The 72,089-nt window shown below is 40.9% G+C and overlaps 1 protein-coding gene across 3 annotated transcripts; it reads left to right on the top strand.

Annotated features, from left to right (window-relative positions):
- The first annotated feature begins 39,847 nt into the window (after window positions 1-39,847).
- LOC101829371 (NACHT, LRR and PYD domains-containing protein 9B) lies at window positions 39,848-69,471 on the top strand. 3 transcript variants are annotated; one of them, XM_040733333.1, is made up of 10 exons: window positions 39,848-39,966; window positions 48,653-48,989; window positions 53,509-55,087; window positions 56,669-56,830; window positions 59,012-59,179; window positions 59,785-59,952; window positions 62,051-62,221; window positions 63,755-63,925; window positions 65,815-65,985; window positions 69,142-69,471. In XM_040733333.1, exons 2-10 carry the CDS (start codon window positions 48,716-48,718, stop codon window positions 69,287-69,289), a joined length of 3,012 nt encoding a protein of 1,003 aa, XP_040589267.1. In that variant the 5' UTR covers window positions 39,848-39,966; window positions 48,653-48,715; the 3' UTR covers window positions 69,290-69,471. The 3 variants fall into 3 exon arrangements, with proteins under 3 accessions (XP_040589267.1, XP_040589269.1, XP_040589268.1); XM_040733334.1 differs by lacking the exon at window positions 39,848-39,966 and adding an exon at window positions 39,994-40,108; XM_040733335.1 differs by lacking the exon at window positions 59,785-59,952.
- Window positions 69,472-72,089: the final 2,618 nt, after the last annotated feature.

The raw sequence follows: 72,089 nt of genomic DNA, 5'->3' as shown, positions 1-72,089 counted from the left end.
ACAGAGAGAGAGGGAGGGAGAGAGAGAGAGAGAGAGAGAGAGAGAGAGAGAGAGAGAGAGAGAGAGAGAGAGAGAGAGAGAGAGAGAGATTTTAATTGAGGCTCCTCTTCCCAGGTTGACAAAAGACAAGTGAGGATGTGGGTGAACAGGATAGAGTACAGTATTGAAAGAAATAATAAAAAGGGAAGGCGAAAGAGAACTAAGTTTTAGTCTGCTCCGTTAGCTTTGCTTTGTCAGGCATGATTACTCACACACACACACACACACACACACACACACACACACACACACACCACCCCTAGCCCTTCAAGTGTCCTGCACATCTAGGACTTTTCAGTCATGCCTTTGAGACTGGGGAGAGGGCATTTGGTTGGTCCTGGAGGGTCACTGTTTCACTTTTTTAGGAACACTTTCCAGTGGTAAACTAGGCCAAGCACTCTGTGAAATATGATGCCCCCAAGCACAGGGTGTCCCACTTTGCTCCCCCAGAGCCTCTTTGCCCTTCTTCCCTCTGTATTCTGTCCTAGGAGGCTGGCCTGCACAGATGCCCTGCCTCTGCCCTGTGCCTGTTCCAGTTTAGTTTGGCAGGATCTGGGGACAGGGAAGAGAGAGAGATTTTATGATTTGGTCACATAGCTCCTTCAAAGAGGGCTTGCCCAAAAGCAGTGTGTCCCTCATCCAAAGGTCCTAACCCATGCCTGCCTCTCCTCAAAAGTTTCTGCCTTTATCAGTCTGTCGTTTCCCTTCCCTCCTCCCTGTCCTCAACATTGCTTACAGGAACCACCTGTCCTTGGGGTCTTAGTGAGACACTGTCAACCACCCACAGGATTATTTCTGGTTCAATGAATGAACTGCCTGGATTCATTTCTCTACACTGTATCAGTCACTGCTTAGGGAACACTGCTATTTCCACCATGTCTGACTGGGTTTTTTCCTGACAGAATCCCCATGGAGGCAGAAGCATCTGTGATATGGATGTCTCCCCTACAGTTCACATGTTAGAAATTTAAACTCAGTCTCAGATGACAGTGTGTTTTGGAGGTTTGGAGGTAAGAAGGAATCAGAAAAGTCATATAGATGGGATCCCATGATGGATTTAATGTCTTTGTGAGAAGAATAAGGGACCAAAGCTTGACCTGTCTCTCAGTATGGTGCTCTCAGAGGGGATGTGATACACCCTCACTAGGGACAGATTCCACCCTTGGGCTAAATACACTTGTACATTTTATAATGTTACAGGTAGTAGAATTATATACAGAACAGAAAACAAACAAGCTTTATTGTCTTTAAATAGATTTATTTCATTGTTTATTTTCATGTGTGCCCATCTGAGATTATGGTGTGGTGTCACCCACATTTAGGGGAGCCTTTTTCTCTTCTTCTCTTGAAATTTCATTAGAGACCCATTTAAAATTTGCATCACTATTGCTGAAACAGGTTAATTTTCTTCCTTGTTATTATTTTACTTTATATTTAATTATATGAGTGTGGGAGCTCACATGAGTGCAGGTTCCCACTGAGGCCAGAGGGAAAGGAGATCCTCTGAAACTGGGAACCCAAGTGGTTCTGAGTCTCCCCATGTGGGGATGGGGACCAAACTCAGGTCTTTAGAAGAGCAGCATGCTACATTCTTAACCACTGAGCCATCTCTCCAGACACCAGATTCTTATTGATGGTCAGGGTGTGTGTAGGCACCACCTGACCATACAGCTGTGGAGATCCGAGGGCATCTAGTGGAGTCAGTTCTCCCCTTCCACATGGACGTGGGCTCTGGGGATCGACCTCAGACTGAGACTTGTGTACTAGAAATCTTCATCTACTCATCTATCCTACCAGATCTTCTTCTCTTTTTCTCCTGTTTAAATCAGTATTTTTATTAAATCTTTCTGGATTTCACAGATTTTATTTGATCACATTCACCCCCACCTTCTCCCAGATCCACCTCCCACCTCCTGTGCACCCATGTTGTTGCTCTCTCTCTTTTAAAGTCATCAAGTCCCATTTGTGCCATCCAAACCTTGGATGTGTGTTCTTCACAGGAGTGTGGTCCACCTACCAGGTTTCACACCCTCATAGAAAACTGACTGGCCCCTCTCCCCTGAAAGTTTCCCCTGCCTGTTTCATCTTACTGACCCTCACCCTCTGTGGGAACTCTAACTGAAACACAAATATCTACATATTCAAAGGCACATCCACAACAGAGATAAAGCATGTGATGTTTGTCTTTCTGAGTCCAGGTTACCTCACTCCAGATGATTGTTACAGCTTCATCAATTTCCCTGCTGTTTTTCTTTTATTTTTTTTTCAGAAATTGTCTTGAGTATCAAACGTTGATATACAACTATGTACCCAAGAGTGACTGTTAACTTCTGAACCTCCTAAATGTGCCACTAAACAAAGTTTATGTAGTTTTGGAAATAGAACCCTGGCTTTCACACATATTGTGAAGCTCTCTACCAACTGATCTGTACCTTCAGTAGCCTAGAATACATTTTTATTATTACTTTAATGTGAGGGGTTATGTATCCATGTGAATCCATATCCATGCTTCCGTGTGTGTGTGTGTGTGTGTGTGTGTGTGTGTGCAGTTAGAGATACACATGTGCACATATGCAAAGGAAAGTCAGAAATTTATATTTGGTGCCTTCCTTTGCTTTTGAATCAGAATTTCTTGCTTCACCTGAAGCGTATTCTTTTGACTTGGATGCTGGCCTACAAACCCAAGGATACGTGTGTGTCTGTTTCTTCTCCTCAGCACCGGGGTTACAGATGCATGTCTGATGTCCAGCACTTGTGTGGGTGTTGTGGATCCAAAGTCGAATCTTTATGCTTATTCAGAAGGTACTTTCCATGCTGTGGCCTCTTCATGACCCATCCCCCAGGCATGTCAGTGCAAAATCATGTGGAATCACAATGAAGCATGAACATAACTGTTTATTGTTACTTCTGGGCAGCTATAATGGAGGTTAAGCTTAAATTTCATACTTTGTCAAATCTCAAACACATATGAAATGATCATGAATATCCTAAATTAGGATATGCCTTAACTTTACTAATAACCAGACAGTGTTGATGAAACTAGTCACAACCTGAACATACTAAAAACAATTAAAACAAAATCCATCATATTAACAAGGCTACAATATTTTCATTGAGTATTGTATAAAAAGTCTGAATGATAAGAGACAGTTATCTTAGTCTAATTGGAACTATATTTCTCTTGGCAGTGTGTACATAAGTGTGTATCTTTCAGACTATATTATTTCACATTTTAAAGGATCTCTAGCACACTAATGGACTTTGGGAGCCCTTTCCACATAAAGGGATACTCTCTTAGCCTACACACAAGGGAGTGGGCCTAGGCCATGCTCCAAAGTATATGACAGACTTTGAAGATCCCCACAGAAGGCCTCACCCTCCCTGGAGAACAGAAAGGGAATGAGATAGGGGTTTAGTAGGGGCCAGGGGAGGAGGGGAGGGAGAGGAAAGTGGGATTGACATGTGAAACAAGCTTGATTATAATTTAAATAAAAATAGAAAAAAAGAATTACAGTGTGCCACCACTACATGGTATGTTTTCTGCTAACATTCACTGTGAGAAAACTGTGTGTGTGTGTGTATGTGTGTGTGTGTGTGTGTGTGTGTGAGAGAGAGAGAGAGAGAGAGAGACAGACAGACAGACAGACAGACAGACAGACAGAGGGAGAAAGTAAGATAGAGAGACAGAGAAACAGAGACAGAAAAACAGAGACAAGACCTATATAGACTTGTAGTACTGGCTGGCTTCTAACTTGCAGTGATACTCCTGTCTTTACTTCCTGTGTGCTTTAATTATAGCAATATATGACCACACTTGGTATCAAAATATGAATTAAGTTCTCCCAAGACTTCTCGTAGTCTACTTTCATTTCTATCAGTGTTTCAAAGCATTGCTGAGAAAATCCAACATGTTCTGTGACACAGTTAAGTCTTCACGTCTAGCTAGGATTTGACCATTGATTTTGGTATAGAATTATAGTCATCTCAAAATGATACACTGCAGTATTCTACAGGCTAAAACTTGTACAAATGGGGTGATACATTAAAACTTGAATAAATATGATGATATATTGTTTATGATCTAATAAACTTGACTGGAGATCAGAGTACAAATCTAGCCACATCCATTGGAACTGAAAGGTGTTGGCACAAACCTTTAATCCCAAGACTCAGGAGGCAGAGGCAGATGGATTTCTGTGAGTTCAAGGCCACCAGGGCTACATGAAAGTGAATCAGTCTAAAGGAGAAACAGAGCTCATGCCTTTAATCCCAGTACTAGGGAAGTATATAAGATAGGAGCAGGGTCTCAGACTCTGGCAATTAGTCTCTAGCCACCTTGAGGACAGGATCCCTCCCCCAAGCCTTGTTAGGAGGTAAGAGCTCTCTGGTGACTTGGCTGCTTTGCTTTTCTGATATTCAGCTTGAACACCAATATATGTCTCTGGGTTTTTATTTTTTGTGGTACAAATAAAACATTCATACATTGTACAGCTTCTAGACACTTCTCCAGATGTATTGACTTCTGGAGAATACAGACTATTTCATTGTCTCCTTTCAGCTCACATTTGTAGAGCATCTACTCCTGCTTTAGACAGGTACTGTGGGTACAAAGATGACATACAGCAATACAGACATTTTTGTCCTTTGTGGTTTTTTAAATGTATTTTCTCTGTAGATAGATAGGCAGGAAAGACAACACAATGAAGTGTGCTGAATTCTAAAAGCAGCAATTTGCAACAATGGCTGGTTCAACTAAATCCCCAGATCCCTAGTCCTCTAGCCCACAGGCTCCACCCATCCTGTTCCCTTCTGCCTTTTGAGCAACTGATGGTTCTACTCCCTTGGAGTGAGGCTTCTATCTGTGGACCGGACTTTAGCACAGCAGCTGTTATTCCCTTATGACCCCCCAGTAACAGCCTCTTCATTGGTGCCATTCTCTTCCTACAAACTATATTGATATCCACTGGCAGAATGCCTTTGCATTGTGACTATGTGAATCTGTTCATTCCTGCTCAGTTCTTCTGTGTCCCATTCTCCTTTTAGAACAGAAAGTAGAATTTTCCTTAGATCAAAAACAAAGAGAAAAAAGTAAGGAATAGTGACATTATATGCACTTCTTAGGTAAAGTGAACCAGCACTGAGCTGAGCTGAGATAGGCACTGGTGTGTGTGTGTGTGTGTGTGTGTGTGTGTGTGTGTGTGTGTGTGTGTGTATGTGTGTGTGTGTGTGCATTTTATTACTACACAGGGTCTCATCTATCTCAGGATGGCCTGGAATTTTCTATATAGCCAGGACTGGCTTTGAAATTCTGCTCTATCAGTACCTACCTGCCCACTGCTGGAATTCTAAGTGTGTACCATCACTGGGTTTACATAGATCTGGGGATCCTTCTAAGGATTTATGGATGCTGAACAAACATTCTTTCAACTGAGTTCTACCCCAGGACATCAGTGCAGTGTCATGGTTAGGATTCCTTGAAATAGCAATGAAGCTATTTCAAAACAGCATCATTCTCTATATGAAAAGAGGTGACAGACGACACAGCCTGGAGTCAGACCATGACATGACTGATAAGACAGAGTGTCATCATTACACAGAAAAACCTGGGAACAACAATAATATACACAGAGAAGCCTAGGTATGACCAGCAGATGGTGGGGTAGGGATACATGTCCAGGAGGAAATTGATGGGCTGTTGACCAGGGCACATCTTAGAGCAAACTCCACTTGTGGAGGAGCCTGGCAAGGTAGGCAATGCTTTACTAGCACAGGCCTGCTTCACAGGGGAAGCTGGTGTGCCAAAAGGTAGAGCAGATATGGGGGTAGTGTGAGGGGCATGCATAGTTTCAGGATAGTGTCTGATGGTCACAGTTCCTTCTCTACTTATCTCCTATGTGAACACAGCAATCCTTCCCAGAAAGTTTCTCAGAGAGTACCCCGTTTACATCAACAAACTATCTGCAAGTATTTGTTGGGCATCTCTAGCTTCCCTGAGGCTCCTGTGAACATTGAGACCAGCGCCAACCTATCAAGGGGAGAAAGATGAGGTCACAGCCTACTTTCCTCAGTGCAGCCTGTATAGCAGGCTTAGAACTTCTCAGACAGGGCCCTGTAGTGTGAAGTGATTAGGGATTTTTGCCACTTTAACTCCATTCCTCAGCTTCCTGGGTAGACTCTAGGCTTTCCAATCAATGGCTCCTAAATTCCCTAATAACACCTATTTAGGATGCTCTGGAAGTATTTCCTCCTGTTGTTGAAATCCAAGGAAGGGAGACAGGAAATTAATTCCAGAGTGTGACAACCCCAGTTCAAGGCTCCTTCTTCTCTCCTACCAAGGAATGACCCAGAAAATACTGGAAGAGTAGAAATGTAGGCACAGGGAGGAAGAAATATCCATCTTTTGAACCTCAGCCAGCTGGACATTGCACAACCCGTCACAAGATGCATCTGAGACCCCATCTTGGTTCTCATTTTCATTGTGTGTGGATCCATCCTCCTCTCCATCCTTTCCCTCCCTTTTTTGCTCTCTAGACTGCCCAGACCCAGCAATCATAGACAATAGCAGGAGAGGCAACAGGCAGTAATAGGGAGAGAGACATGAAGCAGCAGGACCAGTATTGATGATTTTAGCTGCCCAGATGGCCCCAGATCACCTTTTTGGGTCTCATAGATGCTTCAAGCAGAGAACTGTCTCTCTAAGTTTTGGTAATTGACTTCTGAATTGTTCCCATAGGCTCTTTACAAGTCTCAAATCCCTACAAAGGAATGAAGTTACAAAGGTGAACCTGGGGATAATTGCAGAGGTAGAGGAATGTAAACTCTCTGTGGATTTCCACATTTCCACCCTTGACAGCATAATCCTTTGAAATGGTTCATGGAGGCGATTGTATGTCCCTGGGGAGGGCTTCACTGGTGTCCATAAGGAGGGCACTGCTCCATGGATTAGACTGGGTTGGACTGATTGACAGTTGTTGAGTCCTGGGCTGTGACTTATATGGTTCTCTGTGTGCTCTGCACAAAGAAGGTGTAGAAATGTCACATAAGAGAGATAAGAAGTGCAAAGACATCCCAGGGGTAAGGTCCAGGCATAGATTGAGATATGAGAGAAGATGAGGAATGTACTTTAACCATGGCCATAAAAGAAAAAAAAAGCACAACTGAGAGTATGTGTTAACTACTTTTCTCATTGTGGTGACAAAGAGGGCTGTATCCTTACTTAGAATCTGAAGGGGACACATGGTGATGGGGTGATCAGTAGACACTAAATAAGTAAACTCTCCTGTCAAAATACATGACAATGTGCAATTTCTGCATCCTTTCTTTTGGCTGTTTCTTTAGAATAGGATGGGGATTCTGTAGTAAGTACTATCCATAGGCATTTGCACATTTACTAAGCTCATGCCCTTCTGGAGACTTACTGAGTGCCCACTTACAGTGTGACAGGGAATTTGATGTCTGTGAGTTTCCTCTGTGGAGAACACTCTCTGGAAATCCTGATCCATCTGGATCAGCTGAGCAATGCATTCTGGACCTTGTGAACTCTGTCTGAGGATCCCATAGAGGGTGCCAAGTTAACAGTGTAAAAACAGGAAGCCACATAAAGCCACACTCCTTCCCTGAATCTTTTGTACTTGTTTAAAGGTCTACCTGCATTGAACCTATATGTGGTCTCTACTCGGAGGTGTCCCTGGAACTGTTAAGTATGCCCATTATCTCTAACTTCTTACCTTGTATGGCTTCCTTGAAGAAGGAATACTAGCCATCACTACTGTCTCCCATGAGCAAAGAGCAGAAGACAAGGACTGTGACAAGTCTCATGGTGCTGCAGGAACAGAAAGAGCGATCCAAACAGACCCACAAATCGGGCTTGTGACACACACCTTCAATCCCAAAACTCTCAAGGCAGAGATAAGTGAGTCTATGATGCTGAGGCCAACCTGGTCTACTAGGCAAGTTCTAGACCAGCTGAGGCTACATGGTGAGATTGTGTCTCAAATAAATAAAGACAGATCCACACTTTGCCTAGTAAATACAATCTAACCATGCATTCTATCTTCACCTCTGAATCATTGATGCAAGGACAAGAATAATGGGCTTTAGGACTCTCTGCCAGATCACTGCATAAACACAAGTTCTAGAAAATTGTGGCCTGCAGTCCATTTCTACCTAGTGAAGCTGACTAAAGCTAATGGACAAGCTTTTCCTAAGTCCCTCTTATACTTAGAACAGACCCCAAAGATACAGAAATGCTGGGGCTGGAACTCAGTTCATGGCCTGCATTTGCGTTGTGTCTGTGGCCCTGGCTTGCATCACCAGCAGCACTGCACAATGTGAGCCCATCCACACGGGCCTGTATTCCCAGCACTCAGGAGGTGGAGGCAGAAGGATCAGAAGCTTAAGGTCATCCATGGTACAGAGCTGTTTTCAGACCATCATGGGCTACTTGATTCCCTATCTCTAGGGGAAACCATCAGAAAATATAATTGTTCCCAATTAGAACTTACCAACCATACATGAAATGATCTCAGGAGTACAACAAGAGCAACAGTCCCTGGAAAAGAGAGACAGTTATGTCCCTTTCTAGTCTGAAGTTGCAGAGGACATATGGCTGCTAGGACCTTGCTGCCATAGAGCAGCTGCTCTCTCCTGACTTTAACATTGATGAGAAGTACGCTGTCTACTCCAACAAGCCTTGGCAGAATACCTCTTGCTCAATTCTTCCTGGTAAAGGAACAGTTACAGTTAGGGGCATAGTTCAGTGGTAGAGTGATTGTCTAGCCTGTGTGAGGCCCTGAGATCAATATCCAGCACCAGAGAGAAGGGAGGGGAGAAAGAAAAAGCTAGTATATTGAGAAACGTGTTGCCTTCTCCGTAAGATTTTTCTAAATTACCCAAATTGTCTTTTGAATAGTTTCCCTTATTCCTATCCCCTTGCCCTAACTACCCTGGATGAAACACTGCAAGAGGTAAGCTGAAATGAACCCTTTCTTTCCCAACTTGTTTTTGGTAATGATGTTTTTTTTAAACCAATAGAAATCCTAACTGAGACATGGACACCATTCTAAAGGGCAAGACAATTAAAGGCTAAGTTCTTGTTCACTGTAGTTACTCACAAGGGTTCCTGTTGTAAAAATATTATTTTAACGTGTGTTATATTTGTTTATGCTCTGGAACATTTGTTTATTGATGAAAAGATGTGTTGCTTTTGTTTGTGCTACATTTCTTTAACTCTGTGAAGCTGTGTTATTTTGCCGTCTAAAACACCTGTTAGGTCCAATAAAGAGCAGGATGACCAGTAGCTAAGCAGGAGAAGGATAGGCATGGTTGTCAGGCAGGGAGAATAAATGTGAATAGAAATCTGGGAAAAGGGTATCAAGGTGTGAGAAAAGGAAGAATTGAAGACTCCAGGGTCAGGTCACTCAGTTTCACAGTTACACAGCAAGCTATAAAGAAAGATATACAGAAATAGAGAGAGATAAAACCCATAGGCAAAAGCTGTTTTTAAAGAAAAGCTGGCTAGAAATAAGCCAAATTGATGTGAGGCATTCATAAGTAGTAAGTCTCCCTGTGTGTGATTACTTGGGAGCTGGGTCTTGTCCCCGCAAAGAGCCAATGAGTAAAAAAAATAACTACATTTCATGTCACAATGTGAGTCTTGAATTTCCATAGGGCCTTAGAAGGCTTGGACAGAGAATGAAAAAATATATGGCTCCTTTAAAAGTTCTGTTATAGAGCAGAACATGTAAACAACTTTTTTCACACTAAATAGAAACACAAAAACTAAGTAAATAATGCCTGTCACCAGCATTCCACAGCTGGGGGTTGGAATGCAGTTCCTGCTCAAAGGGATCTTTGACAAAGATGTGAGCTTTAGGCTTGCATTTCAAGACCTAGTAGCATGCTGAACCAGCCTATGGAGTCACTCAAAGGACACATTCGGTTTTTAGCAATTTAAAGTTTGCACACAGGGTAAAAAAAGGTATAGAGGTACACAGTAAAAATAGTCCAGATGGAAAAACCTCCAAACAGGTTCTAGTGTGTTTCAATGTGCATAGGCTTAAGAAAAAAAAGAATATGATATAGACAGTCAAAGAAAAAATAAATAGTTGAAAATACTAAAGTCTTTAGAGAGGGAATAAAATCAATATAAAAGCAAAAGGCCAGGTAAGATGGGAAATACAGAGGGAACCTGGAGCCTGTATGCTATTGTGTTGATTTTAAATTTTTAGATTATCGATAAGCAAATGACAGAGACATGGGAATTGGAAGGACTGATGAAATAAACCACACTAGATAATTTAAGAACACCTCAACTTTAAAATGAAATTCAGAAATTTATTTGTCAAATCAAAGTAAAAAACTCTTTGGTGAAGGTTATGCTTTTGTTTCCACAGAAAACAAGAGGCTATTCCTTCAGGGTTAATACAGATCAGATTTGATCAAGATAGCCCTCCTGAAACTTGACAAGTGACACATACCAACACAGGTTACTGCTGGTCCTCCCAAGACTTGGCAATTATCTCAATTTTCTCAGGGACTCCTAAAGATACTTTGCCCACAGTCAACAAGTAGTAGTCTGGAGAGTTCAGCACCAATATTCCAAAGAGATGGGGTGGGTGGCCTTTGGTTATTTGTTGGGTTATGCATTTTTGTTTTCATTTAGGGAAATATAGGATAAAAAGCTATTAATGTCAGATAATTTGCATTGGCATAGATTTGTTATATTGATACAAATTTAAACTTATTTTTGTTATACTGTATATATGTTTCTACTCTTGTTTGGGGTACTCTGCTTATGTAGCCAGCCCATTTAAAAATGCAATCTATAATTACAAATTAGGTTAGTAGTTAATCTATAAAAATCAAACTCGTAGACACATTAGGTATGTTTTCAAAGTTAAGTAGATATATTTAGAAAGAGTACTGTTCTTTAGACACTTCAAAACCTGCAAAATATGGCATTTAAAATGTTTTGTTAACATGAGGCTTTTCATGACAATGAGACACATCTACTCCTGGCAACACCAATTTACTTCCGAAAAGGTGGTAGCTATTAAAGAAACTTTTCATGGAGTTTGCTTTCACTATGGTAAAGATAACCGTTTGGGTAGAAAACTGCTCTTGCCTAGACTCCCGGACAGTATGCTGTACGAACTGAACATGCAGGACACACAGGAAAAAGACTGTGTGTCATCAGTATCTATGTTTTCCCGATGACCGTCACTGCCTGCCTGTTGTCTTCTGTCAATACATACCATGTTCCCTCCACCTCATTGGGCACGCTTTCTGTCTTCAGTGAGTCTGCAAGGACTCCCAAGAAGATCTAGGAGACCGCAGAATGGTGGAGAAAAAATGACAAAGAAGGGGTGAGGTCAAAGCTCAGGGGCGGGCTGCCTCCCACTGCTAATGCTGGCACACACTTACCACAAAAGGTAGCTTGCATACAACGCATCAACCCCTCTGGGATGTGTCCTGTCCATGGGCATCGTCCTGATTCCTAGAGGTGTGGCCTCGGGCACAGATGCACAGACCTCTGCTTCTGTGTGACATATAAATCATAGCCTGGAGATGTCGATCAGAGAATTAACATATAGACAAGAGAGGCTTTAGGCAGAGTTAAGTGGAATGAGATGTCTCCTGACACAGGGGTGCTTTCTGATTGAGTAGAGAATGTGAAAACTTTGATTGAGGCAGTTATGGATGACAGTGGCTCAGAGACAGAGGACTTGCCCTGAATGTGGTCTGGGTTCAATTACTAGCTGCCAATAGGGAGATGGACAAATGATAGACAGATGTCATAGATGTCTGACCCACAGGCACACATGCACACACAAGAGCACATACATGTGCACACAACAAAATATAACTCTAAGCAATTTAGGGGAAATTTCAGTAATTAAAAATTATTGTCAAAAGTTATCCGAGTCTACATGTCTCCTTAAATGAGGGCTAATAGTCACATAGTAATGAATGACTTTAATTCTAGTTTGTGCTTTTACCAAATGGTTAGTATGGTATCATATCACACTGATTCACAGGGGAACATAGAAAACAAAAATATTTTTTAAGATAATAGAGGTACATAGGTGTTTCACAACACATGACACTTCTACCTCCAGAAAAAAGAGAAAACATGTGATATATGGAAAGCAAAGTTAGATTGGTTGGAGAACTAAGGATGGTTATCAGCTGACTCCACAGGAGGAAGCTTTGTGGTATGATACTGGTAGGTTCTGATGAGGGACAGGGGGAGGCATAGGTTTTCAGGTCAGAACCTGGTATGTAATGCTGAGAAAGCTCAACATGGCTGCTCTAAGGATGGACAGGCCACAGAGAATCAGGCAGCTTCAGGAAAGTAGAAATCTCAGGCATAAGCTCTGTTTTAATACCTCAGGAAAACCCAACTTCATTATAGCTGTTCATGAACATGAGACCAGTTTTATATTATATCATTGAATTTTATTATATTGAGTTACCTAGTTTGCAGTAAATTACTGAAGCATCAGAAAAGCCAAACATCTACCTTACACATTGTTGGGTCCTGACTTTATTAGCCCCACGTTGCAGGGCCATATGTCATGGACTGATGTCTTTGGGGCTGTGATTGGAGCCAACTGAAACAGCCCGGGGTCCATTCTTGAGTGGGGGAGTGTGGATGAGGGAAGGCTAGCTCTCTGGCATGAAAGAAAAGACAGACATGAGATCATATGAGGAGGGCAGTCATCTATACTGAAAGCACCCAGTTTATTGATGCATCATCTTAAGCAACAATCCAAAGGTGGAGGCAATGGCCGGAGACTTACGTTAACATGTACAAAGGGCAGACAGCAATTACTTCCCTCAATCCTAAAGACACTCTGTAGCTGCAAGTACACTTGCCTTCAGGCATTCCATATCAGCTTTCAGCTTGTGTGTAAAACTCACCTAGGCCTAGGTCTATTTTTATTTAGATAGGAGGTGTTTGCCACAGAGGCAAGGACATCCTGCAGCCGTCATCTGACATCTTAATGACAACAGAAGTCGATGACAGGATGGATAGATTTCCAATATGAGGGCCCCACAACACATGGCCAGTCACGTGATTTTTGTTATATTTCTGGTACCAAGAATAGAGCCTGGGTCATAATATATATAGTAAATATTTGTTGACTTCACCTAATTCTTGGTGTTTTCATGTATCGACAGTAAAACTTTAGTCAAACAATAACTGCAACAATTTGTAAAATATGTTCAAACCTACTATCTGAACTTACATTATACAATGAAACACACTAGTAAACAGCATTGTGTTTAACTCATAGAGAAGTAAACTAAAGTTACAAGACATGAGAGAAATTCACCAGTTTCACAGATTGTAAAGAGAGAACCTTGTACACCTAGTACTCTGTTTGAATTTCTCAACCTTATGAGCTTTTGCTTCTTACCTAATTAGTTAACATGTTCACATTAAGAAGTACATATTCGAGAGTTTTTCATGATACCAGTGACATGAAGAAAAGCAGATGAATCATCCTACAATTCCCCAGACACTGATAGTAAACAAAGACATAGGGGTAACTATCCAAGAAAATAGTATAAACTAATTAGTGAAGGCAAACTCAAAATGTGCATAAATGCCATTCAAACATAGATTTAAATGCCTTCAGCTAAATAATACATATAAAGTAATACTTCAGAGCAATATCAGGAAGCTTGATTGATTTAGATTACTCAATGCAGGTTTTCAGATAGGAATTTGATGAAGAATGGTGGTTCCATGTATAAAGATAGGATCACAAATAGATCAAGCTACACAACTGTCACATACGTGTAGTGTGCCTGAGTCAGTCCCATGCAGGACCGGACCCTGGTTGTCAATTCAGACTCTGTGAGGTCCTATGAGTCAAGGTTAGTTGTTTTGTATATTTTTGTGTGATGTCCTTGCCTCTGGTTCTCTACATATATTGATTTCAGTTAACAGAGAAGGAGAGTGTTGGGGGCATGGAGGGGAAGTGGAGGGAAGAAATGGGAGGAGAGGAGGGAGATTAAACCTTGGTCAGGATGTAAAATAAAATAAAATATAATAAAAAGGAAAATAGTATTTTACAGCTACCAGTGTTTACAAGGATGTGTCCAGATGATACACATCTAAATAAGCTAGTGAATGGAGAAACAGGTCACCATAAAGACTGAACGGGAAAGAACAAGAGTAGTTGTGAAGTGAGGAGGGAAAAGGATATGGAATAATGCTGAAGGTGACATTCAATTTGTATTTCCTTTGTGAAGACTGATGGAGTAGAACAACATCCAACATCTCCCTTGCAATGACTTGTTAGAGAGTCTGAGAGAAAGCCAAAGAACCCACTAAGACATATTAGGATATTGTACCTCCAAGTACTAAGCTTAAGCCACTGTGCATGGGGAACTAGTAACTGAAAAAATGATGCCAGTGAGCCACTCTGAAATAGTGCATCAATCATGGGAAATCAGACAAACACAGTGAGAGTGAGGAAAAGGATGATGGCAGGGGTGACAGCATGAATTTGCCTAATCTATCTCTGTGGGATGAGGGAAGTGGAAACTTTAGTGTGCATAAGAAAACAAGACTGATCCCATTTTAGAGAATAGATCTAACCATCAGTGAGCCTCCAGGTTCCACCTATAGATTACATAATGAAATGAGAGTCATGAGCAAATACCACCATGTATTACTTTTGAAATCCTGTTCTTGTTCCCTGAGGTCTTGAGGATCAGATTCCTAAACTCTAAAGTGGAGATAGTGATGCTGACCCCAGTGTTTGTGAGGCTGAGAAATATGAGCCTGTTCAGGACATTCTATTTCTTTCACAGGGAGAGCTAGAGATTCATGTGACCCTGGGGAAGTTGTGTGCAGTCTAGTAATGATGCCCTGGACAGAAGATCTGTGCTCCTAATGAAACCACAGCACATTTGGAGAGAAGCCATGATCTACCACTGAAGTTTCCTTTAATGCACTGGCTACAAGAGAAAACACATGGAATTGCCTTTAGACTGTGAAGGATAAAACTAACTCCCAACTAAAACTTCACATGTTTTTCACCTTCAGACATTTCATCAATAAATACTGTTGCCTTGCAACCTGGAGGCTTCCACCAGTAAGAACACATAAACTTTGAGCTATTTGCCAGAGCAAGTGAGTACTCCATCATGGGCTTCATGATCCTAATCTACATTTCATAAGAGATACTTGCTTGGAAATCTAAATAAAAGAAAGCCAAGTCAGGGTGAAACTGAACCCTGCATATGGGTGCTACTCTCATAAAGCTGGTCTGATGCTCACTGAGGAATGCAGACCATGAGATGTGTCACTAGTCTGTGCTTCCATAACCTATCAGTAAGTGGAGCTAATGTAAACAGAAATACCATGAGATCAGCTTCCGAAAACTGCAAAGGTAGCTTAAATGCCTTATATATAATTTGATCTTAATGAATATGATTATTATGGGGAAAGATGATGCCCTTTGAAAGAGTCTGGCTACTAGACCAAAGGAGAATATAAATAAGAAAAAATATTCCTTTCTGAAGCAGGCCTTCCTACATCTTACCTAAGTCACTGGGGTGCTGTCTCCTGCCCTGAGGTTGAGGTTGATTCCTCATGGTAGCATTCGGCCAGACTATTTATTGTCTTGGGGAGACCACAGTGGATAACCTGGTGAATGTGTGCAAAAATACATGGGTTCATGGAAGAGAAAGAATATACAGACACAAAATTAATTGTGTTGTCTGTGATCATGTATTCATGCAGTAGTATGGACATGTGCAGCTTACAGACATGAACATGCATATAAAATGTAAGAGCTTTGAACGCTGACCATCATGGAGACATCTGCTTGCTACCGATCCAGTGCATGCTTCCCTTCCTGGCTCATCTCTTTTCTGCTCAAATACCAACGGCTTAGGATTGTGATACTGTGCCTAGGAAGCTTCTTATAAGAGGAAGAGTGAAAAGCCAGGAATATGGAGGGGAGCAATAGTTATCCAGGCAGGCAGTGGCCAGGACACGCTAAGGCCTTGGATGCAACTCTTCTCGTTCTCCTGAGTGGCACTAGCTCCCCTGGGGTATCACACAGTAATCCTGAAATCTATTCCAGCTTAGAGACTGAGTTGGGCGATTCACACTCGGGGCCTCAGTTGCTGTTGTGTACTCTGAGTCAACTCCCTGGAAGTTGTCTTGGGACTCTGCTGTGACAGGTATCTCTGATTCAGCTTCCAGTTCCCGACCCTCTACACTGTCATCCGTCCCAATTTCATGTCTCCCATCCCACTTACCCTTCATTGTTGGCCACTTCCGGAGCACTCCCATGAAGTCTACTTCAGGCCTCACTGACTCCTTCCCTTTCTTGGCTCTGTTCAGCCCCCAGGACTCTTTCTTGTTGAAATTCCCCTGGAAAAATACGCTGTCCCCAAGAAACAAGGTAGGCACAGTGCACACACAGACTTGCTGCAGGAACATCACTGGACCATGACCATATTTCAGCTTTGGCACCTTGGTGACTGGGGACTAGGGAGGCCGAAATGGGCCTGAAATAGCAGAGGTAATGGCTGTAGTGAGGTTTTAGGAGTCCTTTGGAGTTTCTGTGGTTTGTTTTTTCCTTAAGTTTTTCATGACAGGGTTTCCACTGTTTAATAGCCCTGCCCGATCTAAAACTCACTCTGTAGACCCACTGGCCTCAAACTCAGAGATCTGCCTGCCTCTGCCTCTTGCATGCTGGGCTTGAAGGCATCTGCCACAACCCTCCATTATTTAGTTTTTTTAAATATTTTTTTTAAACAAGGGACTCGTGTGCCCCTTCTGTATTCATTCACAATATTACCAGTCACATTGTGTAATGATGACGGGAATTTACTTCTGTTTCAGCTACTGAGTACTTTTATCACCTCGTTTAAGTGTCTCTTTCCTATGAGTAAAAAGGGAGAGTAGCCTTAACTGGCTTTGGCCTCAGAACACTTGCTTTTTAATTTTATTTTTTCCACTCTGAAGGAATAGCCTTTCTATGTAGCCCAGTCACTTGCTATGTAGCCTATGCTGAGCTCAGAAATGTAATATAACTATCACAGCCCCCGATGCATTAGAGTTTACAGGCCTCTCTTACTGCATCCCACCCAGAAAACCTTCTTGAGACTGGGAGCATTGGTTTCTGTTAGTATGATAAAAGACAAAAAGTGATTCTCTTGCCTGTAGATCTGGCACCCAAAGGCCCAGTCTGCTCAGGATGCCTTGGTTCTGTCCAGACACTGGCCTTAATTTCTGATGATTGTTGGATCTATCTTGAATGGTGGGTGAGAGAAAGCACTGGTTTTTATTTAATAGGTGAGCACTATGCAACCTTTTAGAGGGAAAAAGAATTCTCAGAAAAATTTGGTCTAATAGCACTGCATCCTTGTGTAAGATACATAGGCTTTGTAGATCTTTGGGTTATAATTCTGTGCCATTTTGACCATAAACAGTACTGGACATTGCAAGGTACAATGGATTTAGAGTTTGATGCCATCCTGATAATACCAGGATGGTCACTAAAAGTATTTCATTTGCAAAGGCTTGCAACAATTTTAGCATCTATCAGAGTGTTTGATAAAGTGCCTGTGGGGAACACAACATGTGAACTCAATAATACTCACATGATCTCTTGTTTGAGATAGAATCTCCCTATATAGGCTGTCCAGGAACTGACTATGTACATCAATTGTCTATAAATTCATAGAGATCCCCATGCCTCTATGTCAAGTGTGCTGGGATTAAAACATTTTAAAAAGATTGCTTGACAGAAATTGTATGTATTCATGACAGTAAAAATGACACTTTGAAATTTACATATTGTGAAATGGTGAAATCAATCTAATTAAGCTAATAATTTCATATAATCATTTTTGTAGTGAGACATTTAAAATTTTAGTGATTTTTTCAAGTATATGATGTTACTATAGTTACAATATCCTACATTAGATTATGATTTTGGTTTTCTTTAAAAATTAATTGTTGGTACCTAGGATCAACCTATCTCATGCTATGTACCACTGAGCTATTCCTCCCTCACAATTATGAACTTAGATAAGCATAAGACAATAGTGGACTAGGGGCGTATCTCACTGAAAGGACACTTGTACATTGAGACCCTGAGTTTTGTTCTCAGAACTGTGGAGAGTGGGACTTGGGGGTAGACAACAGAAAATACGGGAGTCATTTTATGGGTTGTAGATTCAAAAGCAGCATGGCTTCTGTGATTATAGAGACACAGGCAAACAGCAGCCTCTTTCAGTTTATTAGCATTCTCTCGTTTTAAAAGAATTATTTTAAAAAGTGGCTTTACTTTCTGGTTTTCTGAGACAGAGTTTCTCTGTGTAACACCACTAGCTTTCCTGGAATTCAGTTTGTAGACCAGGCAGGTCTCAACCTCACAGAGATCATCCTGCCAGTCTCCCCAGTCCTGGGATTATAGGTGTGTGCTACCATGCATGACTCCATTTTATAGTGATTTGAGTACATGTAGGTGTGTGCACTGTGTGTGTGGCTGTTTCCTGAAGGGGTCAGAAGAGTGCACCAGATTCTTTGGAACTGGACTTACACAGATGGTTGTAAGCCTTTATGTGTTCAATGTGTTTTGAGCTGTGATCCCCAATAAGTATAGCAGGTGCTCTTAGCTGCTGAGCCATCTCTCTAGCCCAGTTATTGGGGATCTCTTAATTAACCCTTTTTCAAGTAGCTAGCATAGCTTTGGGTATCTGTTACTGTTTCCTGTGATTCTCAGATTTCAGTAGGGTGGCAGGCTCACCAGAGAGACAGTGATTACTATAATATTTGCCTTGTAGGAAGGAGGTACCCCCACTTTATCATCTTCAGAAAACAGTGCATGAAGAGAGACATCTGTTATAGTTTTTGTGATTATTATTTATGATAGCAAAGTACTCAGAACAATATTTGATATGAATGGACTGAGGAAATAAAGTATGTGCTGATTTACTGGGTAAATTATATTTATCACATGGGCGATAGATTGCATATCTATAAACCCAGCACTCAGATAGCTGGGCTAGGAGAATAAAGAGTTTGAGGCTGTTTTAGGATACACAGTAAGACCCTGTCTAGAAAAGTAAATTGAAGGTTTCAAAATTTCTTATTCCTAGGCATCTCTTAGGAGAATTACCTCATAGATGAGTAACCCAAATCTATGTTTTTAGAAAAAGATTTTAAAAAGTGTGTGTGTGTGTGTGTGTGTGCTAATAACCATAGAGGCCAGAATAGCATTCCATCGAATCCTGAGCTACATGTAGTTTGGAGTCATCCAATGTGGGTGCTGGGAGCTGTGGAAGAGCAGCAAGTGCTCTTAACCCCTAGCCATCTCCCCAGCCCCCAGAATCTGTATTATTAAAGAATGTTCTGAGGTGAGGGATTCTTATATAACAGATATAGTAGTGTCCCTGACAGGTTTGATAGTCACAATGTTTAGGTCAGTTATAGAAAAATGGTTAATAGCACCAAATATACATAGAGAAGAAGAAACAAATACATTGAAAGGTATTATGTGTCAGGAAATATTTTACTTACTTAAAAAAGATCCATTTTATGAAACTGACACCTTAATTTTTTCTTCTTCATCACAATGAGCAGTAAAGTTTGCATCATGGATCTGCATGTATTTTCCATGCATGACTCTGTGAAAATTCTGTGAGAATTTGAGGTTCAGCGATACAGTAGTGACTCCGTCCACATCCAGCAACTTACTATGGATATCTTGAAGTAGGAACATCTTAAGTAAAGCTGCTACTTCCCAAGGTGGCACTGTGACAAATAGATTCTGTGTTATGCTCACAGCTCCAGTGTAGTGCAGGACCTGCTGCATGCTTGGACATGATAAAGGGAGGACTTATTGCTATTGAGTTTTTATTGTATGTGTGCCTCTATAATCATCCAGAGGCTTTCTTCTTGACCAAGTTGTTATTCTCTGTGTGTTCCAGCTTGTAGCTGGTATCAAGGTTGCTCTCACCATCTAGTCGATGCTGTTCTCCTTCCTCTTCATCACCCCAACTTCTTCATTAGCTCCTTTCTCACATTCACACCTTTTTTTGGTCAGTGACTGAGTTTGACTAGGAATATCAGTGTGTCCATGTGTTTGGAACTGTGCATTAGACCCTGGTGGCTGTCTTGTTTGTAAAAAACTGGAGATGACTGTCCTCCCCCAGAGTCCGTAAAGAGTCACCGTTTTTGCTAGGATGGGTAGGGCTCAGCGAGTCTCTCTCCAGCTTATGATTGAGTGGTAATAGACCAGGTCTTTCACAGCCAGTGGAGGCATCCATAGCTCTTGTGGGATTAAGACTGCAATGGTGATTCTGTGGCCAGAAGATGCCATTTTGTAGCCCACAGTGCTTGTTCTCTCTGCTATCTCTGTCTGTTGTGTGCTACTTTCATTCTTTTTCAATCATTGATTAATTTTTAGTTAATGTGTAGCTATGTCTTGCCTGCATGTATGTCTATGTGCCATGTGTACTCCCTCAGCGGGCTAGGAGTGATCTCCCCTTTTTATGAATGTCTTGATTTGCATTGAGAAAAACGTCTTATCTCACTGCAGCCAAGTAAACAAAGAATGGAGTGAGTTATGCAGTATTTTCTAGAATTTGCAGGTGTTGGATCTGCACAGCTGTAATTTTAATGAAGCTGTGATTAAAGATCTTTGTAAATCAATCTCCTATGATGCTTCTGAATGCATTTAAGTTCCAACACTGGTCATAAGTTTGATAGTCACCCATCCTTTAAATAGGCAAAATTCCTTCTCTACAGGAAGAATAATTCATAGCAGTGCAGAACTTAATCTAAAGTAACTAATACAATATTAGCATGAGTCACATATTTGCTGTTTTCTATGTCACACAATACATATACATAAGATTTATAAGTGGTTTGCAAATATCTATACATCTAGTGTATGCATGCACCTGTGCTTCTGTGTATATATTCATGTACACAGCCAACAGGAACAGACTAATTTCTAGAGACTACAATGAATGTTAGTGGCAAGTCCAATTTTCAAGGTTAATATGATGAGTATATGTATGAATGCATCTGAATTGGGTATTGTGGAGTCAGAGTCATAATAAGAGGTGAGCTGCATGACATGGGTGCTAGAAAAAGAACTCCAGTCATCTGCAAGTGTAGTATGTGCTCTTAAGCACTGACCCATATGTATTACACAAAGATGATTTCTTAGTCATCATGCTGACATCTATTTCTTATCATGAAGCAACATGACCAGACATAAGTTTGCATACATTAATCCAACCTTGAAAATGTATAAGTACAAAAAGCATAAAGAAGTCACATCTACTTTTCTTAAACTCTAAGACCATTATAGATAGTGATGCCTTAAAAACCATTAGTATTTACAAAGTTGGGAAGTGTTGGCACTTGATTTTAATCCCAGCACGTGGGAGACAGAGGCAGACAGAGCTCTCAGTCAGAGGCTAGCATGGTCTACAGAACCCCCAGGGTTGCAAAGAAAAACCATGTCTCAAACAACAACAAAGCATTAGTCCTTGAGGTGATAAGGGTCCTTCCCCTGGGATACACAGTGGGGAACATTAATACAAATATCAGAATCTGCATTACATATAAGATGTTACTCTGTGGAGAGCTGCGACATGCAGTGCCTTAAAGATGGTGCCGGCTTCCGCCTACCACCCTCCCGAAGGTGAGCGCTCTCGGAGTAAACAACTCCATATTTGGTCAAGGCGCTGGTCCATGGCTAGCTCCCCTGTGTGTGGACCTATCTGCTATCCCCAAGTGGTGTGCTAGGGTTGGCTATGCCTAGGCCATATAAGCTGTGTGCTGGGTTTCCCCAGGGAGAAGACAACTGTTTCAAGGTTCCTGACGCATCTAGGTTGCTTCCAAGTTCTGGCTATTACAAATAATACAGCAGCTCCTTTTTAAAAGGTGTAGAGCTAAAAACCTATGGTCTTAGTGCTGGGAGGTAGAGGGTTAGAAGATCAAGATCATCCTCAACTATGTAATGAGTCTGAAGCCAGAGTAGGACATGAGACACTGTTTCAAAGAGAAAAGATAGTTAATGAATGACTGCTGAGAGGAAGAATGTGTCAGTCCAGGGATAAGCCCTGTATGGTTAAACAGTCATTGGACACTGCTTATATACAAGCAAAGCTAAATAGATATAGATAGATGTCCCTCAACCGAAGAGTGGATAGAGAAAATGTGGTACATTTACACAATGGAGTACTATTCAGCAGAAAAAAACAATGGAATCCTGAGATTTGCAGGCAAATGGATGGCACTAGAAGAAACCATCCTGAGTGAGGTAACGCAGTCACAAAAAGAGAAACACGGCATGTATTCTCTCATATATGGATTTTAGACATAGATCTGGGAAGTACCATGGCCAGAGAGTCTGGGAAACATAACCTTCATTCAGTGGCTGATGGAAGAAGAGGCAGACTCCCAAGGCTAAGCACTGAGCTGAACTCAAGAAAGCCAGTAACAGAGAGGGAAGTCTGATGACCAAAGGGTTTAAGACTGGGCTGGTTTAACCCCCAGAAACAGCTGACCTGACAAGGGTTAACTCTTGAATCCTAGACTGATGCCTGGGAATCCAGCATAGAACTGAATGTGGGTGTCAGTGAGGAGGCCTAGGTAATCTATTGAGCCTTGGGCAGTAGATCAATATTTATCCCGGGTATACAAATCAATACATGGACTTTGGACTCCCATCCAACAATGTGAAATGCACTCTCAGCCTGAACTCTTGGGGGAGGGTCTAGGCCCTGCTCTGGAGGAAATGACAGACTATGGACACCCCCAAGGAGGGCCTCACCCTCCCTGGGGAAATGAGGGGATATTGGGCAGGGTTGCGGGAGGGCACAGGAGGAGGGGAGGGAAACGGAGAGGGAGCTGGAACTGACCTGTGAAGCAACCTTGTTTCTAATCTAAATTTAAATTTAAAAATAAATAAAAAAATAAAAAAAATACAGCTCCTCATGTTGTGCTGACCCCACCATAAGAGCCTGAATTTTGCTACTCTTGTGAATCACAATGTCATTATCTGATGGGCAGGATGTGTGATATGTGACCCCTGTGAAAGTGTCACTTGACCCCAAAGAGGTCATGACACACAGATTAAGACCACTTACTTAGTGGGTTTAAAAATCTATGAAGTTGCTTGGGGTAAGGAATAGGGAGACCTGGGAGGAGTTGAGAGTGTGGAAAATAGACAGATGTAATCAAGACACATTCTATACATATATGATAATCTCAAATAATAAAATATACTGTTCCATGAGACATGGATTTGCTTAGTGTTTTTGCATACTGTAAACATGTGGGGCTGCTTATTTCTATGCTCCGAAGCCTGGAACTGTCGCCCAATACCAGGGGTGAGTACTCACTGTCTAGGGGGTTAGGAGTGATGTCATTGAAGGAGCTAGGGTGAATACTAGCTGTCTCCTAGGGTTAGGAGTGACATCAGAGCAAAGTCTCCCTTGTTACTTTGCTCAAGCTTAGTCCTGCTAACCCTGGGCTGGAGATTTCTTATGTGAAGGACACCTTTGTCCTCTAGGATATTGGGATCATCTGTGGGTTTGTATCCTCTGATGAGTACCACCCTCTGTGGGGATTACATGAAACACAATCGGACATAGTCTTTTAATAAGTAAAAATATTTTTAACTTAATTTTCAGCTCTAAAGAATAATAAAATTGCAATATTTTTAGAAAATGAGTGGTTTTAGAAGTATAGCAAAAAGGGTCCACTAACTTCAGAATGGGAAAAAAGCACATGTTCTCACCAATATATGAATCCTATTCTATAATATGTGCACACACACAAACACACACACACACAATGTAGGATCATAACTTTTAGAAAAAGAGTAAAGATAATAAAAGATAAAACCATGAGATTACATATAGCAGACTTTGTTTGAGTCACTTCAGTGGTCTGTCAAGACAAAAAATTTTCAACACCAAGTTCATCTTTAATAGGAATTTAGGTGTGATTGTTTTCATCTGCATGAAGTTCTATGCACCACATGCCTGCCTGTTGCCTGCAAAGGCCAGAAGAGGACATGGGGTGCCTTGGGATGGAGTAATAGTTGTGAGCCCACATGTGAGTGCTGGGAATTGAACCCTAGTCATCTAGAACATCCAGTGCTCTTCACCAATGAGCCAAATCTCCAGCCCAGAAGTTAATTTTAGTAATTTATGTAGGATTTGAAATTTTCATACATATATACAACATGATTTGATCATATTCCACACCCCACTGAACAAACTCCACCCCCCGAGGGACCCTCCAATTCAATTAAACCTCCCTGAGTCTAAGTCCTTTTGACCATGTGCCTATGGGTATGGAGTCATCCACAGGGGCATGGGCAGCCTACCAACAACCAAATCTTAAAAGGCATTGTCACTCAGAAGCCTTTAGATATTAATAGTTCCACTGTTAGGGATGGATCTCATAGTCCCTCCCCAGTCCATGTTGGGATTTTGAATGCAGGTTTTGTGCTGGCAACCTCAGCATCAACTGTGAGTTGATGCATAAGATGGTCACATCATCTCTAAAGGACAGCATTTTGTAGTGCTTCTTCCCAGCACATCCCCAGCACATAAGGTCTATCTGCCTCTTCTTTCATAATCCCTGAGCCTTGGATAGGGAAGGTTGATGAAGGCACATCTGTGGTTCAGCAATCATGGTCACTTTCTCTAAGCACGTTCTACCAGTTGTGAATCTCTGCATTAACCACTAACCAGAGGGAGAAAAACAGCTTCTTTGACCAAGATAGTGAGAAGCACCCATCTTGTAAATATTTAGAAGGAAATTTGACGATATGCCCATTTAAGAGATCAACAGTAGGTTTCCCTCTGGGGCCTGTGATCTCCTCAGCCATGTGATTTTGACAGTGTTTACAGTAGCAGACCTTAACTCACCCCTTTGGAGCAGGCATAATAATTCAATCAATCAAAAAGCAATTGGCTACCCACAACTATCATGCCACTATTATACCCCTGAGCCCAACTTGATCAGGCATTTTCATGCCTTCTGGGAGACACACTCACCTAACCAATGGCTACCTTTCTACGTGCCTCCCACATACATTACCCATAAATGGTCAGCCCCATCCTCGAGAACTTTGCCCATATGGGCAGGTTGATTAGATGAGTGCCTATGAAGCTGTTTGGAGGTATATCCCGTGAGAAAAAATAAAGGTTCCTGCCTCTGCCCTATTGACTCGGGTCCCATAATGGGGCTATAGAGAGAAATGTCCATGCTAGAATGAGATTAGAAGGGCTGGGGAGGGGCACAGAGTGGTAAATACTTGACTGAAAGGGAGGTTGTAGAGTTAGGGATTGAATGGGAAACAGATGTAAAAGATCCTGGCAGATAATGTATTAATTCTTTAGTTAAAGGTGAAATGACTTGTGCTCACGCTGATCAAACAAAAAAAGAAAATGGACTAAAGTGAAAAGAAATTGAGGAAGCAAGCTGTACTCTTTCATAGAGGTGTGTATATGCCAATTTTTATTTGTGAACTTAAGGGCAAACTAATGCCCAAAATGCTAAGGGAAATTTTTCATGAAAAGCTAACAATGTTGAGTGTGGACTGCTTAAGACTTTATTTTTAAAATGGAGGGGCATTGCACAATGGTTCCTTATTTTCAAAGTTCAGGGAAAATTTGGAAGAGGAAGTAGAAATATTGTAAGTGTTGGAAGAACTATAAAACAGCTCTTCTAGACTTGACAAGGAAGATCCACTCATGAACTGACAGTAGCAGGGGCTGCCTGCACAAGACCTTCACAACATCAAGCCATTCAGTATTCCAGCAGGGACAGTGGTGGCTTCAAGGGGAAGTACAGTAGGTTTTCTTTAGGCATGTGTGCCCTGGTAGTTTGCATGTGCTCTAGAGCATGCACCTGTATCCAAACATATATGGGCATCACTAGTTGGATCCAGGGAGCTATTGGAGAAGAAAAGGACATTTAATTTGGAAAGGGATGTGGAGGAGTCAGAGAAGGGAATGAGGAAAATATATGATCAATATACATATGAAGATTCTAGATGTAAATGAATAGTGTTTTAAATATAGGTATAAAGATATTAAGCTTTTGGTGATTTTTATTTCTTAAGTAAGCATACTGATAATGGCATGGGGGAGCAGGTAGTGAGAATAGAGGTGTAGCAGATACACTCATGGGTGAGCTAAAGTGTAGTATAAACTTCAAGTGTTTCATAGAAAGTATCTAGGGACACCCTTAACATATTTGATTAGTAGATTGATGATGACATTATACAAATTTGAGAAAAATCAACACAATATTAAGATATAATGCAGAATAAGTGTAAAATAAACTGCACACTTGATGAGGTTATAGGTAGCTATTTATTGTGGAAGGTACTTAAAAGAGAAACTGGCAATCCAGGTGAGTCAGCAGCTTTCTGAGATTAGACTGGAAGCTCGAAAAAGAGAGTGAGCATTTCTCCTGCACAGCCTTTTATTCCCATGTCTGTATGTGCCTCTAGTCACACCCAAGGTAGGTGTGGTCAGTGACACAAGTATCTAAAATCTCTCCATACAATTCCTCTTTTGGACTAAAGAAGATATTTAAACTTAAAACAAAAATAAATTGTGTCAATATACAAAATATCTCAAACATATGTAAAGCATATACATAGAAGTCGATAAGGATATTTATGCATGGAAAGAAGACTTTACACAGTATGACAAATTGTGATAAACAAATTATAAATCACCAGAAGATATAAGCTGCCTATATCCCATCCTAAGAATATTTATTGCATCTAAATCTAAACTTATCTGTAAGAGATGCCCAAGTCTGAACACCTCCTTTCAATCTCAACCTAAAAAATTGAAAATTCTAAACAGGTGTAAATTATCATGTAATGTTAAGAGTAGGGAAAGGGGGCATAGTATTCAAAGAACTACTTCCTGATGAAATGGGACATTGACAACCTCGAGGGAATCTGTAGGAAGAAAAATGTTAGTGTAGTGAAAGTCTGGAGGGGACTGGCTACAACATTTGTACCCAGTCTGTGTTTGGTGGGAGATGCTTGATTGAAGTTCTTGACTGAAGTTCTAATCTTGATTGAAGCTCTTGTCTGAGGCTCTGGCCAGAGTGTAGAAGGTGCACCATATCAGTTAATTATTGTCGAGTTGTGTATAGCGATGCAGTCCCAAATCAGTTTCAGGGTGGCACTTATCAGTTCAGATGTATCAAGTCAGATCAGGTGGAGTCGATGAAGTGGGGCCCCATTTTCATTCCAAGTGTTTGAAGATTGCTGTTAGGCAATTCCCTGTTCTCTGTAGAAAATTCAGATATTAATGTCAACAAAGAAATTTCAGCTTTTGTATGCATGCATACCTGGAAAGGCAACAATAAGAAAAATAGTAAATGTGAGGGAAATTAGAATTTCACAGAAAGAACTAAGTATAAACATATGAGAGTCCCTAGATTTTGCTTTCCTGTGTCTTACATCAATTGACTCCTTGATATACTACAGAAACTCTTAATTGTATTTTAATAACATGCTTGGATTTAGAGGAAGAGACAAATCCAACTCCAAAGCCAGCTTCTGTTTAAGTGAATTGGGACCAAAAGAGCATTACGACGTTTAGAGCAATACATATTATAAATGCAAGGTTAAGAGAAACAGACATTGATATGAAACATTAGATTCTTATTTGTTTGATGGTCCTTTAGGTAGCTATTCTCTCTTCTTCAGGTATCCATACGTTCAGTATTTTTCACTGTTTGGAGATGGGTTTTACCGTGAAGACAAAAAGAAAACAATTCTTTCCCTTTATGAGGTCTCCTTATGCATAGTACAATCTGACTTCGTGGATGAGCTGTTATCTTTCCTCCTCCCGAGGTTTCTCCTGTTCAGATTGAATCTTGATGGAGTCCAAAGCTTTTCTTCTTCTGAAGAAACAAAGGCAAAACCTCTTCCCCAAATTAACACATATCATGTTTTCCAAATTGTTTTTTTATTAAGTATTTCAACATTATGTTCCACTTTTTCTATTCTCTCTGTTGAATCAATAGATGGAACACATTTTTCCTGAAAGTAATTCAATTTTATGTTCTGTATTTTTCAACCTGTTTGTCAGACTTTCATCATCATTTTGAATATTCTGAATCTTTTTTATCAAACCTACCTTAACATTCTGTAAGGAATTTTCTATTGTCTGAATTCTTTGCACTGGGTTTTGATAACCATCCTGTGACGATCGTGTGATTTTTATAAGTTTGTCATTTTTTTTGCCCTATTCTCAAACCATTTCTTTAATGAAATTATATTTATTACCAAAGTAATAACCACTACAGCAGATAAAAAGTATATTCCAGGTAGGTCCTCAACCCCTTCCAATATCTCATCCATACAGGTAAACAAGAAAATTCCTAATGTCCTGCATTATATTATTCACCATAGGTACAGAGTAGTTAACCTTCTTACCAGCTAATATACTACCAGAATACAAAGCTTACCTTCAGTGATATCTGAATGGGTTGTAGACTTTTTGCTTGCAGTAGCTGCATTTGGCCCGCCCTCGAACTCACAGAGATCCACCTGCCTCTGCCTCCTGAATGCTGGGATTAAAGGTGTGTGCTACCACCGCCCGGCCAATCTTAACATTTTAATAGATGATTTATATGGATGTCTATATTACATATCTATACACATGAGAGGGGCCCTACTCTGTGTAAGAGAATCAGGCCTTGTCTTTACACTCAGTACATTGGTCTAATTAAATCCCAGGGAAGAGTGACAGAGAGGTAGTCATAGGGATAAAGAGAGGCAAATGATTGATGACAAAACATGGGGTGGTGACAGGACAGAGTGGGTGAAGGCACTGGCTGCCTGGCCTGGCAACCTGGGACCCACATAGAAGGGAGAGGATGGATCCTATGAACATCCTCTGACCTTGATATGCACACTCTTCATGTGCCTGTATAAACACATACCGATTAGTAACTGCAATAAAAATGAACAGAACTCTTCCTTTTGTTTACTCCATACTGGGAAAATCTGCATTTTTGGGGGATTCACAGATGCTACTGTCGGGTATGGAAAGGAAAACTAAGGTGACTATTTTTCATCATTCCCTGGATCAAAGAGGAAAAGAAGGGGAGGGTTGTCTGGTGTGGAACAGCAAGAATTGATCTGGAAACAATGTTTTTATCCTTCATCATAGTCCTCCTATATACCCTGCCCAATGGTACACACTTGGTACTGGTAGCTCATTTCAGGGTCATTCTTTCACAGTGTCCTGCCCCCATCCATCTTTATTCTTCTCCTCACCACTCTGCAATATTTAGATAACACTACTTTAATAAAACATAAGCATGTTTGAAAACATGAATGCTTATGTGGAGGCTGTGTTAGATTCTGAAACTGAAGAGATCCTGATCCTCTTAACAGTTCTGGTTGAGAGCGATGTGTCTATACTTGCTGCCATTCTCAGTGCAGCTAACATCCAAATGAACTGCAATTCATGCCATCATCCTAAAAGACAAACATCACAGTACAGAAAGTGGGAACCATGAAAATATATCTAAAATCCCCAAAGTTAAAATCAGGAATGCATACCTTTTGGAAATGTGATCTAAAAAAATACTTTTCCTAAGTTCCAGGAATCAGACCTATGATTCGACCTTTATTCCTCAGACACCTACATGCAAGCACACAAGGATAGCCATACACACACACACACACACACACACACACACACACTTACACACAAATAATGAACATCTAGAACTTAAGATTTTATTCATTACCTGTTTTTCCCTATTCCATTTTTTGTAACTCACAATAAAGAAGTCAGTCCTTTTACAAAGCAGTGTAAATAATGTAAAGGCATAGTACACAACTGGTAGGTCACAACCACTATGGGAAGTGCATATCTTATATCCTATTTATCAGATCCCTACATTACCATTCATAACAGTAGGAAAACTAGCTTTGAAGTAGCAATGAAATAACTTTATTGTTCTGTGTTACAAAAACATGAACTGTATTGAAGAGTTGCAGCAATGAGGAAGTAAAAAACCACTGTATGATTAGATTATGTTTTCCTCTTAAGAAAATATTTACTTTATGGATATATGTGTACCAACTCTGTGCACATGAACTATGTTTATACAGAAATCCTTGAAGGTCAAGAGGGCCTAGATGCCTAGGAACCATAGTTATATATGATTAAGAGCTGACATGACCTGGGTCCCCTGAAAGAGCAATGGATACTCTTAATCTGAGCTATTTATCTTGTCCTTCTATTATTTTTTAAGAACTAGAAATAAAATTATTTCTAGTTCAGTTGAACTTTCCTAATAGAAATAACTGACTTACCTCCATCCTAATAATTTGTCTTCAACTTAACGGATACAATTATTGCAGTGCAGAGTCCTTCCTTAACCTAATGGAATCCCTACTCTCTATTTTTCCTCCAAGCTATTTCTATGTGTGCACATGAGTGATGTTGCCTGTAAAGGCCCATAGAGGGCACTAGACACCTTGGAGCTGGAGATGAAGGCAGCTGGGAGGGCCTGGTGTGGGTGTAGTCTCCCATCTTCTTCCCATTCATCATGGAAAGCTGAGGCAGGAACTGAAGAAGAGACCTTGGAGGAGATGCTTATAGTCTTGCTTCCTGTGGCTTTTTCCACATGGCTTACTCAGATTCCTTTTAAAATTTTTTTATTTAGAAACAATCTTTTTACATATCAATAACCCCTGTTGCCTCTCCCTCTCATCCTTCCATGTCCTCTACCAACCCCCCTAACCCACCCACCACTTGCTCCCCAAGGATGGTGAGGCCTTCCATAGGAGAATCAAAGACTGTCAAATTATTTAGGGGAGGGCCTAGGCCCTCCTCTGTGTATCTGGGCTGAAATAGTATCCCTCCATTGGGAATGGGCTTCCAGAGTCCACTTGTGCACTAGGGGTAAATACTGGTTCCACTGTTAGAGGTCCCATAGACTGCCCCCAGACCTCTTAACTGGCACCCACAATCAGAGGGTTTGGTTCAGTCCAATGCAGGTTTCCTCATGAGAAAATTAGGAGCACAAGGGGGGGCAGGAGGTAGAAAAAAGAGAAGGGGAGAAGAGGAGGGGGAGGAGAAGAAGAGGGATCAGGAAGACTTAGAAAGGGGAGAACAATAAGAGATCAAGAAAAGAGATACCTTAACAGATGGAGCCAGTATAAGTTTAAAGAGAAATCTGGCACTGGGGAAACATTCAGGGATCCACAAAGATGACCCCAACTAAGGATCTAGACAGTAGTGAAGAGGCTGCCTTTGATGTCCTTCCCTATAATGAGATTAAGGACTACATTAATTGCCATCCTAGAGCCTTCATACATTAGCTGATGTAAACAGATGCAGGCACTCACAGATAAGCACTGAACCATACTCCTGGAATTCAGATTCCTTGTTTTGTATATTCCAGAGTCACTTCCCCAAGGATGGCACCACCTTGAGTGGGGAGGGCCTTCCTACAGGCCAATCTGATGGAGGCATTTTTCTCAATTGTAATTTCTTGGTCCTAGATGATTGATTTGCTTCCAGATGACAAAATTAAAAAAAAAACACAAAAAACAAGGACAGATTTTTGAAGTATCAGAAGCTAACACTGAGAGTTCTTAAAATCCTTAGTTTTCCAACCAGACAGCTGGGCAGTGGTGGTGCCCACCTTTACTCCCAGCACTGAGAGGCAGAGGCAGGCAGATCTGAGTTCTAGACCAGGCTGCCAACAGATTGAGTTCCAGGACAGCCAGGGCTACACTGAGAAACTCTCTCTGGGATGGAGTGGAATCAACAGTTTTCCAACCAGGGGAAGAAACCAGGATATAGCCTTGACATCTTCTCCTGATAGACTGTGTCAAAGGCTTCACTGAAGTCACAGTGAAGTGACTCTTTCAGTGTCCACAAATGCCTGTCACACACAGAGGAAAAGCACCAGGAAAATGAGCAAAATACACACATGTGCAGCTAAGCCTGTCACACTCTCACCACATCAATCCAGTTGCTGTTTTAGCAAAAACAAAATTGAGTCCTCCTTAAACTTTCTACTTCATAGCAACTGTCAACTGTCAAAATTGCATTAGCACAAAAGGGACAGGGCTTGAGAAGATTTCAGTTTGGTTGCTATGAGCACAAAAATTGTCACATGGAAAATTCTAGTTTTCAAACTTTGAAAGTAAAACTGGTGAAGTTTTCATAATCGGAACTCAGTTCCATCACTATGTGGAAAAACATGGTAACCACAAGAGAATGTGTGTCAGGTTATAGAATTGGCACCAAAAGTTTGTGTTGCTAAACTATTTTTCCAAAAAAAATTGTAAATTTTTACTGTAACATCTGACACTGCACTAGAATATATGTTCAGACATAGCAACAAAAAACTTCAAAAGGCTCACATGGAACTCATAACTGATTAGAACAGCTCCTATTTAACATGTAATAGTGAGGTTTCATGAAGACACAGGTTAATTGAATTTAAAACAAATCCAGCGTAACGACAACCATACCAAGACAGACACTGAAATCATGTTCCCTTCACTCCATGGCAATGCCGTCCTAAGAAACTGCCATGTTTAATTGCATGATTCACATCATTGACACTACTGTCTCCACAACTTTAGTTTCGAAAATTAAACTTCTATCAGTTAAATAAGAAGACCCATCCCCTGTTGATCATTAGTCTACATTCTATCCTGTGGACTCACTCTGTCTTCATCCCAATCTTTGTGTTTATTCATTTATTTAGAGACAGGTCTCACCGTGTAGGCCTGGCTGGTTGGGAAATTGTTATATACATCAGGCAGACCTCAACCTGGGATTTCAAACTTGACTTGTAACCTCTGCTGGGGTAAATTTTTGTGATACAACAACACAGTGATGACATTCTTTAAAACTTTTGCACATCCTTGAATGGAATAATGAGACTTCACGAATGTTTTCATAGAAGAGTACATTGTACTTTGCCCTTTTCCACATCGCTCTGCCCAATTTTACTGTGTTCTTCACTCAACTCTTAGTACCATACATTTGCCTAAAATATTCCCTCCTTTCATGACACATACTTAGATAAACTTTCATAAAGATATATATTTTCAATATAAATATAGCCTATAAAATATGCCTGTGTATATGTAGCATTTTAAATATCTATAAATATCCTATGATTCACATTGTTAGAGAAAACATGCCACATTGCCTTTCTTGGTCTGACCCTATATGGTTACTATCAACACACAGTCACATCCAGTTTCTTACAATGACACAGCATAGTTTTTGTGGCTAATAAAATTTGACTGTGTGGGAAATTATTTTCTGTTTTAATTGACACATAGAAATCACTCTCATCACAAGGCAGCTTTGAAAGTTTTAATAAGTTTCTATTCTGGGTAATGCCCACATCACAGAAGTACACCTGTCTCTTCAAACACAGATTTTTATAGTGAAAACATCAAAAATCTTCCCAATATTATTGAAACATATACACATTATTGCTATCTATAGTCAGCCAACTACAGAGTAGAACACAAGATACTTTGGTAGTTTAAATGTGTTAGTATAACTTCTCATTAAATAAAAGACTATGCATAGTGACATAATTCACACATGAAGCAATACTGTGATACAATGACAGGATACAGTGTTTTAATGAGTTATTACTTTAACTTAATTGTTTACTTTTACTGTATGTATATTGGGGGTGTTTTGCATGCACATATATGTGTGATCCACAGGAGCTGGAGTTACAGGCAATTGTGAGCTGCCTTGTGGGTGCTGGGAAATGAAACCAGGTCCTTAGGAAGAAGAGGCAGTGCTCTTCTGCATTGAGTCAACTCCCCAGCACTCGACTCGATATAGTGTTAAACGGCATAAACAAGGGGAAATTTTCAGGTCCAGAAAGCCCTCCCATGGAGTACTTTTATTTAAAGACACTTTCTAAGTGGATCAGTGCAAGCAATGTATGCAGTACCAGCCATGTCAAATTCCTATTACACTAAATGCCAATGACATCCAAAAGAGCCTGGCCTTCACAATATCGACATCAGAAGTTCACATAAACATTGAGAAAAAGAAATATGATGATATATTTATTTTCATTTTACACACATTGGTGTTTTGCCTGCATGTATGTCTGTGTGAGGATGCCACAACTGCTGGAAATGGAGAGGCAGAGAGTTGTGTCCTGCCATGTGGGTGCAGAGACTTGAACCTGGGTCTGTTGGAAGAGAAGCCAGTGCTCTTAACCACTGAGGTATCTCTCAAGGCCTGAGTGAAAAAGAAATAAAAAGAAAAAATCATGGGCCTGGAGAGATGACATAGCGCTGAAGAACATTGGTTGATCTTGCAAAGGGCCCAGGTTCAAATCTCAGCACCTATATAGCATTTCACAGATGCATGGAAACTTCCTTTTCAAGGGACTTGATGCCCTCTTCTGACCTCAAAAGGGACCAGGCACACAGATGCCAGAATGATATTATGTAAGGCAAAAATCTTCATACAGTAAAAATAAATAAAGAGATGAATGTGAAAAAAACCTTGCCTGTGGCCCAATCATCCTGAATGGGCCTGATCTTGTCTCATCTCAGCAGCTAAGGAAGGTGGGACTTGGGTGGTCCTTAGATGGGAGACGGCTTGAGAATATGGGTGCTGTCTACTTTAAATGGACAGACACTTCATATCCTCTTTCATTAATCCTGTGTCTCAATGCCTGCATTCAACCTTCCTCATTCAACACTTAATACTGTCCTCTTTGTCTTCTGTTTCAGAGCTATGGCCACACTCACATCTCTTTACACATAACATCGGAAATGAAAAGGAAATGCCTGTCTTTTCTATTAACGGGTTACATACCACAAAACTTCACTTAAGAACAATTTAAAGACACTGGTTGGCAGAAATTTGAGTTCCTCCAGGGTCTGCACTTCTCAAAAGAACAAATGTGATCAACATTACACAGGATGCTCAAACTTTCCTCCTGTTTGTCATTGCCCTTTTAAAAATGGGTGTATTTGTTTGAATGATGTGCCCACATGCATGTCTGTGTAACCTCATATGCTTGAAGCCCTCAGAGCCAGTAATAGGGCATTGAATCCCCTGAAACTGGAGCTACATTTGATCTCACGCAACCATATGGGTGTCGGAACAAAACTTGGGCTCTGTGAAGGTGCAGCAAGTACTTTGAACTGCTGAGCCTCGTTTTCAGCCCCAGAAGCAAAACCTTGCTCCTAGGCTATTATAGCAATGGGCCCTCATGACGGAAAGCATGCTGCTTTTGTTTGCTTCTGTTTTAAGTTTGGGTTATCTCACTTAATATACTTTCCATGTCTATAGATTTCCTTATATTTTTGGTTGTGAGCCTAGCCTTTAACGGCTGAGCCATCTCTCCAGCCCATGTCTATAGATTTCCTATGAATGAAATGATTTCTTCATTAATTAAAACTAAGTAATATTCCATTTTTATATACACATCACATTCTCATTATTAGAACTCATTTTTCTTATGACCTAGCATAGTGCTCATTGGGTAGTCTTTTTCAATCCCTGCTATCCTCTCCCCAGAGTGCTAACCATGCTTCTCTCTGCTATTTGAGATCAATTCACTGCCTTTCTGATTTTCATTATGTGGCTCTTAGATGCCTTCTCCGATAGATTACCCCATAAAGAGCAGCTGGATATGGTCATATATATTGCAAAGAAATACAACTGGGCTAAAAGACATTCCCAAATCTCAACAACCAAGTGAAGCAACTAGATTCAAAATAGGTGAATGTATGTTCCTTGAAGTCATGCAAAGTTCCTCCTCATCACTAATCAAACTTCAAATGAGTACCCTCTCCCATCCATGAGCAGGGAAGCCATCATATCATTAGAAAAAATTCAAATATCATTTTCTCAATCAGGAATCATAGTATCCCATAAAAGTCAATAAAAAACATTGACATAGGAGACTGCTTCCTAAATATAATACCAGTAGCATAGACACTGCGAGCATCAATTAATAAATGAGACCTCCTGAAACTGAAAACCTTCTGTAAGGCAAAGGACACTGTCAATAAGTCAAAATGACAGTCTACAGAATGGAAAATATCATTCCACCCCCACATCTGATGAAAGACTTATGTCAAAAATAGAAAGAACTCAAAGAACTATACAGCAAAATACACAATAAACCAAGTGAAAAATGGGAAAGAGAGCTAAAGAATTCTCAAAACAAGGATATCAAATAACCAAAATATATCTTAGGAAGTGCTTAACAATCTCATCAGAGATATTTAAATCAAAACAGTTATGAGAGACCATCGTGCTTCTGTCAGAATGACTAAGGTCAAAAATAATGAGGACAGCTTAATGGATATGGTGTCAAGGGAACGCTACTCCACTGCTGGTGAGAGAGAAAACTTGTATATCCAGTTTGGAAAACAGTATGGTGCCTTCTAAGAAAATTGGGAATCAAAATCCAGCAACAACACTCTTGGGAAGCACCTAAAGGAAACTATCATACCACAATGATACTTGCTTGACAGTGTTCATAGCAGCATAATTAGTAAAGGAAGAATACGGAAACAGCATAGATGCCTGTCAAACAAGGAATGGACAAGAAAAAAATGGTACATTTACACAATGAAATACTTACAATTCCACTCCAAAAATGATGACCTGATGAAATTTGCAGGCAAATGATGGATCTAGAACAAAACTATCCTGACTGGGGCTACCCTGACTCACTAAGACAAACACAGAATGTATTCACTAATAAGTGGATATTAGATGTAGAGTAAAGGATAATTAGACTACAATCCACAGCTCCAGAGAAGCTACGTAAAAGGAGGACCCAAAAAGCAACACATGGATGAGCCAGGGAAGGGCAATTGATGAGATCTACAGGCTAAACTGTGTGGGGGCCAGTAGGAAGGAGAGAGGGGATGAGGACATGGGAGGATGGGAAGGTTGAGGGGGTTTGCAGTAGAAGAGCATGGCAGTAGAAGAGCAAGGAAAGGTTTATCATAATAGAGAGAGCCTCTATGGGCTTAGGGAGAAACCTGGTGCTAGGGTAATGCCCTAGAATCCATAAGGATGAGCCCTGCTAAGACTCCTAGCAACAATGGAGAGGACACATGAACTGGTCTATCCCTGTAAACAGATTGGGGAGTACCACAAATATCATCATACATCTTTCAACCAGTAATTGATGGGACCAGACATAGAGATTCATAAACAAGCAGTAGCCTGAGCTCCAGTAATCCAGTAGAATAGAGGGAGGAGGGAATATATGAGCAAGGGAAGTCAAGATCAGGATGGAGAAATCTATAGAAACAGCTTTACGAAACATGTGGAAACTCATGAACTCTAGACCAATTGCTGGGGAGACTGCAGTAGACCCAACTAGGCCCTCTATATAAGGTGGACACGTGTGAAGCTTGAACACTCAGAGGGACCCATGGAAGAAGGGTCATGAAAAAACCTGGTACATGACCCAGCTTTTTGGAGCACATTCCCTATGGTGGGCTGCCATGTTCAACTTTAATGTATGGGAGAAGTATTTGGCCTTGCCCCAACCTTTTGTGACAGACTCTATTGACTCCATGTGTGAGCCCTTAGTCTTGAGTAAGAGTGGATAGGAGGCAGACTGGGGAGGAAGAGGGCGTCTGGAGGATGGGGGGGCAGAGAGCTGTGGTTGCAATGCCAAATGAAATCTAATATAAAGTTTAAAAATTGAAAAAACATCAGCAAAGGAACCCTGCCTTTTCATCACTTAGAACCCATTCCCAAGTAAAAAGTACATGCATGCTCAAAGATGTACATTTTAATAAATGAATCTTATCAACTTCATTGAAATAATGTTTTTAAATATCCAAACTTAAATACCCAAAACTATGAGACTAGTCAATAATGCTTCATTGAATTTGTGCAATTAAACAACACTGGGAATTAAAATTTGACTGGATCCCAAATGGGCTCTTTTCTGCTACACAAAAGATTTCCCACTCCTGGCAGAGAGCACAGGGGAGCTTTCAATGTATTAGAAAATCATCTTTATGCATCTCACAACCTCTGGGAATAGAGTTGATACTTCACGAGTTCACTTGTTGAGTAAAATTTTTTATTGCATGCCAACATTCACAACAGTTAAGAGCTGACAGTGGCTAGGTACCTATCAGAGGATGAGTAAATCAGCACATTGTATCTTCACATGGGGGTATTATTTGTCCTCCCCAGGGAAGGAAATATGGGCATGTGCTATTGCACGCCCTTACCTATAAGGGGATGGTAAATGAAAATCATTTATCTGTAAATTATCACATTACACTCTTTGGAGTTATGTGGATCCAATTCTTAGGTCTGGAAGATAGAATCTACAGAGTGGAGGAAGAGAAGGGGAAACACAAGCTGGTTTCTTGTAGAATGTTGACCACTTTCTGGAGATGGATGGGGGTGATGGAGAGCCAAAAAAGTAAGTATATAAAAACACTGACCAATGGTTCCAAACTACTAACAATGCTTAATGTAATGGGTGTCATTCCAGTGTATTTTACTATACACTCTTTAAAACCTCACATGCCCCAGATCTCTCTCCAGTCATCTTTTCCTATTGGGCTTGAGATCTTCCTGGAAGGTTCAGGATCTCCCATAGATGACTCAAATACCTGATGCTTGTTAAGCTTTACTCTCTCAATGCATCCCACAGTCCTTATGGTGGTTCTTAAAACTCTTTGGACCCATCATGCTATTTTTAGGGTCACACAAGCGCCCTCATTGGACCCATCACACTAACTTTAGGCTGTTGCTCATTATCACTTCAAGCCATGGACCTCAGTGGTCCTGAACACACCTGCCTCACTTCTCAGGGCAACACCTGGCTCAGTCCACTTTTTATCACTGCCTTGTGGTCAACTGGGAGAAAGTTTGAGGGCAAAATGAAATTTCTGTCATTTCACATGAAGCTTGGATTTCCAAGAACTTCTGAGCACCAAATTTAACTACAAAGCCTACCAGCCAAATCACCATAGCAATAGGTTTTATGCTTCATTCACTGTATCGCAAATAACTGCATTGCTTTCATTCCTCTGCCAGGTTCCCTTCATCTCACAATCAGACCTGGCTTAGCCAACAAGTCTAAGAAACAGACCTTTCAGTTTACATGGTATGTCCTTCTACCCTTAATTATCCAAATATCCTTCAATTAGTATTTGCAAGGCATGGTCTCCAGGAACCCAGACAGGCCTGAGACTCAACATGGATCTGAACATAGCCCTCAAATTCTGGAACTGAATTTTCCACCTCCTAAGTGCTGGGATCATACTGTTGCTAAGTTTCATACAATGTTGAAGAAGGAATCCCAGACTTCATGCCCTCCAGGCAGGCACCTCCAATGCTACATTCTCTGCCTTGAATAATTTAATAAAAATCTTATGAGCCCTGACTCCTTTGGGAGGAATTATTTTCTTTCAAGTTATATTTCAGAAACATAGAAGTTCAGATCAATAAGGACTTTGCCTTGGAGAATCACAAAAAGGAAGGCAGATATACAGATTACATACAGGATGGAGCCCATGAATTTTCTCCCTCTTCAGGAGCAGAAGGTTGTCCAGAGAAGTCCTAGGTTTATACTAACAACACGGTGTGATGTTATAGTTACAGTTATCATATTACTAAGATCATGGAAGTTTCCAGATGGCAACCTGGGGGTGATCATTTACACCTGGGACCTGAGAGCACAGGCAAAACCTTTTTACAAAGCCTGCGGGCCATGATAGAGCCCTAGCAGCCAATGAAGGGGAGAGAGTCGACCACCAATCAACAAGCTAGACTGACTTCTTATTGTTAGTTTCCAAGGTGGTCTGTGATGAGAAGCAGCCCATAGGACGCTTTGCAGACTGGGTAAGGAACTCGTTTCCTCTAGTGCAATGGTTTTACTCTCTGCTGCTTTCTCCACTCAGTGCTTTACAGATGGTTTACAGAACCACCGGGGAGTTCCTTCGACCCTCATTCACTATTGACTGTGATCTGTCTCGTGGTTTATGTAAGTCCGTACAGATAATTGCACCTTCACTGTATTGTTTTTCATTGGTACTCTTATTTCTGTGGAGGACTGGTCAGAAGTGGGGGGCTCCAGAACTGATAACCTCTTTCCTTGTGTTGTTATGTGGAAGTACTCAAAGGGAAGTATGTGGATTTATAGAGATTGTTCCCCCAGCATTTTTTCCCTTTAAATGCCCAGCTTTCCCTTGGGCAGGTGAGATAGCAGTGTGAGTGAAGGTGTTTGCTACAAAGCCTGGATACCTGAGTTCCCTCTCTGGAATGCAGTTGGTAGAAAAAGAGACAAGACTCCCAAAAGGTTCTGGCCTTCACATGTGCACCATAACACATGCATGCCCCAACCCCCAAATATAGCTGCAGTAGGCTGGGCATGGTGGCGCACACCTTTAATGGCAGAGCCAGGCAGACCTCTGAGAGTTTGAGGCAACCCTTGTGTACATACAGAGTTCGGGCCAGCTAGGTCTACGTAGTGAGACCTGGCCTCAAAATACATGTAGGTAAACATTAACTTCTATATTTTTGAAATCTAACTTGAATGAAAGAAAATAATTCCTCCCAAAGGAGTCAGGGCTCATAAGATTTTTATTAAATTATTCAAGGCAGGGAACGTAACATTGGAGGTGCTTGCCTGGAGGGCATGAAGTCTGGGATTCCTTCAACATTGTATCAAACTGGGCAAAAGTATGATCTCAGCACTTGGGAGGTGGACACTGTATTTCCAGAACTTCAGGCCTATGCTCAGATCCATGTTTGGTCTGAGGACTGTCTGGATTTCTGGAGACCATGCCTTGCAAGTACTAACTGAAGGCATAGAGATTTGGAAGCTGTGGATATTTGGAGAATTAAGCGTAGAAGGGCAGATCAGGAAAAGTGAAAGGTCTGTTTCTCAGACTTGTTGACTAAGCCATGTATGATTGTGAGGTGAAGGGAACCTGGCAGAGGAATGAAAGCAATGAAAATATTTGGGAGAAATTGAATGAAGTATAAAACCTGTTGCTATTATTTGGCTGGTAGGCTTTGTAGTTAAAATTTTGGTGCCCAGTAGTTCTTGAAAATCCTAACTTCATGTCAACTGACAGAACTTTCATTTTTCCTGCAAGCTTCCTCCCTGTTGACCACAAGGCAGTGGTAATAGGTGGACTGAGCCAGGTGTTGTCCTCAATGAGAAGTGAGGCAGGTGTTGCCAGGACCACTGTGGTCCATGGTTTGAAATGATAATTAGCGAGATCCTAAAGTCAGTGTGATGGGTCCATTAAGGGCACTTGTGTTACCCTAAAAGTAGCATGATGGGTCCATAGAGTTTTTTAAGAGCCTCCATGCGGACTGTGGGATGCATTGAGAGGGTAAATGTGAACAAGCATCAAGCATTTGAGTCATCTGTGGGAGATCCTGAACCTTCCAGGAAGATCTCAATCGCAATAGGGAAAGATGACTGGAGAGAGATCTGGGGCATGTGAGGTTTTAAAGAGTGTATAGTAAAATACAATGGAATGACACCCATTACATTAAGCATTGTTAGTAGTTTGGAACCATTGTTCAGAGTTTTAATATACTTGCTTTTTGGCTCTCCATCACCCCCATAGATCTCCAGAAAGTGGCCAACATGCTACGCAGAAACCAGCTTCTTGTTCTCCTTCTCTTCCTCCACTCTGTAGACTCTACCTTCCAGACCTAAGAATTGGATCCATGTAACTCCAAAGAGTGTAATGTGATAATTTACAGATAAATGATTTTCATTTACCATCCCCTTTATAGGTAAGGGCATGCAATAGTCCATGCCCATATTTCCTTCCCTAGGGAAGACAAATAATACCACCATGTGAGGATACAATGTGCTGATTTGCTTATCCTCTAATGGGTAATTATGCACTGTCAGCTCTTAAATGTTGTAAATGTTGGAGTGCAATGAAAATTTTACTCAACAAGTGCAGCATCAACTCTATTTCCAGAGGCGGTGAGATGGGCAAAGCTGATTATCAGTTACATTGAGGGCTACCCTGTGCTCTCTGCCAGGAGTGTGAACTCCTTTTGTGTAGCAGAAAATAGTTCCATTTGGGATCCAGTCAAATTTTAATTCAGAGTATTTATTTGCACTAATTCAGTGAAGCATTATTTGACTATTTTCATAGTTTTGGGCATTTAAATAAAGTTGGTAATGTTTACTTATTAAAATATACGTCTTCAAGCATGCACGCATTTGTTACTGGGGAATGGATTCTAGGTGATGAAAATGTAGGACAAAGGCAGGGTTCCTTTTCTGTTTTTTTTTCTATTTTTAAACTTTATTTTGATTTCAGTTGACACTGCGACCACAGTTCTCTGCCCCCCATCCTCCAGATCTCCTCTTACTCCCCAGCCTACCTCCTGTCCACTCTTCCTCAAGACTAAAGGCTCACACGTGAAGTCAACAGAGTCACAATAGGTTGGGGCAGGGACAAGCCTTTCTCCAGTGCATTGAAGTTGAGCATGGCAGCCTACCATAGTGAATGTACTCAACAAGCTAGGTCATGTACCATGTTTGTATCATGATCCTACTGCCATGGGTCCATCTGATAGTCCATGCTTCACAGGTGTCTCCCTCATATAGAGGACCTAGTTGGGTCTACTGCAGTCTCCCCAGCTATTCTCTAGAGTTCATAAGTTTCCACATGTTTGGTATAGCTTTTTCTATAGATTTCTTCATCATGATTTTGATCTCCCTTGCTCATATATTCCCTTCTCCCTCTCTTTGACTGTATTTCTGGTGCTCAGGCTGCTGCTTATTTATGGATCTCTATGTCTGGTACCATCAATCACCGGTTAAGGGTCTATGATAGTTGGGGTACTCCCCAATCTGCTTACAGAGGTAGGACAGCTCATGTATCCTCTCTACTATTGCTAGGAGTCTTAGCAGGGGTCATCCTTGTGGATTCTCAGGCATTACCCTAGCACCAGGTTTCTCCCTAAGCCCATAGAGGCTCTCTCTATTATGATATATCTTTCATTGCTCTTCAACTACATACTCCCCTTAACCATCCCATGTCCTCACTCCTCCTCCCCTTCTCCTTACTGACCCCCACCCAGTATAGCCAGTAGATCTCATCTATTGCCCTCCCCAGGTTCATCCATGTGTTGCTCTTTTGGTCTTCCTTGTTAACTCAGCTTGTCTGGAGCTGTGGATTGTAGTTTAGCTATCCTTTACATCTAATATCCACTTATTAGTGAATATATACTGTGCTTTTCTTTGTGAATCTGGGTATCCTCATTCAGGATGGTTTTGTTCTAGATCCATTATTTGCCTGCAAATTTCATGAGGCCATCATATTTTTGGAGCTGAATAGTATTCCACAGTGTAAATGTACCACATTTTCCTTGTCCATTCTTCAGTTGAGGGGCATGTAAGCTGTTTCCATGTTTGCCTGTTACAAATTATGCTGCTATGGACACTGCCAATCAAGTGTCATTGTGGTATGATAGTGTCCTTTAGGTGTTTCCCAAGAGTGGTTTTGCTGGGTCTTGGGGTAGGCTGATTCTTAGAAGCCACCATGCTGTTTTCCAAACTGGATATACAAGTTTGCTCTCTCACCAGCAGTGGAAGAGTGTTTCCTTGGCTACACATCTTCTTCAACATAAGCTCAAGCCAGATGGTGTCTCAAAATTGTTTTGATTTGCATTTCTATAATGAGGATGTTAAGTACTTCCTAAGATGTCTTTTGGCTAATTGAGATCCGTGTGTTTGGAATTCTTGATGTCTAGTACCTTGAGTTCTTTCTATTTTTGACATCAGTCTTCTGACAGATGTGGAGTTGGGAAGTTTTTTTCCCATTTTGTATACTGTGATTTTGTGTTATTGACAGTGTCCTTTGCCTTACAGAAGCTTTTCAGTTTTAGGAGGTCTCATTTATTAATTGTTGCTCAGTGTCTATGCTTCTGGTGTTACATTTAGGAAGCAGTCACCTATGCCAGTGTGTATTGATTTTTTAATGGGATACTATTATTCCTGATTGAGAAAGTGATATTTGAATTTTTTCTGATGCTGTGATGGTTACCCTGCTCATGGATGGGAGAGGGTGTCCATTTGAAGTTTGATTAGTGATGACAAAGAACTTTACATGACTTCACTGAGCATACATTCACATATTCTGCATCTAGTTGATTCTCTTGGTTGCTGAAATTTGGGTGTGTCTTGTAGCCAAGTTGACATTTCTTTACAATATATATGACCATATCCAGCTCCTCTTTGAGGGGTAATCTATCAGAGAAGGCAAATGCCATGTGAATTGTCATCTAAGATCTACTTAATGAAAATCTGAAAGGCTCCTTCACAGGGTCCGAGTTTTGTTCCAGACACACACATGGTTGCACAAGACCATATTTAGCTCTAATTCCAGGGTATTTAATGCCCTCTTCCTGCCTCTGAGGGCATCAAGTACATGAGGTTACATAGACATGCATGTGGACACATCATTAAAACCCAAGTTTAAAAACTTTTGCATCTGCAAAGTGGAACAGAGTCACATCAAATCTAGTACACCCTGTGGGGGTCCCTTTGGGATTTTATTTCTAAAAGGAGAGGTCATATACCTCATTTTGGGCCCACTGATGACCCTCATATGATTGGCTAACTTAAAGCAGGGCAATGACAAACAGGAGGAAAGTTTGAACATCCTGTGTAATGTTGATCACATATGTTCATTTGAGAAGTGCAGACCCTGGAGGAACTCAAATTTCTGCCAACCAGTGTCTTTTAATTGGTTCTTAAGTGAAGTTTTGTGGCATGTAACCCTTTGATAGAAAAGACAAGGCATTTCCTGTTCATTTCCGATGTTATGTGTAAAGAGATGTGAGTATGGCCATAGCTCAGAGACCAAAGACCAAGAGGACAGTATTAAGTGTTGAATGAGGAAGGTTGAATGCAGGCATTGAGACACAGGATTAATGAAAGAGGATATGAAGTGTCTGTCCATTTCAAGTCAACAGCACCCATATTCTCAAGCAGTCTCCCATCCAAGGACCACCCAAGTCCCACCCTGCATAGCTGCTGAGATGAGACAAGATCAGGCCCATTCAGGATGATCGGGCCACAGGCAAGGTTTTTTTCACATTCTTCTCTTTATTTATTTTTACTGTATGAAGATTTTGCCTTACATAATATCATTCTGGCATCTGTGTGCCTGGTCCTTGTTGAGGCCGGAAGAGGCTATCAAGTCCCTTGAAACAGAAGTTTCCATGCACCTGTGAGATGCTATATGGGTGCTGGGATTTGAATCTGGGTCCTTTGCAAAATCAACCAGTGCTTTTTAGTGCTGAGCAATCTCTCCAGGTTCAGGATTTTTTCTTTTTCTTTTTTACTCAGTTCTTAAGAGATACCTCAGTGCTTAAGAGCACTGGCTGCTCTTCCAACAGACCCAGGATCAATTCTCTGCACCCACATGGCAAGACACAACTATCTGCCTCTCCATTTCCAGCGGTTGTGGCATCCTCACACAGACATACATGCAGGCAAAACACCAATGTGTGTAAAATGAAAATAAATATATCATTATTTCTTTTTCTCACAATGTTTATGTGCACTTCTGATGTCGATATTGTCAAGGCCAGGCTCTTTTGAATGTCATTGGCCTTTAGAGTAACAGGAAATTTACATGACTGATACTGCAGACATTGCTTGCACTGATCCACTTAGAAAGTGTCTTTAAATAAAAGTACTCCATGGGAGGGCTTTCTGGACCTTAAAATTTCCCCTTGTTCATGCCGTTTACCACTATATCAAGTCGAGTGCTGGGGAGTTGACTCAATGCAGAAGAGCACTGCCTCTTCTTCCTAAGGATCTGGTTTCATTTCCCAGCACCCACAAGGCAGCTCACAATTGCCTGTAACTCCAGCTCCTGTGGATTACACATACATATGCATTCAAAAACCCACAATACCCATACAGTAAAAGGAAGCAGTAAAGTTAAACTAATAATTCATTAAAACACTGTATCCAGTCATTCTATTACAGTATTACTTCATATGTGAATTATGTCAATATTTATTTAATGAGAAGTTAGACTAACAAATTTAAACTACCAACATGTCTGGTGTTCTACACTGTAGTTTGCTGACTATAGATATCAATAGTATGTATATGTTTCAATAATTTTGGAAGGATTTTTGATGTTTTCACTGTAATTATCTGTGTTTGAAGAGACAGGTGTGTTTCTGTGATGTAGACATTACCCAGAATAGAAATGTATTAAAACTTTGCAAAGTTGCCTTGTGATGAGAGTCATTTCTATGTATCAACTAAAGTAGAAAATACTTTTCCACACAGTCAAATTTTATTTAGCCACAAATTCAAAGCTGTGTCATTGTAAGAAACTGGATGGGCCTGCGGATTGATAGGAACCATGTGGGGGTCATGCCAAGAAAGACAATGTGTTGTGTTTTCTCTAACAATATGAGTCATAGGGTCTTTTTAGATATTTAAAATGCTACATATATGCATGCATGTATTATAGTTTATATTTATATAGAAAATACGTATCTTTATGACCGTTTAACTATCTGTTATCAAAGGAGGAAATAGTCTAGGGGACAGTAAGGGAGTAACAGTAGAGGTAACAGAGCAAAACTATGTAGAGCGATGTGGATCAGGGTAAGTACAATGTACTCTTCTATGAAAACATTCGTGATGTCTCATTATTACATGCAAGGATTAGGTAACATTTTTAAAGAATGTCGTCACTGGGCTGTTGTATCACACACCTTTAACCCCAGCAGAGATTACAAGTCAAGATTGAAATCCCAGGTTGAGTTCTGCCTGGTGTATATAGCAATTTCCAAACCAGCCAGGCCTACATGGTGAGACCCTGTCTCTAAATAAATAAATAAATAAAACACAAAGATCGGGATGAAGACAGAGTCCACGGGATAGAATGTAGATTAGTGTTTAACAGGGGATGGGTCTTCTTCTTTAACTGATAGAAGACTATAAATGATTGTGGAGCTAGTAGTGCCAGTGATGTGAATCATGCAATTAAACATGGCAGTTTCTTAGGGCAGCATTGCCATGGAGTGAAGGGAACAAGAATTCAGTGTCTGTCTTCGTATGTTTGTAGTTATACTGGATTTGGTTTCTATTCAATACTGGATTTGTTTTATATTCAATTAAGTTCATTTTCCCAGTGTCTTCATGAAACCTCACAATTATTTGTTAAATAGGAGCTGTTCTAATCAGTTGTGAGTTCCATGTGAACCTTTTGTAGTTTTTTTGTTGCTATGTCTGAATATATCTTCTAGTGCAGTGGCAGATGGTAGAGTTAATGTTAAGAGTTTTTCTCTTTCTCTTCTGTCTTCCCTCCCCTTTCCATCTTCCCTTCCTTCTTCTTCCCTCCCCCTTCTCGGTCTTCAATCCCCCCTTCTCGGTCTTCAATCCCCCCTTCTCGGTCTTCAATCCCCCCTTCTCCGTCTTCTGTCTTTCCTCCCTCCCTCCTTCCTCTGTCCATCCTCCCTCCCTTGCAAACATCCCTGTGTCTTACTTCTCTGTCCGTCTCCTGCAAAGTGCTTGGACTCAAACCAGGAATTATGTACTGTTATTTTCATATCTTAGTGGGCTTCCCCCTTGTTCTTGAATGGAAGTTACCATATGGCATCTAAGCCTAGGTTTGGCATGAATACTAAAACCTCAGAGACAGATATTGGACTTCAAGTTGAAGATCAGAAAAGCAAAGCAGCCAGTCACTGTCTCTTACCTCTACCAAGACAGAAATAGGTCATCCAGCCACCAGGAATCCTCAGTACACTGCAGACTGCACTGTTCTCCATCAAACATCATACTGCAATCCTCTATCTCCTTCTGCCTTATATTCCCTCTCTGCCCTGCAATATCACTATCTCCACCTCTCTAGTACTGGAATTAAAGGTGAATAATTCCAAATGCTGAGATCACATTTGTGCGAGCCATTTTCTCTTTAGACTGGATAAATCTTGTGTAGCCTAGTATGGCCTTGAAGTAAGAGATACCTCTGCCTCTGTCTAGCAAGTCCTGGGGCTAAAATTTTACAACAGCACTGCCTGGCTCTGTGGTTGTTGCAAACTTGTCTTTTGACACTCAGTGGCTTTATTAAATCATAAATAGTTATAAACACTTTTTTCATAAAGTATTTAAAGACAATTTTTCTCAACTGTCAACTTATATTAAGCATTTTCATGACAATTTTGTAGACCCGATTCCCAACCTCTTTGGAAGCATAATATGCAATGTTCAACTTGTAATGTGAGATTTGACAATTGACACTTGAGTGCCTTTTTTCTTGTCTGTAAAAGCTACTTTAAGGTTTCAAAGTCTGGACATGAAGAAAGATTAGCCACTAATCATGTATAGTGCTAAAGTATTGAGAAAGAACAGGTTAAAATTTAATTTTCATTGATATAATATTTAAAAATTTAATTTTAATTTTGCATACCATTCCAAGTTACCCTCCCATATCTGAAGGAACGGATACGTGACATCAATAAATCTGAGCTTTTTTAAGTTGAGACTTCTCATGCCATTCTTGTCCAGGTGTCACTTACTTCCTGGTTTTGGAGATTCATTAACCACTGAAGTCTCTGTTCATCATCCCCGATGGAGGAAACAACAGGTTATGGCTTGAATCTTTGCCTGCAAATGCTCAGCAATGCAGAGTTCCTGAGATTTAAATCGCTGTACAAGGAAGTGCAAGAGCAATTTAAACTGAAGCCTATGATCCCTTGGACTACGATTGAGAAGTCTTCAAGGAAAGACATGGAAACACTGTTGCACACACACTATCCAGGACTGGCATGGGCCTTTGCAGCCAGACTGTTTGATTGTATCAATAGGCAAGACCTCTTCAGAATGACTGAGAAACTGATGAGAGGTAAGGGAGCATGGAGAAGGGGGGGGGCACAAGGGGAAATTTAGCCACATAGGACCTGCTTTTTAAACATTTAGTCTCTCATATGATACATCCTGACCAGTTTCCCCTCTGTCCATTCCTCTCCACCTCCCTCTCCGCCAGACCCACGGCTCCTGCATTTTCCTTCAGAAAAGAACAGGCCAGACAGGAATATTAACTAAAAATGGCATGACACAGTACAATAAGACTAGGCACAAACACACATCAAGGCTGGGCTAGGCATCCCCATAGTAGCAAATGGGTAAAAAAAAAAAAAAACAGATGAAAGAGACAAAGACACCCCTCTTCCACTTTTAGGATTCCCACAAAAACACCGAGCTAAGAGCCATAATGTGAAGGTCATGGCACTCGTGTCCTAAGAGTTGAGGAAGGTTGCACTGAAGAAACCAAGGGTTGTTACATACATCATCCTTTAACTAAGGTCAGAAGGGTATCCTAATGACCATTACCAGTAAAAGGAAAGGTAGGACTCATTGAAACAAGTAAGGCAGATCCTAACATTAATGTTGCTTTCATGATTCATGAAGAAAATGATTATTTTCCTTGTGCTTTTAAAAATTAAATACAAAACAATGAGTTTCATCACAGAATTCTTCCCCCCTCTCTCCCTCCATTCCCCCCCTCTCTTTTGTTCGTTCTTTCTGTCTTTGAACATGTGTCACTGCGTAGCCAAGGCTGGCTTCAAAGTTACTCTATAGACCATACTAGTCTTGAACTCATGATTTCCTGCCTCAGATTCCTGAGTTCTGGTGTTTCAGGTACAAATGTGCCACATTGAGCTGAGATGGAGTTCTATTTTAGCACTTATACTTTTTGCAAGATATTTAATGCTAAGAATAGGCCTTCATCTCCTTTCCCAGAGACCTCACCTTTATTTCTTATGAATTTCTTGAGACAGCAGAGGGAGATCTCAAATTATTATGCCTGGATGATCTCCAGGTAGGGCGAGCATGTCACAGTCCTTTCAGGGGGAATAATTTACCACTACATCATCCCACATCAGATTCATATTAACTAGCATTATGTTCCTATTTGTTGTTCATGATTCTTTGACAGAACTAATATGTAACAGATGCATTCGTTGTAGGTAGTGTCAGCTAAAAATGACGATGCATATGGAGTCATGTGCATCATTTAGCTGGCCCGTAGTCATGTCCTTCATTGTCTAGTCAGCTTTAGCAAGGTGATCAATGTCACTACATCTGTTTCCTCACGTGGATAAAGAGCCAGGAATTTGGGAAGGGCCAGGCAGACACATGTATGCAAGACATGGAGTATAACAGGCTGTGGTTGTTTTATCAGTTACGTTTTGGTTTCTTTGATTAAGCACCATGAACAAAACCAACTCCTGTAAAAGGACACTATTTTGGCGTACTGCCCCAAAACGATGAGCCTCATGGAGAGAGGTAAGAAAATACACAGGCATGGTTATACGGGCTGGAAGCCAGCTACAAGCATGAAGCTGAAAGCATGAACTGAAGTAGGCTGAGGCTATAAAATCTCAGTGCCTGTCCTAAGCGACACCCTTCTCTAGCAAGGCCACACCTCTTAAACCTTCCAGACAAGACCATTAAGTGGGGAAACTTTTTTCCTTTTTTTAAAATTTAATTAAAATTAGAAACAAGTTTGCTTCTCATATCAATTCCAGTTCCCTCTTCCTCCCTTCCTCTACCGCCCCCCTCCTTTCAACCCTTGCCCAACCCCTTGCCCAACCCCTCCACCAATTTCCACTCCACTCTCCAAGGAAGGTGAAGCCCTTCATGAGGGAATCTTGAAAGGCTGTTATGTGATCTGGGGCAGAGCCTAGGCATCCCTCCACGTGGAATGGGCTCTCCCAAAGTCCATCTGGATGACAGGGCTAAATGCTGATATATTGCCTGAGGTCCCAAAGAATGGTGAGGCTTCCTCACTGACACCTGCAATCAGGAGGTCTGGATTAGTCCCATGCTGGCCTCTTAATCATTAGTCTGGGGTCTATGAGCTCCTCCTTGTTCAGGTCAGCTGTTTCTGTGGGTTTCACTGGCCAAGTCTTAACCCCTTTGGTCATCACTCCACCCTCTCTGCAACTGGGTTCCAGGAGTTCAGTTCAGTGTTTAGCTATGGGTGTCTGCCTCTGCTTCCTTCACACACTGGATGAAGGTTCTATGATGGCATACAAGGAAGTCATCAAGGGAAGGGCATTTAAGGTAGCCTCTCCACTATTGGTTAGTTTGCCAGTTGGTGTCATCCTTGTAGGACTCTGGACAACTCACTAGTGCCAGATCTCTCTTCAAACCTATAATGGCTCCTTCTGTTATGGTGTCTCTCATCTTCTCTCCTCTATTCCTGCCCTGACTAAACCTTCCTGCTCCCCCATGTCCTCCTCTCCCCTTCTCTTCACCACCCTCTTTCTCCCAGCTTCCTCTCCCCTCCCCACTTGCTCCCAGGCCCCTCAGAAGATTCTGTCCTGTTCCCCTTCTCTGGGTTACCATGCATATTTCTCTTAGGGTTCTCCCTGTTTCCCAGACTCTCTGGCTGTAGGATTGTAGGCTGGCAGTTCCCTGCTTCATGCCTAAAATCCATATGAGTGAGTACATACCACGCTTGTCTTTTCGTGGCTGGGTTACCTCACTCAGGATGGCACATATGAGTCAATGGGGGGAAATTTCTAATTCAAGCCACCACACGTTCCCCTCATTTACAAGCAGGTTTCAGGACCACATACATCCCAGAGGCTGCAACAGCATGTGACAGATAGTAGATGACTTAGGGTGACTGAATTAAGTGGCTGTCCTCTGTGGAAATGTAAAACCTTTTCTCCTCTTCTGATAAAATGGTTTCCCAGGCCTAGGGATATCAAAGTTTGGGGCGGTGCAAGTTTTTACTTGGACTTGCCTTGACTGTTGAGAGACATTATTTGTTGTTTTTCCTCACCAGATGATAGGATTTACCCTATTCGTGATGAAATTGAAAAATAACTTATTTGTTGTCAGCAACATGGAGTAGGGGCAACAGACATAGGGTACAAAAAGAGAAATCTATGAAATTAGTCACAATATTTGTATAATACAAACAATCTAGACCTTATAGGTTGAAATAAAGGAGCAGAGAAAGTTCATCTCATCCTGGTATTTATTTTTATCACATAAACCATTAGCATGTCGTTTTGTATTTATTATTTTTAGGTTTATTATTAGGCTTATGTGGGTGTGACCACATGAGAATATGTTGAAGAATGCAGGTTCCTGGATGTGAGAGGCATACGATTCACTGGAGGTGGAGTGGCAGGCATTTGTGAACCACTTGATGTGGGTGCTGAATTCAGGTCCTCTGCAAAAGCGATATTCACTCTTACTCTTAGCTACTACTCCAACCCATACTGATGTGTTTCCTTATTTCTGTGAGTTTACCATTGGGCACTTGTGGAGATCACAGGACAAAATGTTGGAGCTGGTTATGTGTCCCCATCCATTGAGTCATGTTTCCAGCTTCAACATTTTATAATATCAAATCTTGCTTTGACTAAACATGAAATTATGAACAGTAAATCAAACTAAGAACTTAACAAACAGAATCACTTGGAAATGAGTTACTGAAGGCATGAAAGTTTTACACTTGAGTTACACTATTCTGAGAACCCCCCATGAAATTAGTACAAATGAAATAGTCATGGATTTGGTCCTGGGGAGATACGCTACCCTTTGCAAATTTTTAATGCATTACCCAAAAGTCATGTTTTATAGTAGCTGTCACTCAGAAGTGAGTTTGCAGTTTGTTTATAATAGTTTCATAGGCAATATATCAAATACATTATCATCCTGGATGGGATAAAATAAACAACTGAGGGTCTGGGGTTTAGGCCACAGGTGTGTACTACGATGCAGCTGGTAGGCTAGTGAGTTCTTATCTATGAATTAAAGAATGTAAGGGAAAGAAGAGTTTATTTTTCCCTTGCCCAGGGAAAGTGAAAGTAGACTTTATTTCCATTGTAGTATTTTGTAAGTAGAGAAGGGGGCCCTACATATGGAGACTATTTTCTCTAGAGGGGTCAGAGGTTTAACTTTTAAGTACCATTGCCATCTGGAGTCATCCCTTCTCTTCTATTGGTACTAAAGTATTCATATACCCCCTTTATGACAGCAATTTGAGTAAGTTAGCACACATGTTCACAAGCATGGAAACACTGGCATACAGTAGAAGTCTGTATCTAGAGGTTTGGGTGTAGAAAGAACCTGTTTGTTGGTTGGTTTAGGGCCAGACCTAAACATTGTTTGACATGCAATGGTAAGAAAACTCTATATCAGTTGAAGGGAAATGGAAACTTGTTACAGGGGAAGGGGTGGTTTGGCTCTTCTCCTTTGGTCGTTTCCTTGGGACCCATTGCCTCAATGGTCATCCAGATGTGTAGAAAACTCTAGATATGTATTTAAGAAAATCTGTGATTCATTTTCAAGGGCATCCTATTCCTAACTGCCTTGTGTTCTGATTTCATCAAACTCAGGTAAACAACGTCCATACAGAGAGATTATGAAGACTATATTTAACTACATATGGACCAAGGAGAATAACATTTATTTGAAAAGTTCAGACTTCAAAGTGTCAATAAAAAGGCAGTACAGTGCATTGAAAGAGGTATTTGATGATCAGTTAAAACCAGTCACTTTAGTTGTCTTGGGCGAAAGCGGAATAGGAAAAAGCACTTTCTTAAGAAGAGCAATGTTGGATTGGGCATCAGGAGACTTATGGAATAACAGATTTCACTATGTTTTCTTCTTCTCTCTCATCTCACTTAACAACACCACAGAGTTAAGCTTAGCTCAGCTCCTCTTAAGTAAGTTGTCTGAGTCTTCAGAGGCACTAGATGATGTCTTATCCAACCCTAGGAGAATCTTGTTTATCCTAGAGGGATTTGACTACCTGAACTTCGACTTGGAACTCCAGACAGACTTGTGCAGTGATTGGAAGAAGAGTATGCCAACACAAATTGTCTTGCGTAGTTTGCTACAGAAAGTAATGCTCCCAGAATCCTCTCTGATTCTTGAATTGGGACCCCAAAGTGAACCAAAAATCTATCCATTGCTGCGGTATCCAAGGAAAATAATTTTGGGGGGATTGCTTGACTCAGCTATAAGGTTATATTGTTTGTTGTTCTTCGAAGTTAATGAAGGCGTACAAGTCTTTAATTATATAGCAGCCAATGAACCATTGTTCTGTATATGCAAAAATCCTCATCTATGCTGGGTGGTCTGTAGTACTATAAAGTGGAAGTGTGCCAGGAGAGAGGAAGCAATCTTACCTTTTGACACAGATTCAGCTTTGTATGCAAGCTTTATATTGAGTTCATTCAGATCAAAGTATGACAAATGTCTACCTAAAGAGAATAGAGCCCGATTAAAGACCCTGTGTACTTTGGCTGTGGAGGGAATGTGGAAACGGGTATTTGTGTTTAACTCTGAGGATCTCAGGAGGAACGGGATATGTGAATCTGAGTTGACAGTGTGGCTACAAATGAATTTTCTCAATACTCGAGGTGACTGCTTTGTGTTTTACAGTCCTACACTACAGTGGTATTTCGGTGCCCTGTTCTATTTCCTCAGAGAAGGCAAAGAGAAACATAACCCCATCATTGGAAGCCTACCCCAACTTCTAAGTGAAAGTTATGCTCATAGTGAAACCCAATTGTTCATGCCTGGAATGTTTGTGTTAGGAATTGCAACTGAGAATGTTGCTGCCATGCTGAATCCACACTTTGGTCTTATACCATCAAAAGCGATGAGACAGGAAATCTTCAAATGCTTTAGAAGTTTGAGTCAAGGAGAAGGCAGGGAGAAACTGATTCTCCTGAGGTTGTTTGATGGCCTTCTTGAAAACCAGGATGAACGATTTGAAACACAAGTATTGGATCTATTTGAAGAAATGACTGTTCATATTGGTAGTCATAATGAATTGTCAACTGCTACAATTTATCTGCCAAAATCTAAAAAATTAAAGAAACTTCATATGCATATAGAACACAGAATTTTTTCAGATGTCTATAAGCCGGAAGACAGTGACTTGGAAGACTTCATACAAGGGAAGATGTGAGTACAACTCTGAACCTTGTCTTCAGTTCTTTCAATGTTGCCTTAGTGTCCAGCGCACTATTTTATAGGTGTGCTTGTGTGTACATTGTATCCTTAAGAATTCATGAGGTCAGAGGAAGATGTGGGTTCCTTATCTATTGTCTTCTATCTTAATCCCTTGAGACAGTCTCTCCCCAACCTTGAAGTTCTCCACCTTGACCAGGCTGACAGCCCAGTAAGGTATCAGGATCTACCCATTTCCCCTTTCTCATGCTGGAGAACAGACTCATGCATCCAGGCCCAACCTTTTATGTCAGTCTGTGCATCTGAACTCAGTTCCTGATTCTTGTACATTAAACTCCTACCCACTGGTTTCTCTCTACAGCATGGTGTTTTCTAAATTCTTATAATCTATGCTTGAGTGTTTAGATGGCATATTCAGGATTTTGGCTGAGTGTTGCCATGGCCAATTGGGTCTATGTGACACTAAACAGCCATGTCTTGATTTTTTCCATTTATACAAAGAACAAAGATGTTACAAGGTGGAAGTGTGAGCAGCTTTGCTGCAGTGTATGGCTGTTTTCCTTTATCAACAGCCATGTTTATGTCTCTGCTAACTACACTGAAGAGTATTCTAGGAACTCAAGTCTTAGTTAAGGCTGTGTTCTTACTATATTGCTCTGGTTGGCTTGCCTTGCATTGGCTTTAGGCTGCTAGCTCATACTTGATCTTTCAAATATGCTGCAACTTTTATGATAATACTAATGGATACAAGTTATTATTTACTAAGGACCTGCAAATGTCTCACTGAATTCACATAGAATTTGTTTTCTCACTGAAAAAGGAGACATTCGAGAAAAGAGTAAGTGTGGATATCCTCAGTTATGCAGTCATTAAGAGTGAGTCTCCCCAAACACAGTTTAGTTCATCTCACCTCAAACATGCTTCTTCATCACAATTTTTATTCAGTGCATTCATTTGCAATTTCATGCATATGTGTCCTGCACTGTGGCTACTCTCACCATCTAGTCACTGCTGTTCTTCCAACTCATCACACTGACTTCATTAGCTCCTTTCTCACATTCAAATCTTTTTCTTTGTCAGCGATTGAGCTTAACTAGGGCTGTCAGTGTGTCCATGTGTTTGGAACTCTGCATTAGACCCTGGGTGGCTTACTTATGTGCACAAAACTGGAGATGGCTACTCCTCCCTCAGAGTCCACAAAGAATCATCATTTTAGCTGGTATGGGTAGGGTTCAGCAAGTCTCTCTCCATCTTATGACTGAGTGGTAATAGACCAGGTCTTTTGCAAGCAGTGGAGGCATCCATAGCTCTTGTGGGATTAATACTGCAGTGGTGGTTCCATGCCCAGAAGATAATCAGTTTGTAGCCCACGGTGCTCGCTCTCTCTGCTGTCTCTGTCTCTTGTGTGCTACTTTCTTTTTTAAAGATTTATTTTTTAGTTTGTGTAGTTATGTCTTGCCTGCATGTATGTCTAAGTACCCTGTGTACCCTCAGGGGGTTGGGAGTGATCTTCCCTTCTTAGGAATTTCTTGCATTGCATTGAGCTACTAAGAAAAATGTGTTGTCTAATTGCAGCCGAGTAAACAATGAATGGAGGGAAATATGCAGTATTTTCCAGAACTTGAAGGTGTTGGATCTGGACAGCTGTAATTTCAATGAAACTGCGATTCAGAATCTTTGTCTATCCATATCTGATCCTAAGATGCCTCTGAATGCGTTTAAGCTCGAAAGCATGTCGTAAGTTTGATAGTCACCCATCCTTCATTTTGTGTTTTTATTTTTGTGTGTGTGTATAACTTCAGTCTGGAAAACACTTTTTCTCTTTTTAATTTTAATTAGAAACAAACTTGCTTCACTTGTCAATCCCTGCTCCCCCACCTTCCCCTCCTCCTCTGCCCCCATTAATCCCCCAGCCCCCACCCAACCCCCACTCTGTCCCTCAGGGAGGGTGAGGCCCTCCGTGAGGGATCTCCAAAGTCTGTCATATCATCCATGGCAGGGCCTAGACCCTCACCCATGGGTCCAGGTTGAGACAGCATCCCTTGATGTGGAATGGGATCCCAAAGTCCATTTGTATGACAGGGATAAATACTGATCTACTACACCAAGCCCCACAGATTGTCAAGGCCTCCTCACTAGCACCCAAATTTAGGGGGCCTGGATCAGTCCCATGCTGGCCTCTCGGCCATCAGTCTGGAGTCCATGAGCTCCCCCTTGTTCACATCACCAGTTTCTGTGGGATACACCAGCTGGTCTTGACTCCTCTGCTCATCACTCCTCCCTCTCTGCAACTGGGTTCCACGAGTTCAATTCAGTGTTTAGCTGTGGGTATTTGCCTCTGCTTCCAAATGGATGGTACTAGAGGAAATCAGCCTGAGTGAGGTAACCTAGTCACAAAAATACATACTATGTACTCACTCATATATGGATTTTAGACGTGGATCAGAGGAGTGCCATCCTACAATCCTACTGCCAATGAGTCTGGGAAACAGGGAGAACCCCAAGAGAGATATGCACAGTACCCCCAGAGAAGGGGAATAGAACAGCATCTCCTGGGAGGATTGGGAACATGGGGGGAGAGGGATCAGGGAAATAGAGAGGGGGAGGGACATGGGAAAGCAGGAAGGTTGAGTCTGGGGAAGAATAGAAGAGAGAAGGCTTAGAGATACCATAATAGAGTCATTATAGGTTTGACTTTGCCACTAGTGAGAGCTCCAGAGATCTACAAGGATGACACCAACTGGTAAACTAAGCAATAGTGGAAAGGCTACCTTAAATGCCCTTCCTGGATAATGAGATTGACGACTACCTTATATGCCATCATAAAACCTTCATCCAGTCACCCATCCTTTAAATAGACTGGCGAAATTCCTTCTCTAGTTGAAGATGACTAATTCATAGCAATGCAGAACTAAATCCAAAGTAACATGTGATATTACAGGAGTCACATATTTGAAGTTTTCTATGTCACACACCCATACATAAGATTTCTAGGTGGTTTGTTTACATCTATGCATTGTGTGTGTGTGTGTGTGTGTGTGTGTGTGTGTGTGCATGCGTGCACGTGCATACATATTCATGTTTATGGACACAGCCAACAGGAACTGAATAATTTCTAGAGACTGCAATGAATGTTAATGAAAAATTCAATTTTAAAGGCTAATTTTATTGTGTATATATATGTCTGCATCTGAATTGGGTCTTGTGGAGTCAGAGTCACAAAAAGCAGTGAGCTGCCAAATATGAGTGCTAGGAACAGAATTCCGGTGTTCTGAAGTGTAGACAGTGTGTGCTCTTAACACTGAGCCATATGTCAAGCCCATTAATGAAATGGTTTATTCTATTTTACCAATCCTAGGTCCTAATCTATCACCAAGGGAAGTCAAGGCAGGAACCTGAAGATAGCAACTGAAGCAGGGACCATGGAGGAACGCTGCTTCCTGGCTTGTCTCCCACTGGCCTGATCAACAATCTTTCTTATTCACATCAGCCCTAGCTGCCCAAGAATAATGATACTCAAACTGGCATTTCTATGACAATTGCCTATCAAGAAAATTCCCCACAGACATAACACTCTGAAGGAGGCAATTCTTCAATTCATGTTCCTTACTTAGATAATGTTGAGTTGGAAGCCTTGATTAGCCATGACAGCCAATGTTTAGTGTGAGAGTACATGCCAGTCTTCTTAGAAGGTTCTATATGTTACACAGAGGAGGGGGAAACAGAAGAAAGGGAGAGAGAATCTTGGGCCTCTGTGTTTGTCTGCCACTTGGAGATAACCAGCCAGAACTTGTGGGGTAGCCAGAATGCCCAAACACCCATGGTGTGTGAGTCAAAGTGTTAAGAGCATATGTACAATTTGCTTTGCCATGGACCCACACGGCCTGGTATAATGTGTTATTTGGCCTTGTTCCACAGCTGTTCCTTCATGACGAACTTTGGAGACGGTGCCTTATTTCCCACACTTCTTCGTCTACCTCACCTGAAATCCCTGAATCTCTATGGCACTAGACTTTCCAGTGATGTGGTTGGGAAGATGTGCTCTGTGCTGCTGACATGCCCAACATGCAGAGTGGAGGAGTTGCTGTAAGTCAGGGCAGTGTCTACAGTTGAGTGCCTCTCTAAGATTATTTTAAAAAATCACTTTTTAGGTTTAACTGTGAACGTTTTTCTTTGCATTGTACATGTAGTATAAAATGAATTTCATTATGATAGTTATTTTTCTCTTTGTTAAATATGCCTGTGGGTGTTTAGTGTGTGTCTGTGTATTCCTATGTTCACTGATATTGATAATCAGACATACTGTGTTACAGACCATATTTTAGTGAAGGGGTCTCTCTATGCACTAAATGCCATGACTTCTACCCAGTACATTCCCATAACACCCTCTCTCTCTCTCTCTCTGTTGGTTTTTTGAGCAACGATAACATTACCAAGTATTTCTAAATGGATCACTGTAAAAGTTATCCATATCTGAAAAACAGTGACTTTGGCTTTTTCCCAATCAGTAGAACTCTATCATTCACTATTATAGGCACATAATTATACTCATGAATTAAATAAGCCTATGATTAGATGTAGACTAGGATGCACAGGATTAGAATCTGGGACATTTGTTTGAACAATAGGTAGCCTTACATAGATTACCTAAAGATGTTATTGCTAATCTGTGACATGGATCTCACATATAGGTTGGGGAAATGTGACATCTCCAGTGAGGATTGTGGTGTAATTGCTACTTCCCTAACCAAATGCAAGGTAAAACATCTATCATTGGTTGAAAATCCCTTGAAGAACAAAGGAGTGATGCTACTGTGCCAAATCCTGAAACATCCAAACTGTGTCCTGGAAACACTGATGTGAGTTTGCCTTGGGAAGCATGCTCTGGAGACTTTACAGAACCCTGCATATGGGTGCAACTGTGGTAAAGGTTGTCAAATGCCCACTGAGGGATGCAGGAGTCCATGAAATGTGTCATTAAACTATGTCACTAGTCCCTGCCTCAGTACCATATCAGTAAGTGGAGTGAATATAAACAGAAATACCTTGAGATTAGCTTAAGAAAAAGGCAAGGGTAGCTCTGAAATTCCTGATACATGATTTCATCTTAATATCATTATTATGAGGAAGGATGATGGTTTTGGAAAGAGACTGGCTACAAGGCCAAAGGAGAATATAAATAAAAAAACATTCCTTTCTGAGACAGGCCTTCCTACTTCTTACCTAAGTCATCATGAGCTGTCTCCTGCCCTGAGCTTGAGGTTGATTCCTCATGGTAGCATTCTGCAAGACTATTGTCTCAGGGAAGCCATACCAGATAACTTGGGGATTGTGCTCAAAGATACCTGAGTTTGTGGAAAAGAGTATACAGACACAAAATTGTGTCCTGAGTCCACTACTCATGCAGCAGTATGTATATGTGCAGCTTACAGACATGAAGATTCATATAAAATATAAGAGCTTTGAATGTTCATCACTAGGGAGACATCTGTTCACAGAAGAAAAATTGCACATTAAGTACCTCTTACATGAACCACTCATGACTAGACCGGAAATGTTTCATATTCCATTTATATATGTGGAATATTTTCATATCGTGAGTCTTGGTGATGCTCCCTAAGTTCAGACATGAAGTTTATTTGCATGGTATATAAAATTTGTGCACATAGCTCGTAGATAGTTTGATGTATTATCTGAGTTCCTTTGTGTGTTGACCTGGGATGGATCCATGAAAGCACTTGTGTAATATTCTGTGTACCACGTGAGTGCATGAGCATGCAGAGGCCAGAGGTCAATAGTCTCCTGGAGCTACAGGTGTTATGTGTGTTCTTTGCCCTGAAACCCAGGTTCTCTGTATACTTATCAGTGATCTTAAAATGCTGTTTGATATCTCCAGTTCTGAAATGAGATGTGTAAAAGAAAAGGAGAAACACACACTATAGAAAATGATGGATGTTTCTTAAGAGGTAGGACTAAATAACATCCTATGACAAAATCATTCTGTAATTTAATTGCTAGTTATTAAAGAGTACATTTGAAGTCAACCCTGTATGTCTAGTAATTTCAAAGAGTAACATTAGGCATGAGTTATTTCAAATTTTATCTAGTCTTTAAATTACTTGCATTCACCCATACAATTAAAGCATTAGGAAATATATCTCAAATGAAGTAACAGTATTGGGCTGCAATAATAGCTACGTGGGTAAAACCCTTGTCAGTCTAGCATGATGACATGTTTTATCCCCAGAACCATAGGAAAAAGCCAAGTGCAGTTAAACACTGAAGACATGAAGACAGCAGGATCCCCGTGGCTCCCCGGGCAACAGCCTCATCTAATGAGTTCCAGTCCACTGAGAGACTCTGTCACATAGGGAGTGTGCAGTGTTGCAGCATGTGAAACATGAGCTTGTCCTCTGACCTCCACCTGCATGTGCACCTGCACAGACACACAGACACACACTCACACAGACAAAAAGAAGATATCCCACTAGGGCAGGCATCTGCAACATGGTAAATTTCTGATATTTGGAAGAATTAGTTGATTGCTTTGTAAACAAGTAGACAAATCAATCAAATTGGGAAACATCTATGTATAACCTCAGGATTTCAAAACCTTTTTTCAAAAAGATTTCCATCCACATTCTCTCTCTCTCTCTCTCTCTCTCTCTCTCTCTCTCTCTCTGTGTGTGTGTGTGTGTGTGTGTGTGTGTGTGTGTGTGTGTGTGTACTCACATATGGAAGACAAGACACCTCATGGGGTTGGTTATTTCCTTCCACCATGTGGGATTGAACTTGGGTCCTCAGACTTGGTGGCATGCTCCTTTATCTATGGAGCAGCCTATTTCACTATGTTTTCATGAAACTGGAAATTCAGTATGGGAAGAACATGCCATTCTTTGCAGGGACATGTAATTTTGTGAAGATAAGCGAGCTGCTGATGGGGAATGCTCTTTGCAGGCTGTCACATTGCTGTCTCACCTTCATTGCCTGTGGCCATCTCTATGAAGCCCTTTTGTGCAACAAGTTCCTCTCACTCCTTGACCTGGGCTCAAATTTCCTGGAAGATGCTGGAGTGAACATTCTGTGTGAAGCTTTGAAAAAACCAGTGTGCACCCTGCAGGAGTTATGGTAGGGATATGTTGTTATTCCTTTCAGGGAATGCAGTTTCTGATTCTGGCCTTCAGAAGGAAGTGGGAGGGTAGACTTGTGTGAATGTCAGTGTCTCCTCAGACTCTGGTGAAGCCTACCAGTTATGGAGCTCTTGGTGATTGGGTCATGAAAGTGAGTCGCCAGGAGTGGGATTACTGCCCTGATGAAAGAAGCCCCAAAGGCTACAGGAATGCCCTGGAGTGTAAAATTCATCCCTGCTTCAGAAGCATTAATACACACATCTATTAGACCTGCATAAATCATATCTATATATACCTCCACCAATCATGATTCTATGCATATGTTTATGTATCCATATTTATTATGCCTATCATATATCTACCCACCTATTATCTGTCATCAATGAATTTAGCATCCTTCCCTTTTTCCCATTTACAAATTTATTGTCTTTATGTACATATTATACATCTCTTCCTATAATCTGCCTAACACCTATCCATTATCAATCTAAACATCATGTACTACTTACTATGTGTTCCCTACAGATCTAATGTTTGTCCCTGATGTCTATATTGAAGATCTATGCATTCATTTTCATTCTTCTCCATCTTCATGTATCTTATACTTATTATCTTCCTTCTGTCCCCCAATGTCTCTCTTAGCCATTATTGTAAGTGCCATGGGGAACCATGATTTGAGGCTAAGGGAACATTTTAGGAGGTATTATGTTAAATACTGGCAGAAGTACACTGCATGTTGTCATCTGCACAGATATATGAAATCAAGGATAAGTTAGCCTCACTTATTTTCAGGGCATCTGTAATTTCATCAGGGAAATTGCAAGGCAGAAGAATTGCAGTGAGTCAGAGTGGAGCAGAGTGCCCAGGATGGAAAAGCATCCTCAATATTTCAGAAGGGATTGGACATTTTGTTTCCTACAGATAAGTGGGCATATGTGAAGCAGATAAGATGGAATATCATGGCCTAGGGATGTAGCTGAGTTGGTAGAATGCCTATTTAGCATTTAGGGCCCTGTGTTTGACGCTACTGAAGGCCTTTAAAAAAGGTGATAGTTACAAACCTATCTTAGAGTTAGTAGGTAGAGGGGGAGGGTCAGAAGTTGCAGGTCATGCTCAGCTATGTAATGAGTCTGAGGTGAGATTAGCACATGAGACACTTTCTCAAAAAGAAAAGAGAGGTAAGGAATGGCTGTTGAGAAGGGAGAATATGTCACACCAAGCGGCAATCTCTATAGGGTTAAACAATCACTGGGCACATCATATGTACAAGCAAAGCTAAATGGACTATTAGGTTACATATTCAAGTACATGTGTGCATGCATGAACACATACATACATATATACACATATGTATATAAAAGTAACAACACTAAAGAGATTATTAATTTGGGGAAATTGGGAGGAATCGGAGGTAAGGTGGAGGGATGTAGAAGCAGAGCTCATATGAAGTTCTAAAAAATAAAGTTGAGAAGAATTCAAAACAAAAGGAATGCGCCTCATAATCAGTCTGCTTGCATGTGTGTTTTCCCAGGTTGACTGGTTGCAGTCTCACTTCAGCCTGTTGTGAGAGGATCTCTGCTGTCCTTTCTTGCCAGAAAAATCTAAAAACCCTGAAACTGGGCAACAATAACATACAAGACACAGGCGTCCAACAGCTATGTAAAGCTCTGAGGAATCCTGAATGTAAATTACAGTGCCTTGGGTGAGTCTTTACTAACTGTGAATCATGGGAAGGGTTCCCAACTCAATGAGAAAAAGCTAGAGGGTTAATAGGTATGCGCACACCTTTAATCCCAGCACTTGGGAGGCAGAGGCAGGCGGATCTCTGTAAGTTCGAGACCAGCCTGGAGTACCAAGCGAGTTCCAGGACAGCCTCCAAAGCCACAGAGAAACCCTGTCTCGAAAAACCAAAGAAAAAAAAAGGTATGTCCCCAAAGGGAGTGGCACTATTAGGAGATTTGACTTTGTTATAGGTTGGTCTTGTTGGAGGAAGTGTCATTTTGGAGATGGGCCTGAGGTCTCTTATTAGCAAAAGCCACACATAGTGTGTCAGACCATGTCCTGTTGCCTGTGGGTCAAGATGTAAAAACTGTCAGCTACTTCTCCATCACTATGTCTGCTTACACAACACCATAACAGACTGAATCTATGAACTGAAAGAGAGCCAACTCAATGTTTTCCTGTATAAGAGTTGCTGTGTCGTGATGTCTTTTCACAGCAATAGAAACCCTAAGACAATAGGATTACAAAGAATGCCACATAGCCTAGTCTCAATTTTTGAGAAAAGTATTATTACACAGGTCTTGTACAGACAACCATGGGTGCTGTTGGTTTCAGCATAATTGCCCTGTCATGTTTTTATCATGAAAATATTTGGTTCTTTATTGCTGGGCCCTCTTCTGTGATGTTTCTGAGCCTTTGGGGAAGGGGTGATATAGATGGTCCATTAGAGGCTAAGTATTCTGGAGTCTCTCAGAATGTTGACCCCTGTGAGTCTGTATTAACCAGTCCATTGCAAAAGGAAGCTTCTCTGAGGAGGCTTGAGGGATGAACTAACATAACAATACCAAGCATTTAGAAAAGTGGTTCTCCTCCTGTGGGTCATGACCTTTAGAGGGGTCAAATATCCATTTACAGGGGTCACCTAAGACCATCAGAAAGCAGAGATATTTACATTATGAATCATAAAAGTAGCAATATTACAGAAGTAGCAATGAAAATACTTTTGTGATGGGGGTGTCACCACAATATGAGGACCTGTATTAAACTGTCACAGCATTAGGATGGTTGAGAACCACTGATTTAGAAGGTAATTTTATTATGTCCCCTTAACAAAGCAATAGTAATGAGTTCTCCCTTAGGGACTATGAATTGCCCAAACACAGAGTCTTCGCCAATTTACAGAACTTGGCATGAGTGAAGCCAGTCAAAATCCCAGAAGGAAGAGCAGAGCGTCTCAAGAAGCCCAGCCCTAGCCAAGGAGCTATGGGCAGCTGATGGCTGGTGATGGAAGGAAAGCCAGTTTTCTTCAGAGATTAAGCCTAGTTATTGTGCTCCAGTGGGCAGTCCTAAACCCAAGCCCTAAGGCAATGATAACTGAGCCTAGTGCAGTGCTTCTCAACTTTCCTGAAGCTTCGACCCTTTAAATACAGCTCCTCATGTTGTGCTGACTCCACCATAAGATCATTTGTTGCTCCTTCAGAGCAACACATGTGTGAAACACATTGCCATTTTCTGATGTGCAGGATGTGGGATATGTGACCCCTGTGAAAGGGTCACTTGACCCCATAGAGGTCATGACACACAGGTTAAGACCACTTACCTAGTGGGTTTAAAACTATGAAGCTGCTTGAGGTAAGGAATAAGGAGATCTGGGAGGAGTTGAGAGTGTAGAATGTAGACAGATGTAATCAAGACATATTGTATACATGGGGGATAATCTCAAATAATAAAATATACTGTTCCATGAGACATGGATTTGCTTATTGCTTTTGCATACTGTGAACATGTGGGGCTGGTTATTTCTTTGCTCAGAAGCCTGGAACTGTCACCCAATACCACTTTCCTTTTCTGGAATTTTCCTTGTCACAGGTTAGACATGTGTGAGTTTACCACTAGCTCTTGTGCAGACCTTGCCATGGCTCTCACCAAATGCCAAACACTGACCAGCCTGAACCTGGACTGGATGACCTTTGACCCTGATGGACTAGAGCTGCTGTGTGAGGCTTTGAATCACAAAGGCTGTACCTTGAAGGTGCTGGGGTGAGTACTCACTGTCTCCAGGGTCAGAGGTGATGTCATTGAAGGTGCTGGGGTGAATACTAGCAGCCTCCCAGGGTCAGGAGTGACATCAGAGCAAGGTCTCCCCTGTTGGTTTGCTGAGACTCAGTCCTGCTTACACTGGGCTGGAGAGTTCTGATGCTAAGGACACCTTTGTCCTCTAGGACATTGGGATCATCTGTGGGTTTGTGTCCTTTCATGAGTACACACACACACACACACACACACACACACACGTGTGTATCGTGTGTGTGTGTGTCTGTGTGTGTAACATTTAGAAAAAGAGTAAAGGTAATAAATGATATTTAGAAGCATGAGATCACATATAGCCGACTTTGTGTGAGTCACTTCAGTGGTCTGTCAAGGAAAAACACTTTTTCAACACCAAATTCATCTTAATAGATTTTAGGTGTGATTTTTTTCCTCTCATGCAATTCTATGCACCACATGCCTGCCTGTTGCCTGCAAAGGCCAGAAGAGGACAAGAAATCCCTTGCAACAGAGTTACAATATTTGTGAGCCCACATGTAAGTGCTGGGAATTGAACCCTAGTCACTAGAAGAATATCCAGTAGTCCTTCACCAATGAGCCAAATCTCCAACCCAGAAGTTAATTATAATAATTCACGTATGCTTTGAAATTTTCATACATATATTCAACATGATTTGATCATAGTCCACACCCCACTAACAAACTCCACCCCCCAGGGACCCTCCAATCTCAATTATAACCCCCTGAGTCTAAGTCCTTTTGACCATGTGCCTATGGGTATGGAGTCATCCACGGGGGCATGGGCAGCCTACCAACAGCCAAATCTTAAAAGGCATTGTCACTCAGCAGCCTTTAGATACTAATAGTTCCACTGTTAGGGGTGGGTCTCAGAGTCCCTCCCCAGTCCATGTTGGGATTTTGAATGCAGGTTTTGTGCTGGCAACCTCAGCATCAACTGTGAGTTGATGCATAGGATGGTCACATCATCTCTAAAGGACAGCATTTTGTAGTGCTTCTTCCCAGCACATCCTCAGCACATAAGGTCTATCTGCCTCTTCTTTCATAATCCCTGAACCTTGGATTGGGGAATGCACATCTGTGGTTCAGCATTCATGGTCACTTGCTCTAAGCATGTTCCACCAGTTGTGAATCTGCATTAACCACTATCCAGAGGGAGAAAAACAGCTTCTTTGACCAAGACAGTGAGAATCACACATCTATGGGTATAAATGTAAATTTTTAGAAGGAAATTTGACAATGTGCCCATTTAAGTGATCAACAGTAGGTTTTCCTCTGGGGCCTGTGATCTCCTAAGCCATGTGATTTTGGCATTGTTTATAGTGGCAGACCTTAAATCACTCCTATGGAGGAGGCATCATAATCCAATCAAAAAGCAATTGGCTACTCCTACAACTATCATGCAAGTATTATACCAATGGGCACAACTTGATCGGGCATTTTCATGGCTTCTGGGAGACACACTCACCTAACCAATGACTACCATTCTACTTACAGACACTGCTTCCCACCTACATTACCCATAAATGTTCAGACCCAGCTTAGAAAACTAATTCCATATGTAAAGTTTGATTAGATGAGTTCTTGTGGAGATGTCTGGATGTTTATTCTGTAAGGGAAAAAAGTGTTTCAGGCCTCTGCCCTATAGACTTGGGTCCTATAAGGGGCTATAAAGATTAATGTACAGGTTAGGATGAGATGGTAGCAGAGCTGGGGAGGGGCACAGAGTGGTTAATACTAGTGAATAAAAAGCAGACAGGAAGCTAGTTGTAGTCTTTGAGAGAGACATATATACCAATCACTATTTGTGAAATTCAGGGGAACCTAATGCCCAAAAATCTAAGGGTAAGTTTTCGTGAAAAAATAATGTGTTGAGTGTTGACTGCTTAAGACATTATTTTTAAAATGGAGGGGTATCACAAACTAGCCCACACTTCCAAGGTTCATGGACCATTGAAGAAAAGGAGATAGAAAGATTGTAAGTGTTGGAAGGACTCCTACACAATAGCCTCTTCTAGACTTGACAAAGAAGGTCTACTCTTGAACTGACAGTAGCAGTGGCTGCCTGCACAAGACCTGCACAACATCTAGCCATTCACTATTCCAGCAGGAATAGAGAAGGAGTTGGTGACTCCTACCCTTAGCTGAGGAGCTAGGGGCGTTTGATGGCTTCAAGAGGAAGGAGAGTTAAGTTTTCTTTAGGTATGTGTGCTCTGGTAGGTTACATATGCTCTAGAGCATGTGCCATCATCCAAACATACATGGCCATCATTAGTGGACTCAGGGAGCTATTGGGGAAGAAAAGAACATGTAATTTGGAAAGGAATGTGGAGGGGTCAGAGGTAAATGAGGGAAAGGATATGATCAATATTTTATACATATGAAAATCTGAAAAAACAGTGTTTTAAATATAGGTATAAGGATAAGCTTTTGGTAATTGTTTTGTAAGGTTACTAATAATGGAATTGGAGAATAGGCAGTGAGAATAGAAGAGCATCAGATATACATGGGTGAGCTAAGGTGTAGCATGAACTTCAAGTGTCTCATAGAAGTGTCTAGGGATGCCAGAGGGACACCCTTAACATACATAATTAGTAGACTGATGATGGGTGACATTAATTATACACATTTGAGTAAAGTCACCACAATATTATGTTATAATGCAGAATAAAGAATAATAATTATTGTGGTTAAGCATTTAAACAATGAATGGGTGAAATCAGTCAGTCACACTACAATGTTTTTTAACTTTAATCCTAACATTTTAAGAGAAGATTTATATGGATGTCTATATTACATATCTATACACATGAGAGGAGCCCTACTCTGTAGGAGAGAATCAGGCCTTCTCTTTACACCTAATTCATTCCCAAGGAAGAGTGACAAAGAGGTAGTCATAGGGGTAAAGAGAGGCAAATGATTGGCAACCAAACTTGGGATGGTGACAGGACACAGTGGGTGAAGTCACTGGCTGCCGAGCCTGACAACTTGGTATTCACATGCTAGAAGGGGGAGGATGGACTTCTGAATTGTCCTCTGATCTTGGTATGTGTACACTCAATGTGTCTGTATAAACACATACCAATAAGTAAGTGCAATAAAAATTAAAAGATCTCTTATTCATTCCAGACTGGACAAATCTGCATTTTCTAAGGAATCACAGATGCTACTGGCAGCCGTACAAAAGAAAACTAAGCTGAATATATTGCATTATCCCTGGATCAAAGAGGAAAGAAAGAAGAGGGGTGTTTGTCTGGTGTGGAACAGCAAGAATTGATCTGAAAACTTTTTTCTCTTCATCATAATCCTCCTATATACCTTGTCCCATGGTGCACACTTGATACTGGGAGCTCATTTCAGGGTTGTGCACAGTGTCCTGCCCTCATCCATCTTTATTCTCACCACTCTGCAATATTTAGATTAAATGCACTTAATAAAATCTAAGCATGTTTGAAAACATTAATGCTTCTTTGATGGCTGTCTTAGAGTGCTAGAGTTTAAAACTGAAGAGATCCTGATCCTCTTACACTTCTGGATGAGAGCGAAGTTTATGACGTGTCTATACTTGGTGTCATTCTCAGTGCAGCTGACATCCAAATGAACTGTAATTCATTCCATGATCCTAAAAGACAAAACATCACAGTGCAGAAGGTGGGAACCATGAGGATCATATCTAGAATCTCAAGTTAAAGCATGATATAAATGTTTTCCCATGTTCCAGGAATAAGACCCAAGCTTTGCACTTTTTTTCTTCAAAGACAAGCTGTAAAGGTAACTAGATAGTTAAAATGCTCCCCCATTTCCAGAAGGCTAGAGTTCAAACCACAGTACCTACATTTTTGCTCAAAACTGACTGACTCCAGCTCTGTGGTATCTGATGTGCTCCCCAGGCTCCCACAGACGCCTTCATCCAAGAACACAGATCCACATAAACATACAGAAATAATAAACCACTAAACCTGAATATTTTATACACTGTTAGTCACTATCCATTTGCTATAAATAACAATAAAGAAGTTGGTCCTTTAAAACAATATTGTAAAATGTAATCTAAAGGAATAGCTCTTAACTTGTGTGTAGCAACCCCAAAGAGATCACGTATCATACACCCTACCTATCAGATAAATACATTACAATTCATAGCTATAGGAAAATTATGAAGTAGCAACGGAATTTTATAGTTTTGGGTCACCAAAACATGAACTGCTCTAAAGAGTTGCAGCATTAAGGAAGTAGAGAACCACTGTATAATTAGTTTTACTTTTAAGAAAATATTTACTTATAGATATTTGTATACCACCGTGTGTATGTGTACCATGTGTGTACAGAAGCCCTTGGAGCTCAGGAGGGCATAAGATCCCAGGGAACCACACTTGCATTTTATTAGGAGAGGCCATGAGGTTCCCTGCAAGAACAATGAATACTCATTGTTTTTAAAATGATTATTTAAATTAAAAACAATCTTGTTTGAATACTCCTGCTCTGAGCTATTTCTCCAGTCTCATCTCCATGTGGAAACAACTGAAAGCAAGTGAGAGAGTGGCAGGTTATAGAATTGGCAAGGAAACTTTGTGTCTTAAAACTACTTTTTCAACATTTATCAAAGTTGAATTTTTACCCAATGCTATAATCAGAAGAAAATCTGCCCTCGAGAAACAGATGTATTCTAAGTGACTTTTCTCCTAGAGGGATTTTTTGTAAGACTTTCCCACTGAAATCCATTGATAGACCACCACCACAAACACCTCCTAATATTACTACTTTGTTAGTCAATATGAACTATGAAGTCCGGCCACCCAGAAATAAAAATCTTAACATTAACTCTACCATCTACCACCGCACTAGCAGATGTATTCAGACATAACAAAAAATTTCAAAAGGTTCACACAGAACGCAGATTGATTAGAACAGCTCCTATTTAACACATAATTGTGAGGTTTCATGCATACATAGGTAAAATGAACTTGGTTAATTGGATTTAAAACAAATCCAGTGTAACTACAAGCAGACCAAGACAGACACCGAAATCATGTTCCCTTCACTCCATGGCAACTCTGTCCTAAGAAAATGCCATATTTAAATGCACGATTCCTATCATTAATATTTCTGTCTCCATAATCATTTTTAATCTTCTAAAACTGAAATTCTATCAGCTAATAAGACCCATTCCCTATTAATCATTAGTCTACATCCTATCCTGAGGACTTTCTTTCCATCCTTGTGGATCCTTTGAGATTTCCCTAGTGTCAGATTTCTCTTTAAACCTATAATGGCTCCCTCTATTGGGGTATCTATTTTCCTGCTCTCCTTCTGTGTTCTTTCCCCAAACTGTAGGTCTCACTTAGAGTCCTTCTTGTTTCCTAGCTTCTCTGAGGTTGTGGATTGTAGGCTGGTTATCCTTTGCTCTATATCTAATATTCGCTTACGAGTGAGTACATACCATGTTACAAAATGAAGACAAACATCCGAAGAGGTCACAGGTTTTCACTACACAGCACTGGCTGGTCTGGATCTCGCTAGGTAGAGGAGGCTTGATTCAAACTCACAGAGGTCCACATCCCCTGTTTTCCAAGTAGTTAAAATTTCAGCATACATTTTAATATCACTCCAAAGAAAATCTGAATTTACTTAGAAGTTAATATAGACATGAAAGAAATTGAGAGTTGTTATATACAGCAAAATACTGAAAGGATCTCATTTTCCATTCACACACACACACACACACACACACACAATATATATATATATACAGCATATAAAATATATAGATCACATAACTTGATAGGTGTGCAATGCAGTTGAATAAAGATAAATGTTGGAACTGAGTTTTGGGTGCAAACATGGCAGGATCCTTTCACCAAAACAGAAAGGGAATCCTGCCTTTGACAATGTCATCACCTAGAATTCATTCCCAAAGGAAAAATTGCATGCTCAAAATTACATTAAATAAATGAACATTCCAGAGTTTTTAAAAGACTCGAACTTAAATACTCAAAAATCTTAGAATGGTCAAATGAATTAATACAGTTAAATATTCTGGAAATTAAAAGTTGACTGGGACCCAAAGGTGATTCTTT

This window comes from Mesocricetus auratus, unplaced genomic scaffold (assembly GCF_017639785.1).
Source record: "Mesocricetus auratus isolate SY011 unplaced genomic scaffold, BCM_Maur_2.0 Super-Scaffold_100030, whole genome shotgun sequence".
NCBI classification, from domain to species: Eukaryota; Metazoa; Chordata; class Mammalia; order Rodentia; family Cricetidae; genus Mesocricetus; species Mesocricetus auratus.
Note: the sequence above shows the minus strand (reverse complement) of the source record. Positions and strands in the feature narration are given on the sequence as shown.

Bases quoted from the DNA above. Each gene is read 5' to 3' on its own strand.
- LOC101829371 (XM_040733333.1), top strand. From the start codon at position 48,716: ATGGAGGAAACAACAGGTTATGGCTTGAATCTTTGCCTGCAAATGCTC. The intron at 48,990-53,508 runs GTAAGGGAGCAT...CATCAAACTCAG, and splicing joins GACTGAGAAACTGATGAGAG to GTAAACAACGTCCATACAGA. The intron at 59,180-59,784 runs GTAAGTCAGGGC...TCTCACATATAG, and splicing joins TGCAGAGTGGAGGAGTTGCT to GTTGGGGAAATGTGACATCT.